Source organism: Xyrauchen texanus, chromosome 47 (assembly GCF_025860055.1).
Source record: "Xyrauchen texanus isolate HMW12.3.18 chromosome 47, RBS_HiC_50CHRs, whole genome shotgun sequence".
In the NCBI taxonomy this organism is placed as follows: domain Eukaryota; kingdom Metazoa; phylum Chordata; class Actinopteri; order Cypriniformes; family Catostomidae; genus Xyrauchen; species Xyrauchen texanus.
In genome coordinates, this window is record NC_068322.1 from 4,895,510 (window position 1) to 4,956,457 (window position 60,948).

General features: G+C 38.5%; 4 protein-coding genes across 5 annotated transcripts; 2 read left to right on the forward strand and 2 right to left on the reverse strand.

Annotated features, from left to right (window-relative positions):
- The first annotated feature begins 27,063 nt into the window (after positions 1–27,063).
- On the forward strand, positions 27,064–29,768 carry LOC127639082 (POU domain, class 3, transcription factor 2-like). Its single transcript, XM_052120926.1, has one exon. It carries the CDS (start codon positions 27,162–27,164, stop codon positions 28,260–28,262), a length of 1,101 nt encoding a protein of 366 aa, XP_051976886.1. The 5' UTR covers positions 27,064–27,161; the 3' UTR covers positions 28,263–29,768.
- Positions 29,769–31,719: 1,951 nt separating this feature from the next.
- LOC127639074 (failed axon connections homolog) lies at positions 31,720–40,643 on the reverse strand. The gene is made up of 6 exons (XM_052120919.1): positions 40,193–40,643; positions 38,070–38,205; positions 37,688–37,884; positions 36,968–37,185; positions 36,205–36,321; positions 31,720–34,872 (listed from the first exon to the last, which is right to left on the reverse strand). Exons 1-6 carry the CDS (start codon positions 40,450–40,452, stop codon positions 34,583–34,585), a joined length of 1,218 nt encoding a protein of 405 aa, XP_051976879.1. The 5' UTR covers positions 40,453–40,643; the 3' UTR covers positions 31,720–34,582.
- A 1,441-nt stretch (positions 40,644–42,084) lies between these two features.
- Positions 42,085–52,397, reverse strand: LOC127639079 (cyclin-C-like). The gene is made up of 12 exons (XM_052120923.1): positions 52,257–52,397; positions 51,538–51,644; positions 51,020–51,104; positions 49,974–50,043; positions 49,835–49,886; positions 49,451–49,506; positions 48,194–48,229; positions 48,006–48,097; positions 47,436–47,503; positions 44,953–45,032; positions 43,675–43,793; positions 42,085–43,418 (listed from the first exon to the last, which is right to left on the reverse strand). Exons 1-12 carry the CDS (start codon positions 52,286–52,288, stop codon positions 43,364–43,366), a joined length of 852 nt encoding a protein of 283 aa, XP_051976883.1. The 5' UTR covers positions 52,289–52,397; the 3' UTR covers positions 42,085–43,363.
- Positions 52,398–53,576: 1,179 nt separating this feature from the next.
- LOC127639073 (desmin-like) lies at positions 53,577–60,513 on the forward strand. Of its 2 annotated transcripts, none has more exons than XM_052120917.1 (11): positions 53,577–53,810; positions 55,448–55,616; positions 55,729–55,878; positions 56,036–56,155; positions 56,248–56,343; positions 57,797–57,931; positions 58,036–58,146; positions 58,241–58,351; positions 58,698–58,822; positions 59,759–60,073; positions 60,219–60,513. In XM_052120917.1, the coding sequence occupies exons 1-11, from the start codon at positions 53,611–53,613 to the stop codon at positions 60,304–60,306; spliced, it is 1,620 nt and encodes a 539-aa protein (XP_051976877.1). In that variant the 5' UTR covers positions 53,577–53,610; the 3' UTR covers positions 60,307–60,513. The 2 variants fall into 2 exon arrangements, with proteins under 2 accessions (XP_051976877.1, XP_051976878.1); XM_052120918.1 differs by having other exon boundaries at positions 60,224–60,513.
- The last annotated feature ends 435 nt before the right edge of the window (positions 60,514–60,948 follow it).

The window sequence follows — 60,948 nt, forward strand, 5'->3', positions numbered from 1 at the left end:
CGATCTTCCTGTTGCACAATTAACCTTCACAGCATATTTGAATCCTGTGAGAGAACTACTGGCATTAACACACCAGTGAGAGCATTAATATCATCACACCAGTGAGGTTTTGCAGGACTAGTGACACGTTAAAAGAATAAAGTCTATAAACATTCATTTTCTCCATATTAAAATTAATGGGAGAAATTGGAACTCTCAACCAAAGAGCTTTAAGTGACCAACGGTCAACAGATGTAGAAAGGAACTCCCGCCTTACAGTTAAAAGAGCCAATCACCTTTTAGATACAGACATCACCTGTCAATCAACTCAACAAGAATGCGCATTAGCTATACAAGCCGGTAAAATTTTGTTTTTCAGCATAATATGAGGTAAAGAATCCCAATTTATGATACCAGTATTGTCAGATTGTACTGCGGATTTGAAATTTGTTCTCTGATCTTAATTTTGAACAACCGTTTTGAAGATTTCGGTCTTTCTCCATTCAAGTAAACAGGCGCTGCACTGGCATGACTGGAAATAGCCTCCCGAGAGCGTTCCAAAGATGGCAGACAGTGGACTAACTTGTTAGAAAGACTATAACAACTCTCAAAAACTCTTGATGAAAAACAAAACGATAAATGTAGTACCGAGTTCTTGCCCACAAGTCACCATCCGATGCATCCTCGATTTCAAGGACACGTAATGGCAGTAAGTTTCCTGCGTTCTCGTACCTGTGTGGTCCTGAGGATTCTAATCGAACTTCGGCAGTGGATGATGACGTAGAACGAATCCACGAAGAATGGAAGAACACAAAAAAATGCACATTGCGAAACAGCCAATGAGATCGGTCTGTTCAAACTGGTTAAATTTTAAAGGGATCATTTTTAAGGATCCACCTCTGCATGTGTTGAACGATTCCAGATTTTCATCAAAAAGGAAGAAGGATGTAGCTACAGCCGGAGCTCCAAAAAAGTGAGGGAGCTCCAAACAAACAGCGAAAGTTTAGAGAGCCCCTAACCTAACCCATACCCTAACCCTAATCTCTAGTAGAGGTTTTGCAGCCTTTTTGAGGAGGCCCAACCCCCTTTATTAATAACCCCGCCCCTTTTGAGTAACCCCACCCTCCTTTTGATATCCCACCCTTATATGGAGATCTCTGGCCCTCAGGTACACCCTTAAAAAAAAACGTTCTCGATCACTTCCATCGTGAACAACTCTTTTGAAATAAGTTTGCTCAATTGCCGCCTCCACCTTCCAGTGAGTGAACGAATCTGATGCCGAGTTCAAAAACTGGAACATGTTGCCTACGGAGGCTGTGTACAGGGTAGGATTCAAATAAGGTGCTGTTCAAACTGTTCTGAGACCAGTTCAGACTAGCGTTCCATTCATTCCAAAAACGCTGTCGGTTAAGCCAATAACTGATGAGTCATCTAGTGGTGAGACTTTCTGGTGACTGGATCTTTAGCAGGCCTACTTCTTGGAATGGGTTCAAAAGATTTGAGTCACTGAGTTTGAGAATCAAAATCCCCGGAAGCTGTGTGCAGCTGAATGCGTCTTAGCACTAGAGGGCAGCGCTGCTCTTATATTTCTTTCTGCCCGCATCCAGCAGCTTGCCAGACTGACATAGTGTGAGGGGTACAATTTGTGACCATTCCAGGAAATACATTCTTTGAGGTAGGTTTTTTTTTTCCTCGTCGTGCGTTTATTTTATACGCAATGTTCGATATTTGATGCATTTATCTAATAATTATCTGTATGATAGGCTAATCTTTCTTATGTGTCTGTGATATAAACAAAAGTGTTCTGACATGCCTGATTAAAACATAAACATATGGTGTACTGCGCCTACAATTAAAACCGTTATGTTTTAAATATAACTGGATCAATGAGGTCTTTACCAAAAAACATAAAAACAAAATCTATTTATCACAATATATTATTACTTGCATTGCTTGGCTTTAAATGGTCATTTATGGAAGCCATCTCGTCTCATTATGAGTTAGCAATGGAAGTGCTATCCTGTCAATACAGTTGAAGTCAGAAGTTTACATACAAACCCTGTTTTCACAATTCCTGACATTTAATCGTAGAAATCATTCCCTGTCTTAGCTCAGTTAGGATCATTACTTTATTTTAATAATGTGAAATTTCAGTATAATAGTATAGAAAATTATTTATTTCAGCTTTTATTGCTTTCATCATATTTCCAGTTGGTCAGAAGTTTGCATACACTTTGTTAGTATTTGGAAGCTTTGCACTTGGGTCAAATCATTTTGTGTAGCCTTCCACAAGCTTCTCACAATAAGTTGCTGGAATTTTGGCCCATTCCTCCAGACAAAACTCAGTCAGGTTTGTAGGCCTCATTACTCGCACATGCTTTTTCGGTTCTGTCCACACATTTTCTATCGGACTGAGGTCATGGCTTTGTGATGGCCACTCCAATGCCTTGACTTTGTTGTCCTTACGCCATTTTGCCACAACTTTGGAGGTATGCTTGTGGTCAATGTCCATTTGGAAGACCCATTTGTGACTGAGCTTTAACTTCCTGGCTGATGTCTCGAGAGGTTGCTTCAATATATCCACATAATTTTCCTTGCTCATGAAATCATCTATTTTGTGAAGTGCACCAGTCCCTCCTGCAGAAAAGACCACCCAACTTGATGCAGCCACCCCCACGATCCATGGTTGGGATGGTGTTCTTCGGCTTGCAAGCCTCACCCTTTTTCCTCCAAACATAACGATGGTCATTATGGCCAAACAGTTCCATTTTTGTTTCATCAGACCAGAAGTCATTTCTCCAAAAATTAAGATCTTTGTCATCATGTGCACTTGCAAACTGTAGTCTGGCTTTTTTACGGTGGTTTTGGAGCTGTGGCTTTTTCCTTGCCGTGTAGCGTATCAGGTTATATCAATATAGGACTCGTTTTACTGTGGATATAGATACTTGTCTACCTGTTTCCACCATTATCTTCACAAGGTCCTTTGCTGTTGTTCTGGGATTGATTTTCACTTTTCGCACAGCGTCTCCTTCCTAAGTGGTTTGATGGCTGTATGGTCCCATGGTGTTTATACTTGCGTACTATTATTGTACCATCAGGCATTTGGAAATTGCTCCCAAGGATGAACCAGACTTGTGGAGGTCCACAGTTTTTTTTCTGTAGTCTTAGCTGTTTTCTTTAGATTTTCCCATGATGTCAAGAAAAGAGGCACTGAGTTTGAAGGTAGGCCTTAAAATACATCCACATGTACACCTCCAATTCAGTACACCTCCTATCAGAAGCTAATTAGCTAATTAGCGCATTTTCCAAGCTGCTTAAAGGCACAGTTAACTTAGTGTATGTAAATGTCTGGCGCACTGGAACTGTGATATAGCCAAAAATATAGTTTGCTAATATTAAATCTGTGGAGTGGTTAAAAAATTTGTTTTAATATATCAACCTAAGTGTATGTAAACTTCTGACTTCAACTGTATGTGCATCTTAATGTGTTTTGTTTTTGTGTTTTGTTGTGCATGTTATTTTATGTTTATAGTGTTGTGCCATTTTGACAGTTGCTCTTTCAGAGACCTCACCTCCCCTGCTGAATAACCTTGCCAGATTTCCATATAATTATCATATCATTACCATCTCATTATAACACTGGAGCCAGTGGTAGTGAAAATAGGTTCATGAGGATGTCTCTTTCTTTTCTTTCTACACCATTCCATTTTCTATATCATGTATCTTAATGTAATCAGACAATTGTGTTACTACAGTGTGGAAATTATTGTTTAGGCTATTTTGTTTATATTATGTAGAGCAAAGCTGCTTAAATTGCCATCTGCCCTGTTTAATCAGTTTGTTTTTGTCGCTGGTCACTTTGGCGCCTGAATGAAATGGTTTAATAAAATCTATGAGTCTATGAGTTCTGAATGAGTTCAATAAAACACTTGCAGGTGTTGAGATATCTCTCCTGTTGGATAATTGCTTCCCGGTGTCTGCAGAAATCACCTGAGACCTCACTGTGGCTGGCCTAATCTAAACCCCTTTCCTGAGACACCTGGACATAGTGCGTCTTCATGTCTACATTAATTGGAAAAGATTTAAGGGATAAAATTAAACCCCTAAAATTACAATTCTACCATCACTTACGCACCCGCATGTTGTTCCAAACCTACATACAGACATTCTTTCTTCAGTAAAACAAAAAAGGAAATGTTACATAGTTAGTCGCAGTCACCATTCACTTACATTGCATAGTTTTTCCATACAATGAAAGAGAAAGGTGACTGAGGCTAAAGAGGGTGGCTAAAATTCCAGAATTAAAAATGTTTTAGGTGGTGAACTGTCCCTTTAAACAGCAAACATGAACATACTGGTAAACATATCATATAGATTAGATCATACATCATGTACAAATGGTGTAAGACACTGCAATTGGGTCCTATGTTAATTTTTCTAACTGCTACCCTCTCTCTCTCTCTTTCCACTCTCCATTTCAATATTAAAGAGAATCTTACTTAAGCTTCCACTCAAGGGTGGCCATGAACTGGAATTTTCCCTAAAGTGCTCCTATCTATCACACGGACAACACTGGGCCCAGCATCCATGCATCATTTTAGAGAGGTAAGAAGGGAGGGAGGGAAGGGGAAAGTAGTGAGAGAAGGAGGGAGTACGGGTTTCTTGCCAGTAGAGGAGTACCGGAGCTGTGAGCTTTAGAATATCATAATCAAAACGCTGGTTTTCATTTTTCATAATAAATGAGAAACCCCCCTCCCCATGCAGAGATCAGGGGCAGAGATGTAATACTCCAAAGTAAATGTATTATCCACAAATACAGAAAACAAGCCATTGATATGGATTTTTATTAGTGATGATCGCCAATGTGAACAAATCCCAATTTCAGCAAATCTTTAACCTAAAGTATAACATTTGTACTAAAGACTCATGCCTCAATGATACCTTGAATTGTGTGGCTTGTTGAGGACTTTTCTTCTTCTTTCTTTATTTTATAGGACAATAGAGTATAACAGAAAATTAGGGTTGAGAGAGAGGGGGGGAGTTGGATCAGCTTATGGCCCAGGTCAGACTCGAATCTGGATCCCCGTGAGCAAACGGCACAGCCCACTATGGTTCAGACTGCTATTATTTTTCTAAAGCCATCTTTACACTGCAAAGGCATCTGAAGTGGCATATACCAAGAAAAGATGTATTTACACAGACTAATGCTGCACAGAGGTGGCATAAATCTATTTACACAGCAATTACAATTGCATGAATTATGTAATGAGACACATTTTTGAATTTTAAAATGATAAATGTAGAACTCTGAAATATAAAATTATACATTAAAATATAAATCTATAATTTATGAAATATATGCTCTATCATGGCAACAGCAAAGTTTAAAGCTGCTTAATTGTCGATTATTTCTGCTGATATTGTAAACGATATTAATTTTGGTTAAAATAATTTACGTTAAAGGAATACGTTATGTTATTTCAAGTTCAAGCCAAGTTCAATACTTAAAGAAATTATTTCGACCCGTCCATGGATTATATAAAAACAAAAATCACAGTTACAGCGAGGCACTTACAATGGAAGTGAATGGGGCCAGTCCATAAGCATTAAAGTACACTGTTTCAAAAGTATATCCACAAGACGTAAGCATTGTTAACATGAATTCAATGTTACAACTCTGTTGTCACAACGATGTTACACTTGTAAATCAGGTAACTTGGTAAACTCTGTATTCTGGTAAGCACTCTAATGAGGTTAAATCTGTTATTTTATCACACTACAATAACTAAACTGTCAACTTAATATTTGTATTATTTATGTATTTATTCTAAGTTATACATCGAAAATAAGCTACAGAAAAAAACAACACATTGTAGATACAGTAGAAATGTTGACGCAACAGGAGTTTACCTCAATGAAATACTGTAACAGACACAGTTCATGATTAATTAATTATGGCAGCTGTAATTGTAATCTTGATTATTTATTTGATTAATTGTGCAGCACTAGGTTACAATTTATAATATTCACCTGGTGGACAATAATGTATTGGAAAACAATCCCAAGACTTTTATATTGACAGGGGATACAAGTCATATCTGTGGGTCAGATGGCAATAAACACTTGGAGTGTTCTTTTAACTTGGGCCAGTAATCAAGCACCTAGCAACCACTTAGCAACACCCTAGCAACCGTATGGCGATGCCCTGGCTGCTAATCACAACACCCTAGAACAGTGGTGGCAACTTTTGCATGGAGAACACCACATTTTCTTCTTTCATTTTGGGAAAAAGAGACACCATATATCACCTTTCTGAATTATCTTGACACTAAAATGATTGACAGGTGTCAGAACAACAATCAATAGATCTTTGCCATTTCTTTCTCTCTGTTTGGAAAACATTAGCATTAACAGTAGGGAGAGAAAGACGTGCGAGATCAGGTCGCTGCGGTACAGATGTTTTAATTGCTTTTATGTCAGTGTGAAACACGATTAGCGTTTCTGCTCATTAACGAGCTGATGGGCCCCTCGTTCCGACACCTCGCTAATACGCTAACACACTAACACCTCACACATCGCATTCGGATGCAAGGACTGAAACAGAATCTAATCAACGAGGACAGCAACACATACACTTAACCGCTCCGCAGCAATTAGATGATCATTTGCTCAAGTCTTGGTGTATGTGTGTATGTGTGAGTGTAATTACATTATGGATGGCTGAATAAAGCTGGATTTGGTATGGGAAAGTTTTGTTGCCCCTGCTGTGCGAGGAAAACAAAATGGCACCTCATCATGTCTTGTTTGGGTTCCAGCTATACACTAATGTGAATTATATGAACGTGCAATTTCAATGTAACGGTTTTCCGACAAATGTGACCCCAGGAATGTTCTGCCTGACTCCTTCCAGCTGTTGTGATGTAGATGATGGCTGCTCGTATGTGGCATACAACAAGAAAAGGTGTATTTACACTAATGCTGCACAGAGGTGAATAACTAATCAGCATGAACATGAGGTCAAGGGTGTTGGCCATCAAACGCGTGTTAACTGTCATCAAATTTTGAGTATTTGAATAATGACTTGATCTTTTTCTTCCACATACTTCTTTCTGATTCCAGAGAACATAAGGTTATACAAATGAATGTACTTGTCACAAATGAGAGTCAACTTGGACAGAAACAGGTTCAGCTCAATCGACAGCATTTGTGGCATAATGTTGATTACCACAAAAACTAATTTAGAAAACAAATCAGGGATATAGTGAGGCACTTACAATAGAAGTGAATGGGGCCAATCCATAAACATTACAATACTCACTTTTTCAAAAATATAGCCACACAAGATGTAAACAATGTGTTAACATGATTTTCGTGTGATAAAAATCACTTACTGTTTCTGTATAAAGTTGTATCCAATTTTACAACTTTGTTTCCATGACGACGTAATGCCTTAAATCCATAAATGACTGTTAAAACGACGATTTAAACAACTTTACTGCTCAAATAATACACAAGTTTCAGCAGAGGAATTAATGTGGTGCTATTATATAATTATAAGCATCACATTTCTGCCTTTAAACCCTCTAAAAATTGTCCCCACTCATTTCAATTGTAATTTTTGCTTTTTCTTTTAAAGGTGCACTCTTTTTGTTTGTGACATCTTGGACTTACAGTGACACCTAGTGGTGTGGATGCAGCATCATTCAAAATCAATAGTTTTCAGTTACAGATGCCATTGTAGAAATTAACTATTCACAATCAGCCATGCATAATTTAATCCAAGAGTGAAAGTGTCCAATAACAAGACGGTTACTGAGTTTAAACTAATAGTATTCAGCTGGTCATGTGATTCAAAATGGCAGCCCCCATGAGGGCGCCCCTGCCCCATGTAAAATAGAACAGCATTAATAAGGTTACTGATATGACTAGAGTCCTCATCTCACATGCGTGGTCATCATTTTATACATATGTTTCAAAAGTACAATTAATTTCTTTAGGCGTAAAACATTTTTATGTGGAAAAAAATAACTGAGTGCAACTTTATTAAAGAAAAGGAGGGAATAATTCAATTCAACCTGGAATATTACTTTAAAGGAATAAAATTCACCCAAAAATAAAAATTCTGTCATTGTTTATTCACCCTCTTTTTGTACCAAATCCATATGACTTTCTTTCTTCAGTGGAGCACAAAAGATCATGTTAGGCAGAATGTTAGCTTCAGTCGCCATTCACTTTCATTGTATGGAAATATAAAAAAATGTGCAATGAAAAAGAATGGGGACTACAAATTTGAGAGGAAAATTGCTTAATAGTCATGAAAATAAATTCACAATGCAAAAAAAAAAAAAGAAATCGTAACGGTCATAAAAATGTTTCGTTGTCTTTATGCAAAATTTTGCATCTTGCTTTTTCCCTTATAATTTTGGGGTTAAATATGCCTAGGCTTTGTTTTTGTTATAGTCAACCATTTTTTTATACTTGAAAGAAAGTGAATGGTGACATTCTACCTAGCGTCTATTTTTGTGTGCCACAGAAGAAGAAAAAAATCATACAGGTTTGAAACAACATTAGGTCAGATAGGTAAATCTTCATTTTTGGGTGAATTAGCACATTTTTAAAGTCTAAGCTATCCAAACTAATAGATATATTGCTATGGTTTTATATGAGCTGTATATTATTAATAGCATTTTGCTGAATCTCTCTTTTGTTGCATTCACTATTGCATCATTTTGGCAGATTATTCACTTTCTGTGTGTCAAGCATGGAAATAAATAATACAAAGGAGCTAACAATAAGTAGATTTGCTTTGGTCTCTGTTTGCCGTGTGTGTGTTTGTGTGTAAGGCTGCGGCAGTGTGATACGGTTTGAGCACACACTCTGAACTGGACAGATATGAAGAATGACATTTAAAGCGCTGCACTGTTTGTCAGTGTGCTCTCTGTCTTTCTCAGATGCTCGCTCTGAGTGAATGCCGTTTCGTGTGTATGTCAATCAGCACCATGTCAAACCTGTGAGGACGATGCAGGTATGTTTTTACTGGCAGTTGAAACAAAACAAACACTAAAAGAAGCAAACAAGAAAAGGAGAAATTTATGAAGCATAAAAGAGAGGCATAAAACGGGGAGAGAGTGTATCATAGGGGCGCTGAGGAATCGAGAGAACTTAGCAGCCCTTTCCTCCTCTTTCTCTCTGTCTGTCTCTCACCTGCACATCAGCCGTCTGTGGTATGTTTGATTGACAGCTTGGCAGAGATCACTGTCTCACTGATGTGAGGGTTCCAGACCTGGAAACACAGTGAGAGGGTTTATCAGCTGCACAGAGTGAGAGAAAAAGGGGGAGAGGGGGGCAAACAGAAGGGAGTGTACAAGAGCTACAGGGAAGGAGAAAATGAAGGGAGAAGAGAGAGCGAGAGGGGAGGGGGAGAGGGCTTTTTTACTGCCGGTCTGTAATGTGACTGGATTCTTAAACAGTCTTACAGAGAGTAAGAAACAGCAAGCACCAATTCATCAAACACAGACAGTTGAAGTCAGATGTTTACATACACCTTAGCCAAATACATTTATACTTAGTTTTTCACAATTCCTTACATTTAATTGTAGAAAACATTCCCTGTCTTAGGTCAGTTAAGATCATTACTTTATTTCAAGAATGTGAAATGTCAGAATAATAGTAGAGAGAATTATTTATTTCAGCTTTTATTTCTTTCATCACATTCCCAGTGGGTCAGAAGTTTAAATACAATTTGTTAATATTTGGTAGCATTGGCTTTAAATTGTTTAACTTGGGCCAAATGTTTTGTGTAGCCTTCCACAAGCTTTGTGTAGCCTTCCAAGGCCCATTTTCTACAGACAGAACTAGTGAAACTGATTCAGGTTTGTAGGCCTCCTTGCTCACTCATGCTTTTTCAGTTCTGCCCACAAATTTTAGGTCAGGGCTTTGTGATGGCCACTCCAATGCCTTGACTTTGTTGTCCTTAAGCCATTTTGCCATAACTTTGGAGGTATGCTTGGGGTCATTGTCCATTTGGAAGACCCATTTGTGACTGAGCTTTAACTTCCTGGCTGATGTCTCGAGATGTTGCTTCAATATATCCACATAATTTTCCTTCCTCATGATGTCATCCATTTTGTGATGTGCACCAGTCCCTCCTGCAGCAACATGATGCAGCCACCCCCATGCTTCATGGTTGGGATTGTGTTCTTTGGCTTGCAAGCCTCACCCTTTTTCCTCCAAACATAACGATCGTCATTATGGCCAAAAAGATCAATATTTGTTTCATCAGACTAGAGGAAATTTCTCCAAAATGTAAGATCTTTGTCCCCATGTCCACTTGCAAACTGAAGTCTGGTTTTTTAAAAGCGGTTTTGGAGCAGTGGCTTCTTCCTTGCTGAGCAGCCTTTCAGGTTATATCGAAATAGGACTCGTTTTACTGTGGATATAGATACTTGTCTACCTGTTTCCATCAGCATCTTCACAAGGTCCTTTGCTGTTGTTCTGGGATTCATTTGCACTTTTCATACCAAACTACATTCATCTCTAGGAGACAGAATGCATCTCCTTCCTGAGTGGTATGATGGCTGCATGGTCCCATGGTGTTTATACTTGCGTACTATTCTTTGTTCAGATGAATGTGGTACCATCAGGCATTTTATGTTTTTTTATGTCAAAATTGTTCCCAAGGATGAACCAGGCTTGTGGAAGTCTACAAATCAGTCTTGGCTGATTTATTTTGATTTTCCCATGTTGTCAAGCAGAGAGGCACTGAGTTTGAAGGTAGGCCTTAAAATACACCCACAGTTATAACTCCAATTTACTACACCTCCTATCAGAAGCTAATTCCCTAAAGGCTTGACATAATTTTCTGGAATTTTCCAAGCAGCTTAAAGACACAGTTAACTTAGTGTATGTAAACTTCTGACCCACTGGAACTGTGATATAGTCAATTATAAGTGAAACAATCTGTCTGTAAACAATTGTTGGAAAAATTACTTCTGTCATGCACAAAGTAGGTGTCCTAAAAGACTTGACAAAACTATAGTATGCTAATATGAAATCTGTGGATTGGTTTAAAAAAAAAAAAAGTGATTTAAGTACTTCTGATTTCAACTGTACCTGCATACAAATATGGAGAAATAAAAGGGTGATTATCACGAAAACATGGCCAGGGTATATTTCACCCCAAAATCATATGACATAAAATAAGACACTGGATTTTGCATTAAAGAAAGTTAAGCCTTTTTTTTAGGACCATTAAGATTTTTTGAATTGTGAAATTATTTTCATGACAATTAATAATTTTTATTACTGTAATGCATCCAAATGTGTTACTGTTTCTTTTTTTTTATATACCCATTATGGTCAATGGTGATTTATATTTTAAATCTGATATCTTTTGAATGTACAATTTATGTATTACACTTGAAAAAACTGTAATTAAATGATACATTTTAATTAATCATTAATTTAATAAAAAAAAATATACATATATATATATATACAGTAAATGCAAAAAGAATATATATATATATATATATAATATATATATAATCTAAATGGTCCAAAAGAAAGATTTTATTTAGATTTTTGGTTTAAAGATTAGTGTGCTATGGTGTTTAAAATGTAACAACAGGTCTAGCATGCACACACACCTAAAGAATAAATGCACATACACCTGTTTCACACTCGTTTAAATCACACACCTGTCCTAGTGGAGAATCCTTCCCTGACAATCACTGTGAGTCTGGTTTATGGACAATAAAATCTTTAAACAGCAACACTGTGTCTTTCCTTTAAATGGCTACTTTATAGCATGAGTCGTAAAAGCTCTATAATTCAGCAGCATTTTACTGATGCTGGCACTGGCACGCTGCCTGCCAGGCAACAAATGACACTTGTACCATGGAGAGCGGAAGAGAGAGAGACTGAGGTGCCCTGCTGCATTGAATTACTGTGCGCAAACTCTATGCAGTGAAATAAATTCCATTATAGAAACACTAGAAACCTCAGGCCTGTCTTATTGCCAGAATACTTATAGGATTACATCTTAGATGAAATTAGTGAAAGATAATTTCTGTGCTATGTAAACACATGTTGGCCAACGGCACTGAAGTCATGAATAATTTAATAATTTCTTGAATAATAATACTTTTATGAATATTTAGTATTATATCAGCAGTTAGCACTATAAAAATGTGTAAAATAATTTGTACTTGTCCTTCTGTTTGTAAATGCAAACAAAAATCGCATAGGAATGGAACAATGGAAAATGGGAACAATACAAGTCTATGGAGTAAGGCACTGATTTGGGATAAATGTCAAAATACAAACTTTTTAGAAACAGTTTGTGCAGTTATATCTTTCTTTCTCCTGTCATGATTATGTAAAAACAGTAAACCTGGTAACTGCATGATATGCACTAGAATACAAGAAAGGGACTGTTTATATAGAGAAAAATACACCCACAGGAATTGGGAATTAGTTTATCCACCTAAAACTGCCGTTCCACAACTAAAAAGATGATTTTGACAGCTTTAGAGCTAAAGAAATAAATATATTATTTGGAAGGATTAATATAAGCACTTTAACCAAAATACGAGCTACACATTTCTGTTTAAATGCTCTGGAATGCCTTGCCCCATTGACTTCCATTGTAAATGCATTACTGCACAATTTTTGCTTTTTTAAGTGACAAGTCAAATGTATTTATCTGATTAAGCTTAAATTATTTTGAACCTAGAACATTACATTAATGTCTAATTGTGACTTAAAACTCATGCTTTTATTTATTTATTTGTTTTCTTTATTTTTCATGTATATTAATTATTTTACACTGCTTTGGGAATACTGTGAGCGAAGGAGGTGTATATGCCAGTGAAGCTAAAAATAACATTTTGCATTCGCATTACCATACAATTAAAGAAAGCGCCCCCTTCAAGCTTCTCTCTCTTTGTTTTCCTCCCACAGTCTCACTCTCTCCCTTTATGTCTCTGCCTTCATCTCTCCGACATTCCTTCCATCATTCGCTCGTCTGTCACGCTGCAGGAGCACCCAATCTATCACGGGTTAGAGTTCGGGGGCACTGCGACTCTGAGCATTCAAGCGTTTCCTCCATCATGCTCTCTCTTCTTCTCACTCTCTAACAGGCAGGAGGAGTGAAAGGAGCAGTATGTTGATGGAAAATGTGTGTGTGTTTAATGTCTAGCATTCATGATGAATGCCCAAGCTATTTTGCGAGCTTTTTTCAATTCAAAAAGGTGCATGATGTCTTCACAGGGGGGTGGCACACATTAGAACTTCAAATCATGGTTTATGCACCACTTTTACCCTATAAGTGTGGAGAGTATGGCATTGGGGGATTTACTATGGACAAGTGGTCTTCAATAAGTCTCAATAAAATCTGAGGGGTGATGGGGTGGGGGTGTCTATTTCTGTGTTCTTTGTGATGTGCGTGTATCTGTGGATGTGTGCGGATGCCATTGAAATGAAAGAGATATTGAGTCGCTCACCCCTTCGGTGCCCTCTGATTCCAAATTGAATTTGAGGGATCTTCTGGGTGGGTCACCATCTTAGCGCTCAAAGCCGCATCACTATTGGCCACCAAGCAATTGATTTAGAAATCACACTGGATGCAGTCGTGTGACATATTGGGGCACTTCTTATTTGGAGACACACATTCTGAAACATACCAACATGTACAACCACACAAACAAGATCAGCTACTGCAGATCAGATACTGAGTGTGTACGGATAAGCAGTATCTCATTTAGTCTCTGTGGAATTTATGAGGAATCAATCAAATTGTCCAGATCTATTAATCACACCATGTCACACAAACAGTTGAGAAGAGGCCAAAGGTCACCAGGGGGTTAGAACCCTGGACGGTGATCCCTGATAAAAATCACAACCTCTGATTTATACAGCGCCCTAGTCATGCGTGTCGGCGACCTTAACCATGACCATAACCATGACAATCAAGCCACTGTTGCCGTGGGTGGATAATGAGGGTGGACTGTGCATCAATGCAAGATGTACTCATACACATATCCACACACACACCTGATGGGCTCCAGTGGATTTTTGGTTACGGGTAAATAGTTTCGCCCAGATCGACCGTCTCTGTCACAGCCTTCACTAGATCAACTGCTTCTTTCTGGAGCTGTTTAAACTAAATTCAGTTGAGGGTTGTAGTTCAAGTTTTACAGTTTGAAAAGAGATAACAACCCTGAAACAAACAGGTTAATTATCTAGACTTTCTAAAACCAAATCTGATCACAACAAAAATCTTAAGAATATAAAATGAGAATCAGTATTAGAATTAGGATCAGAATGAGGATCAGAATTGTGAATAGGTATCAGGATTAGAATTAGGATTAGGATTATATTATAATTGAGGATCAGAATTTGGATTAGAATCAGGATTAGAATTAGATTGGAGGATCAGAATTATGATTAGAATCAGAAATACAACAGAAATCTGAATCAGAACTAGAATCAGGATTAGAATAAAAATTGAGGATCATAATTATGATTAGATTCAGAATTACAATCACGATCAGTAACAAAATTTAACCAGAACCATGATTTGGATTAGAATCAGAATAGGAATCAGGATTTAAATTAGGATGAGATGTAGAATTAAGGATCAGAATTATGAATACAAATCTGAATTATAACCAAGATAAGAACCAAAACTAAAACCAGAATCATGGTCTTGATCAGAATAGGAATCAGAATCTGGATTAGAATTAGGATGAGAAGTAGAATTAAGGGTCAGAATTATTAAAGAAAAATCAGAATTATAACAAGATAAGAATCAAATCTAAAACCAGAATCAGGAGCTGGGTCTGGATCAGAATCAGAATAGGAATCAGGATTAGATTTAGGATCAGAATTAGAATTTAGAATCAGAATTTTGAATTAGAATCAGAATTACAAATAAGATCAGAACCAGAATTAAAACCAGAATCATGTTTTGGATCAGAATAGGAATCAGGATTAGAATTATGATCAGAATTATGAATAGGTATCATGATTAGAATTAGGATTATGTTACATTTACATTTATGCATTTGGCAGACGCTTTTATCCAAAGCGACTTACAGTGCACTTATTACAGGGACAATCCCCCCGGAGCAACCTGGAGTTAAGTGCCTTGCTCAAGGGCCCAACAGTGGCATCTTGGTGGTGCTGGGGCTTGAACCCCCGACCTTCTGGTCAGTAACCCTGAGCCTCTACCACTGAGTCACCACTGCCCCCTAGAATGTTATAATTGAGGATCAGAATTACAATGAAGATCAAAACCAGTACTAGAATCAGAAACGTTATCTGGGTCAGGATCAGAATAGGTATCAGAATCAGGATTAGAATTGGATACAGAATTACAATCAAGATCAGAAACAGAATTTAACCAGAACCATAATTTGGATCAGAATCAGAATAGGAATCAGAATCAGAATAGGAATCAGGATCAGAATTAGAATTTAGAATCAGACTTATGAATTGGAATCAGAATCATGTTTTGGATCAGAATAGGAATCAGAATCAGGATTAGAATTAGGACTGAGGATCAAAATTATGAATAGGCATCATGATTAGAATTAGGATTATGTTATAATTGAGGATCAGAATTAGGATTAGAATCAGAATTACAATGAAGATCAGAACCAGTACTAGAATCAGAAATGTTGTCTGGGTCAGGATCAGAATAGGAATCAGGATTAAAATTAGGATCAGAATTAGAATTGAGTACAGAATTTGATTAGAATCAAAATTGCAATCAAGATCAGAATAGGAATCAGAATTAGAATGGAGGATCAGAATTATGATTAGAATCAGAATTACAACAGAAATCTGGATCAGAATCGAAATGTACAAAATGAGAATAAAAGTGAGATGAGAGCATAATGAGAAAAAATAATGAAATAACCTGCGGATAGAGAACATCAAAGGGAAAGATGGAAGGGTGGCGGACAACATCCCCTCCTCCATGCCACAATTCATTTAGAGACCTCTTTTGTCCTGTACCAAAAATAAAATAAAACAAGAGCTAATCTGGGGCAAATTCAGCAGGTTTCAACAATACATTTCATTCAGCATGGATCAAAGTGATATTGTTTGTTTGATAATGAATCACAGCACAGAATGTTCTTTTTCTAAGTAAATGGAAATTCATAGACTCGGCAAAAGAGAAATTAAAACGCTACACTTTTTTATTCTTGTGCTTGTTTTCAAGATCCAGCCTTTAACTTAAGTGTCTTACCTTCTATCCTCTCTCTCTCCTCTCACTCTCTTTCTCCAGGGTAATAAGTCGACTCTCTCATTCCGTCACACTCTGTGCTACATTGATCAGGCCTTCAGGTCAAGTTCAATAGGAGCAGTGAGTGCCTCATTTTTTTCCTTTCCTGAGATCAACACACACACTCAAACATACCAATACACATGCAAATCATTACACACCACACACGTTCCTTATTCACACATACAGTATATAGTGTATGTGTCCCTCTAAGGAGGCCAGACTCCTGGAACGACTGTTCGAGCCTGTAAACAGGCTCCCACTTCATTAACATTCAAGCACACAAACACACAGTCAAAAACAAGAGCAGAACATTCCAGAATAACACTGTGTGATGTTTTTTTTTGCGGGGGGTGACAGGAGATAACATGGCTAACACACAAATGCAACTGCAATGACAGAATCCCTAATGAACAGACAGAAGCCTCAAGCATCAAATTTCTGTTTGCACTTGCTTGGATTTTCGAAGGACACCAACCTCCACAGCTTCTAATTTATCCCAAAGAGAGGGTTAGTTCATTTAATCATGTTTCCTTTAAGTAGCGATTGGTGCTGTACTGTTGCCATGAGTTTTCATCACATTCATATTAGCAATAAAAGGAGTTAGCATTTATTGTTAACACTGAGGGTCGTTATGAGACACTCTGACCTCCACAAACACAAACAAATTCATTTATGAAGTATTCTCACAGCCATCATCAACACACGCACAATCTCACGAAACAGCCCCTCAGTTCTTTTGCACTGGACCATGGCAAACAGAGCACATCTGTTAATACACAAAGTAATTACACTTTCATTAAACACGCACACACACCACTTTTCATTAAACACACTCTGACTGTTTTGAGTAGGAGAACCATCTCATTAGCCACTGCTGGGAGGTGCTAGTATATGTGTATGAGTATTTAAGGGTGAAGTGTGTAATTTCTATGCCACTGACATCACCAAACTGAGCTGCTAAAATAATGTCTGCATCTGAAATCGTGTACCGTCAGAGTATGTATGGTTTTTAATGAAGGACGCACTTCTCAGCCTGTAAAACAGCAAGGTCTTTTAGGTACGCATGAGTAGTATGAATGGATTTCGGATATACTTCATCTGGGAATGCTGACATTGTCTGTTGACGTGAATATGTGCTGTAGTAACAACAACTGCAAAAATAGTCTGAGCGTGACGTTTCATCTCCCAAGGGATTATGGGATAGTGAAGTGTCCAGTCGATTTGCACTTTAGAATCTCACTGGAAATAGTATGTCATCCTGGTATTTCTCGCTTACTCTTTTGAAAACTGTGGATTCGGACATGCTACTCCATTGGCATACCATTTTTACCATACTACTGTATATAGTAGGGAAGTATGGGTATTTGGACGCTGCTCTTGTTTTCAAGCAGGATTTCTGAACATTCTTGTTCTCCATTGGTCAAACAAACATGTAGTCCCTCCCCAAACTTACGCAGTTGGTTTGAGCCAATGTTACAGTGTTGGGCGGGTCAGGATGCCCAAACAAACATACTGTTTACAAAGTCAGACAAGCCAAGTAATACATTTGCGTACAAATTCATTGTCATGAGACATCAGCATGTAGTGGAGTCATATTCAAATGAAAAGACTGAAATGATGTTATTATCCTTCATTCCGGTCCCTCATTTGTTTGTGCATATAATGTGAGCTGGAATAAAGCAGGAAGGTGTCTTCAAACATTGCTCTGCACACAGCAGCATAGCTTACACTGACTTTTAACATTTACTCTTTAAGACAGCCCACCACAAAAGGAGATATTAGGCAGAATGTTATTTACCCTTCACTTGCATCTTTTTTCATACAATGAAAGTGAATGGTGACTGAGGAGTCATTCTGCCTAATATCTCATTTTGTGTTCTACAGAAGAAAGAAAATCCAGCCTGATCTCATGAAAATCATGTGAAAAGTTTAGCAAAATGATATTGCATGGTTACTGACATGTACTGCGGCAGTTTTGAGGTGAAATATCCACCGAGTGGTACTTAAAGCAAGTTTTTTAAGGTTAATGCTCTATTGAGTTTTAAATCAACAAAACCGCCCAACCCTAAGCCTGAACCTAACCGATGGTGTCATAAAAGCAAATATGAGATGAAAAATGTCATTGCTGAAGCAACCACATCATTTTGTAGTGCTTCTATGACACTTTCAGATCATGTGTCGACTCTCTGTCTCTTCAGTACTCCGGTCCTTTGCATTGCAAGTGCAACAATCAATCAGTTAAGCTTCCTCACAATTTTAATGCAATTGAACAAGCTTGTAAATGTAGTTTGTTATGACGTTCAAATGTTACATTTTATTAGACATCATGTGCCATAGGGGCGGCTGTGGCTCAGGTGGTAGAGCGGGTCGGCCACTAATCGCAGGGTTGGCGATTTGATTCCCAGCCCAAATGCCGAAGTGTCCTTGGGCAAGACACTGAACCCCAAGTTGCTCCCAATGGCAGGCTAGCGCCTTGCATGGCATCTCTGCTATCATTGGTTTATGAGTTATGGACACAGTGTGAAGTGCTTTGGTAACCGCTAAGGTTAAAACAGGCACTATATAAGTGCAGACCATTTACCATTATAGTTAAAGTGTTTTGATGTCATTGTGTGAGAGAGTGAAAAGTGTTTATGAACTGATAATATGCCATTTTACTCATGATTTGTGTAAAAGGGAATTAAAGTCATTGTTCCAGCACCTCATTGTTATTTCACCAAGAAAGGATATGTTCAATGAGCCACATAAAAACAATTTTGCAAAAATGTAGGTATAGTTATGTGATTCTAAGAGACCAGTGGCTCTATTTTTGTAAGCATGCAAAGCGCAGCGCTATGCGGAAAAACTGTATGCTAATTCTTATCCAATTTCTAAGTGCAATTTTGTACCAGCGCAACTGGCGTATGGGTGAATGCATGCAAAATGTGGGTGTATTGTATGGTAATGAAGTGACGTGCAGTGCAATTTGCTATTTTCCTGAGAAAAGACTTTTCAGAAGCAGGTCTGTTTTTGGCTCAAAGTCCAAACTCAGTTCCTGCATTTGCAGTCCGGAGATTTCATCAGCAGGTGGAAATAAAGTTCATGTCCAAACTCAAAACTATCATGGAACATCAAATTATGTCTCTGAACATCACTGTTTTATGAAACAAAAAATTTACAAGATTTGTGTTAACCTATATAAATGTCATGGTTTATTTTGTAATTATTGTTATTATGTTTATATTTATTGAGTTTATGATCTAAGTTGTATTGTTTTTTCAGATTTCCTCCCCTTTTCTCCCCAATTTGATATACCAAATTACCAATGCGCGCCAAGTCCTCGTGGTGGTGTAGTGCCTCAATCCATGTGGCGGAGGATGAATCTCAGCTGTCTCTGCATCTGAGACAGTCAATACGTGCATTTTATCACGTGGCTTGTTGAGCGCGTTACCACGGAGACCTACTATGTCTGGAGGCTCATGCTATTCTCCATGGCATCCACACACAACGCAACACGTGCCCCACCAAGAGCGAGAACCACATTATAGTGACCACAAGGAGGTTACCCCAACGTAACTCTACTCATCGTAGCAACCGGTCCAATTGGTTTCTTAGAAAGCCTGACTGGAGTCACTCAGCACGCCCTGGATTCAAACTTGCGACTCCAGGTGTAGTAGTCAGCATCAATACTTGCTGAGCTAACCAGGCCCCCCGATCTAAGTCGTATTGTTATTTTTTCACCTGTTGTCATTGAGTGATTTTTCTACACTACAAATGTCACCATAAAAGGTGCCGGTGGAAGAAGTCGGAGAGGGTGAAATGTTTACATTGCACTTGACCAAGCCATAACGCTTTTTTCACAAGATTTCGGCAAACCTATTTGTGCCTAAACTTAGTGCATGCTTGCATGACAATACCAAAACTTCAAGGCCATGCCCAATGACTTTGTGCTTATGATGAATGGCATAGCACTGCGCTTAGTTGGAAAATCACATGATTTCATATGATAGAGTTTTAATTTTTGGTTGAACCATCCCAATATATAATTACTTTACTTTCATTTCTAAAAAAAAAAATAACAAAATTAAAGTAACTATACAACTATACAACACAACAATCTTCTTTGCTTACTTTCTCTTATTTTAAATTTTTTACTTTTAGAAAGACTCTGGCTACTAAAGAGAGATTTGGGAGAAGATAGAGGCCTACATGGTTGCCATGGTGCAAAAGGGTCGTTGGGGTCACAGCTGCAAGAGGCAGCTTTAGGAGTTTGCTAACAATTGGGGGTCCACTAATCACACACACACTCAGAAAGGCAGGTTTAAATGGAACACCAGCTCCAGTGCCGACTGCTTCACTCTTAGCAGGAATTCTGTGAGCGGCCACTCAGCCTTTCTCTATTTCACCCCTTCATTCTCCACATCTCTCACCTCTAGCCTCTCTGTTGGGCCAGCAAACCACTTCACAATCTCACCCTCCCATTCGCTTTCTCACACACACACACACACATACACAAACACTGCAAGATGTCCTTGGTTCTTTATGGTAGAGGACAGATGGTGTCCTGCCTTAAACCACTCAATTCTTTTTTTTCTTTCTTTCCCTATTTTTTATCTGTTCAGGAAGGGGGAGACATTCTCTTGGGAAAGTGACCTAAACGTAGTGAAAGCTTTAGTGAGGCTTGAGTGGATTTGAGAGAAAGAAGCATTTTGTGCATTACAAAAACTAAGTATTAGATGCTTGGTTCACACATTTAAACAGGTAAATCAGGGTTTCAGGCTTTACAATTATGCATATAATATACAAACTGTATGTATAATCATACACACAAACATACCCCCCACCCACACATGCACACACAAAGCCTTGAGCCTCTGCACCCAAACAAAGGGGCATTATTCCTTTTGTGATGAGCAGTTGTGCTCACTAACAGATAAACACACTCACATGTCGCTATTTAGCTTCAAGTCCATCAGAACTGACCTGAGTTTTACTGTTAACCTGTTCTGGTGCTATATGCACCGATTTGGCCGTAGTGTGGCCATCAGTGTTGCACAGAATAGATTAACAGCCATTTTAACCCCTGGTTCAGACAGCTGTATTGATCTGGACTGATATACTTCTGTATAAATCCCCTGTCTAACTAACTTATTCGATTAGTTTAGATTTACTCCGGATTTAATCTGAGGTTAGCCCATCTCTATCGATCTATTTCGGCTTTCAAGAGTCTATAGTGGTCTAGAACCCTTGAAGTGTTCTAATGGTGAGCTTTATCAAAAGTCTTTCTAGCAAATCAGTGCACTGTCGGCCATCTTTGGAATGCTCTCAGAAGGCTATTTCCAGTCATGCCAGTGCAGCTCCTGTCTACTTGAATGGGGAAAGACCACATTTTCCAAAACTGTTGGTTAAGATTACGATCAAAGAACATATTTCAAATCAGCAGTAAAATCTGACAATGTCGGTATCCTATATTGTGCTGTTTTACTTCAGATTATGCTAAAAACACAATTTTCCCAGCTTGTAGCTAATGTGCCTACGCATTCTTGAGTTGATTGACAGGCGATGACTGTATCTAAAAGGTGATTGGCTCTTTTACCTGTAAGGTGGGACTTCCTTTCTACATCCATTGACAGTTGGTCGCTAGAGCTCCTTGGTTGAGCATTCCAATTTTTCCCATTCATTGAAATAGAAGTGGCCCATTTTGCTAAATAGTCTCTGACTTCACGTCTACAGAGTTCTAATATTCTAGAACCATTAGAGTGTTCTAATGCTGAGGCTTTGCCTATTGGCAGATGCTTTTATCCAAACTTTTTTCTTTGACACTATGGGTTAGGTTTAAAATTTAGGGTAGGGAGGTCAGTTTTGTTGATTAAAAACTCGAAAGAGTATTAACCTTAGCCTAATTTCTTGGGAGAATGTTTAACTCCCTATTAGCACCACACAGTTGGCATTTCACCTCTGAACTTCTATGATATGTGTAAGGAACCACGTAATGTAATTTAGCAAGAATGTCGCCACAGATGAGCTAGAGCCATTTGAGGGTTCTGATGCTGAGGTTCATGGTTCTACATGTAAAGAGGTGATGCGGCTTTGTTTGGGAGAAAATTTGAAAGCCACACTCACCCTGAAAATACATGTTTTTTTAACAAGTAATAAAATGTACAATGTTCAAGGAACAGGGAAATCAATCAACGGTATCAGGTTGTGAGTTTTAGCTACCTCCCAAAGATCTTGGTTAAGCAGAAAAATATCTTAATGACTTTGGATTTGCACATTACAGTTTTATCATAACTGCCTAAGCTTCTGAGATAAAGATTTACACCCATTATCTAAATAATACCCCTAATTAGTGTGTTCATTATATCCTCCCACACAAAGCGAGAGACACAGACACCTCTGGATTAACTACTTAATCTGATGATGTTGCAATACAATTTTCCCACTCACTCGAACCATTGCCAAATGTTTGTCGCAGTCAGATGGAAAAATACATAATCTGCAGAAGTGCTCTAAATTGGGGGAACACTGAACCAGACATGGAGCTAAAATCTCAGTGTTTTGCTAGCTGTATGAATATTCAGACCACATAAGAGGTACAAAGTAACACAGGAGCTCAGATCACAACCCTATTAAAATCCCACACCCATGTGAAATATTTATGCGATTTATGCATTTTTTGGTAATAATGGATATACCTGCTGGGCTTTAAAAACATGTATATTTAAACACCTGCCCAGTTAGAATGAGGGTCTTATCAGATCTGCATGGGAGAGAAATAGACAGAAGCTTTTGAATATATTGTTTAAAGGGACAGTTCATCGAAAAATAAAAATGATGTCATTATTTAATTAACATTATGTTAAAAACCCAAATTACATTCTTTCTTCCATGAAACACAAATTGAGATATCCAGTCACCATTCACTTTAATGTATGCAAAAAGGATGCAATGAAAAAGAATGGGACTTAGACTAATTTAATGCCAAACATCTCCTTTTGGAAGAAAAAACAATTCTTATTAGTGTGGAACAAAATGAGAGTGAGTCATTTATGACAGAATTTTCAATTTTGGGTGAACTATCCCTATAAATTTGCAGTTTGATGTATAAACTGTTTAGTTGTTTAACATATGTATTGTACTTTGCATTTTGGTGGTTAGCCTAAAAAAATTTGCTTTATGTGGGAACCTAATGAGATTTAAAAAGCTGATAGACTGAATCAACCGGATGACATTAGGTTACACCAAAAAAAGTCATTTTTAAGTGTCAGATGAGGTAGAAATAACTCCTTGTGGTTTAACTGCACATTTATACTGTGCATACAGAGAGAATTTTGGATATTTTCTGAGGAATAACTATGATATACAGTACACTGATTAGACTTTTAATTGGGTTTTCTAAAGAACGTATTGTATAAAAAAGAGCTTGAAATTAATAACGTATTTAATTTTGGGCATTGTGCTTATTAAGAGTCTGTCTGTAAAGATAAACACATGAGATAATCAGCCAATAGAAAATACATGAATATTTTATTTTGCCATTGGCGTCAGCTATGTTGTTTTTAAATAGTTTTTTATCAAATCAGTATTTGAACCATAAGATTCCCTGCTGTACTGAGAAGTTTGATCTAATGAGAAATGTGATGTATAGTATGTGATTCAGCAGTCTGTGCACCAGTCATAGTGCTAATGAGAGAAAGGGAGAATGAGAGGCAGCAAAATAGTGTGTTTGGGGTGGTGTTGACCCCAGTTTTGCTGCACGCAGTGGGAGTCATGATACAGGGAGCTGAACTGCCCCTTTTTTTAAGGAGCATAATAGCCATTCGCTCACAGCTGACCAAGACTATCAAAGCGAGAGGCAAGCGGGATTACAGATTTAACGAGCCCTTTGTGTAGACTAATTACATGTGAATGAGGGTCTGTAGGAGCTCATCCACCCCTTATATCTGCCACAGGTGAACCCCAAACAAACCCCCATACAACACAGTCGGTCACTGTTTCAGTGTCTGTGACACACAGAAAATACAATACAAACACAAATAAAAAGATGCACACACAATAATATGATTCATTATTATTTTGCATTTTATTGCAAGTAAAATCGTTAACTTTTAAAAAATGGGCTAAAATGTTCTCCATATTAAAAACCAGCATAAACAAATCAAATGTATTGCATAATGCTCACAGATCATTAGTATATTGAATATATCATGAAAAATCATAAATGTTTAATGTATATATTAATATTTAAATGTAGTTAAGTAATCAATTGATTTGATCTTTATAGATAAAAATATCATTTAATATGATGGAATCATCCTGACCATTACATCAACCAATGCACTTTTAAGTTAGATCAGGTAGAAATAACTCTATATTTTAACATAATCTTAAAATGTACACAATTTAATTTCATAATAAAATTCCATTCCATTATTTGCATAATCTTTATGAAAATAAATCAATATTAAATTAAAGTATTTTTTTATTTTATTAAAGTATACACCATTTAATTTGATAGGATTTTGTCATGAAATTGTAATTGGTAAATCTTACATTTACATTAATGTATCTGCACATTTTCTCATTTTAGTTGCACTCTGTTCCTCCTTTCATGAGAGCTATTATGTGTTATCAGAATTATTTTGAATGCACAGAAAAACTAAATCAAATCTCATATTCCAGTCTTCTGCATGAGAAATGTTAACCTAAAAAATGTGTTCCATCTGAATTAACTGGTTTCATTCTACAGAAAACTATTATTTACAACATTGAATTCACCTGAATGCATTAGGCAACACAAAGAAAACTAATAGTATGTGTTAGGTCAGGCAGAAATTGCTCATTATTGTAACATATTAAGTTTACTACTTTTTACAGTGTACTCAACCTACTAAACCTGTCTGTACTATTAAAGAAACCCTGATGACCATGTTTTGAATTGCACATTCAGTTGCTCAGAAAGTCCTGTCCAATTAAGCCATGAGAAATGAAAGAACTCCAGCGATGTAATTACTTCTAATTTATTGCACATATTGTTCACCATCAATTACTATTCTCGCAAATTGGAGGAACTACAACAGATAAAAGTTGAATAATATTGCTGAAGAAATAAACGCTAGCCTTTTCGTCCTTAAAACAGGTCTAGCATAGTGTATGCGTTATTAAGACGCGTAATTGAACAAGCCATAGTTTGCATATTAGCCTACTTTATTAAGCTAATGTGTTTTCTGCTTGGCCGTGCACGACTATGTTAAAGCATCTGAATCTTAAAATTACAACTCAATTAACACGAGCGGTCCTTCCATTTAACCGAAAACTCGTGAGCATTTGACAATCTATCCGTGCAATTCCCCTTATTGAAACTCATTGTGATCCTGGTAATACAACGTATGTAAATAATCTATTCTGGAGTTAAATGTTTATTTATTTATTTATTTATTTTTTGAGTGGTTGCAGTGTCCATGTTGCACATATCATATATATATATATATATATATATATATATATATATATATATATATATATATATATAAATTACAAAAGCAATAAAGTGGAATTGCAAATAGCTTCACAAACGACTTTTATTATTCATCAATTTTGACTTTGGGTTAAATCTTTTTTTTACTTTATCTTTTATGACCCAATCACTGCAAATCATTGCAAGTCAGAGATGATGCATTCCAAGTGAGTGCAAAAATGAGTGCAAGGGTGGAAGAAAGAAAAAGTGCATGTGGGTGCTTGTTTACAAAAGGCTGTCCCTGCGGTGGAGGTACAGACTGCATCGCGGACGTCGCAACTATTCACCTCTCACTGGCCCCGCGGCCCTGTGATGCCCTGCATGCGCTTTTCAGGCTTTGAAATGGGCTTTATGCGCGCGGAGAGAGAGACAGAAGAGGCTCGAGCAGCTGTGACGTGGGCGGCGTTGTTTCATTCACCTCTCGCCATGGCAACGGACAGGGGCGCGAGAAAAATGCCCCCTCCTTGAGCCATGAGAGAGACAGCGAGAGAAATAGAGAGACCCTACAATCCCATTTTAATTCCCATCAGAAGATAGCGTGCAGTTTGTGTTTCTGAAGCAAAAATGAACAAAAAGTAAATGCGTATAATGGTAAAATGTTTGCTTTTAACGCAATAACCAATGACTATTCCAACTGTAAACACAAATTTATTTAAACTTAAATTAACCAGGCTTTATTGCTGTTAACTAATTATTTTGTGATGATGAACTCCTAGTCATAATTGATTGATTTAGTATTCTTTCAATAGAATAATAAAAAATATATGTAATTATAGATATTAAAATAATATATATTTTAATGAAATTTATGGATGGTGAAAATTATTTTCTGTAGGCTAATAATTTATAATTTATCTGTTCTGATTTAGATATAAGACACAGTTTGGCTTTTGTAGGCTGCGTTATTCTCCCCTGTTAATATTGAAATAAATTCTAGACCATTTTAGACAAAATAGGCTATCTATAAAACAATCTAAGCCAGAACGAATCCAACTTTATTGACATAAGTAAATATCAACTGCCTTTAAAACAGTATAATAACCATTAACATCTAAATTAAACCATAGTTTAAATTAAATCTTAAATTAAAGGCAGTCTGTGATACCTCTGGAGCAAAGTGGCCCACTGTGCCCTGTCACTTCTGATCCCTCTGTGCTTGTTTTCAGAGGAGCGCAATGGGACGGGGGTTCTGTGTTGAATCCACTGTGACCAATGAACGCGCCGCTGTTCGTGGCAAGCACATCTGTCAAGCGTTTCTGACCAATAGACAGCAGCGCGAGGCGGATCTCAGGTGCGCGCCTCTACATCCTCGCGGGCTCTGGCGCGCTGGGGAGCCGCCTGTGGCACAGAGTAGCTGTCAAACGCGCGCTCGCGAACACCGTGGAAACTATGGCGACCGCGGCGTCCAACCACTACAGCATCCTCACGTCCAACGCGTCCGTCGTCGCGCACTCGGAGCCCGGCAACATGCAGCAGACGCCGCCGACCTACAGGGACGCGCAGAGTCTTCTGCAGAGCGAGTACACCACCCTGCAGAGCAGCGGGAGCACGCTCAGCCACGCGCACCAGTGGTTAACGGCGGCGCTGTCTCACGGGGGAGAGGGAACGCCGTGGCCAGCCAGCCCGCTGGGCGAGCAGGACATTAAGCCCACGCTGCAGGGCGACGTGGAGGAGCTGCAGCACTCGCCGAGTTTGAGGCCCAGACAGGCGCATCTGGTGCAGCAGAGCCAGCATCACGACGCGGGCGCCTGGCGCGCGACGACCACGGCTCACATGACGAGCATGACCACCTCGAACGGACAGAGCATGATCTACTCCCAGCCCGGGTACGGCGAGCAGGGAATGCACCATCACGCCCTCAGGGACGCGCACGAGGACCACCACAGCCCGCACCTCAGCGAGCACGGCCACCCGCAGAGTCTTCATCAGGGACACCACGAGCACTCGGACGAGGACACGCCGACCTCGGACGACCTGGAGCAGTTCGCCAAGCAATTCAAGCAGCGTCGGATCAAGCTGGGTTTCACGCAAGCGGACGTGGGGCTCGCGCTGGGCACACTTTACGGCAACGTTTTCTCCCAGACCACCATCTGCAGGTTCGAGGCGCTTCAGCTGAGCTTTAAGAACATGTGCAAACTCAAACCCCTGCTCAATAAATGGCTGGAGGAGGCGGACTCCACCTCGGGAAGTCCGACCAGCCTGGATAAGATAGCTGCGCAGGGAAGAAAGAGGAAAAAGCGGACCTCCATCGAGGTGAGTGTCAAAGGGGCCTTGGAGAGCCATTTCCTCAAGTGTCCCAAACCCGGTTCGCCCGAGATCAACTCTCTGGCGGACAGCCTACAGCTGGAGAAAGAGGTGGTGCGGGTCTGGTTTTGTAACCGACGGCAGAAGGAGAAGAGAATGACGCCTCAGAACGGACCCATACCCGGTAACGAGGATATGTACGGGGACACATCGCCTCACCACGGGGCTCAGACACCTGTTCCGTAAAAAAGGGGCGGCCACACACACACACACACTCAGAAAGCGACTTTGTATTTGTCCCGCGGTCACAAGCCCGTTCACTGCGGGCCGACGGTGATGATGATGATGATGATGATGTGCTTCTACAGCACTTCAGAGGGAGTGGAGCGCGCATTTTTGCCCGAACAATATAAGGGTACGGGCGCGGAAAAACAAACGCGCTCTAGTAAACAAAGGCGTTACACGCTGCGGGTGAACCTAAAGAGGAAATGTTTTACGCGTAAATATTATGATTATTATTATTATTATTTTCCTTTGAAGTCCGAGAATCTGTGAAAGCATCATATCACTTCCAACCGAAAGCTGTGAAAAAGGCGTGAGGGGCGCGTATTCTCTTATGACATCTTCCCGTCATGACCACAAAAAGATGATTGAAATTAATCAAATGCAATCTCTACAATTCATTCTCTTCAAAATATGAATGGCAACGGCGGTGCTATTATTATTATTATTATTATTATTCATTGTAATCCATGTATATTTATCACAGTTAAATTTGAGAAATTCTCTGAGAGTTAATGCATCTGATTTTCATTGCAACAAAGGCGGCCTATAGTGCTGCTGTTTATTGTGCGCAGGCAAAGCAACCCAATTTCATGCAGATCACGGATTCACTGCTGGTGCAAAACAGAGCGCCCGTCCAATTCGAGGCCTGAGGAAAGATTAAATCCTTCTGCAGAATTGTACAGCGCTGTGCATCACATCGAGTATTCTTAAATTAAACCAAATTATACCATGTCTCATAATTAATTGGGGTTTTTCTCACCATTTTAAAAATCACATTTGGTGCTGATAGATATCCAAGCAGCCAAATGCGACCACAGATACTTTTGAGACAGATACTTTTGTTTTAAATCATATTGTGCTGTTTAATGTCTACTGGTTTAAATACAGGGGGGAATCTAAAATGTTTGATATTACACTATACAGCCAAAAACAAACCTCGGAAACCCTTAATATGGTCTATAAGAAGCAAGATAGTAAAACGGCCTATAAATAGCATTTTAACTACAACAAAAAATATTATTATTATTATTAATAATAATAATAATAATAAGAGTAATAATAATAATAGCCAGTGTGGGCAGTTTACCTTGTTCATTACATTGGGTCTCTATTATATAACATTGTGTTGTATTATTTTGTGCGTCACCTATAAATGTTTAAGCCTCAACATGATTGTTACTGTTTGGTCATTTTGTGTTTTTTGTTTTCCAAAACTTTTATTTCTTCGTGTCAACCGTCGTGCACATTTTCTTTAACGAGAAATACTATTACACCAGCTGTATTACAATTATTTGATGGCCTGCATTGAAAAATAAGGACATTTTACGTGGATTTTTATTTTACATTTTTTATGGCATTGTGAATACTTGTATATTTGTGCACTTACCCTGGCACTGCCAAAGCACAACCTGTCAGTGTGCCCTATTGAGACCATTAATGTCTTTGGTTTTGACAGAAAAAAAAATTGCACAGTTTTTAAAAGCCTTTTTGTCATTAAAGGAATACATTTTTATATAAAATAGTGCATGTCTTGAATCAATGCCCATGGTTAATTTCACCGAGGAGGAAGATCTCCAAGATAAGTGGCGTTCACAATTTTACACAACATTAAGGCAAGTTGAGTGTTATATTGCCTCCGGATAAGATGAAGTTGTGGATCAATTTCAACAATTCATTTGCTTGGATTTCTGCGTGACCGTTGAGATCAGTTTTGGCCATTTCACTCGCTAATGAGGACAGATTGGTTGAGAAGTGAGTCTTGTTTTAATATTTTGTAAAGCGTGAATTCTGGATCAACTCATAGAATCAATTTACAATAATTACAAATATTTTTTAAATATTAAAGAAAACAAATAAATATTTTTAAATATTATAAAATATGTAAACATGTCTTCAGTCTCACGTTTTTTTTCATAAAATAAAAAAACATATTTATGACTATTCTGATAATAGAACATTAGGCTAATAATGGTTTTGAGTGATTTTTTAACTGTGGAATTTAATTGTGCAAATGTTATTTAAAATGCATGATCTATTTTTATAGATTCATCAGATCATCAGCCACGACAATCAATTTACTTCACATGTTGAACAATTTTAGTAATGGACGAAAACACGTTCAATTTAATTTTGTGTGTGTGTGTGTGTGTGTGTGTGTGTGTGTGTGTGTGTGTGTGTGTGTGTGTGTGTGAGCGTGTATTTATCACTTTGTGGGTACCAAATGTCTCCATAAGGATAGTAAAACCAGAAATTTTTGACCTTGTGGGGACATTTTGTTGGTCCCCATGAGGAAAACAGCTTATAAATCATACTAAATTATGTTTTTTGAAAATGTAAAAATGCAGAAAGTTTTCTGTGAGGTTTAGGTTTAGGGGTAGGGTTAGGTTTAGGGGATAGAATATAAAGTTTGTACAGTATAAAAACCATTATGTCTATGGAAAGTCCCCATAAAACATGGAAACACAACATATGTGTGTGTGTGTGTGTGTGTGTGTGTGTGTGTGTGTGTGTGTGTGTGTGTGTGTGTGTGCTTAATGAATAGTGAATCTCAAGAAGAGTGCCTTAGAAAAATAGCGATTCTCATTCGTAGAATAAAGCTGTACTGTGTGTTTTTGGGCCCTTTCTAGTGCGATTATGTGCTATGAGCGCCATCTGTTGGTCATAAATCCACTCTGTGTATGAGGGGAGCAGAGAGCACTTGTTCACTTTTACAATTGTTTATCCGTTTGGCCTGTTTAATCACCTGCACAAGCATAAAATGATGGAATATGTACTTTCACGGCTCACTTTTGATGTATTTCATAAATAGGCCTAAACAGTTTCTATAGCCACAGAGTGTCTGTCACCGAGTACTTATTGAGTCTTGGTAATGTATATTGGTTGGACTTGGACTTGTTTGAATTGTCCCTTTGACAGAAGCAGCATTATATTTGAGATAAGTTCTTGGATTGGATTAATCAAAAGTGTTAAAGATAAAAACTTAGTTTTAAACTTTTTGGTGTTCCCTTAGTCTTGATCTTATGCTGGAATTTATTTTAGACTCTTAATCAATGTCTCATAAACCAACTTTTCAAAATTTTCACAGCGTTACGGCGTCATGGCTACGAAGTTGTACAATTGGATATAACCTTAAACGGAAAAGGTTACCAAGTGATGTTTTTAAAATATAATGATTGGCTTCCCATTCACTTCCATTGTAAGTGCTTTACTGTCACCTTGATTTTTGCTTTTTATTAAGAGAAGGAGAAAAGAAGGGACAGGACTGAATTTATTTTTGTGGAAATCAACGTTATGCTTCAAATGCTGTCGATTGAGCTCAGCTTGTATTGAACCCCTGAATATTCCTTTAAGAAAGCCTTTTTGAACAAGTTAACATTTCTGACTGTTATCAGAAATCACACGCACAACCAAATGCAGTTAAATTATTACAGCTATATTTCATGAAATATTTCAAGTACTTTTACATTTGCCAGACGATTTTAGTTCATTATGTTACAGTGATCATGTACGCAACCCCTCCCTCCTCAATATTTTGTACAGTTCATAATAAATCCTTAAATCCACCAGGGTCTGATACACACAACATTGATTCTGCAGTATGGCTCTACAATCAGCACACACATGACATCTGTGAGAAAACACATACGAGTTTAATTTGAACTTGATCTTTTGTCTCTCCATCATTTTCATTTTGACTTTAACATAACTCCCTCTTTTGGTTGCCATAGATCCATTTCATTGGGCATATGAGTGGGTTCTTTTGTCTTAAGAGGCCAATCTTCATGAAATCATGTTGGCTTGTCATTGTATTCATGTTAAAGCGGACACACTTGTTTGGCTAGAGTGGGAAATTTAACAAGGAACCATTAGAAATTCATTAGCAGCTTTCTATTTGCGTATAAGGTTTGTGTTTTTGAAGACTGTTAATGTTCTTCTAATGTTTCAGGTATGTCTTTCACAGATATCAGCAAAAATTCACTTTAGCACAACTGAGCAAACAACATATCGTGATTCTGCATTCAAACATACAGTTCTCTGAGCAAATCCTCTTTGTAACTAAAACCCTGATTTAAAACACAAGTATAAATATTAAGGAAAAAATATAAAACTCATAAAAAGTCAAGAAGAAATCCTTTGTGATACTTTCAAAAGATATATAGGCTAAACAAATACACAAATTATAAGTAATAATAATTAGTAATAATAATAACAAAAATAAAACCATAGTTCAATATAAAAGGCACAGTCCTAAACCATAAAAAAACACAAATAACTGACAATGTATACAGTTTGAAAAGTGTGTATTGACTGAAGATAAGGTTTCGCTCAGAACTGCTACCAACTTGTATGCCTTTTTAAAGACTGTCTCTATGGTGACACTTATTTGGCACTGTGTATCAATTAATGGCATGCAGAAATTTAAACCAGAGCATTTTGTTAAGAAAGCACCTCAGGTAGAAATGACGTCCATAATGCAGAATGTGTATACAAATGTTTCCTCCAATGCATTTCTTAATAATCTTGGCAAATTTTGTTGTTATAGAACCAACACCAGCACAAATTGAAGGATGTGAAAATAGCGAGACACTTTTTTCTAATAAGAGATTTGTGTATACACCATCTTGAATCCATTCAACATTTAAAAAAAAAAATGCAAGGGCATTTCTTGTTCAAGATAGGATGCGTGTTTGCTTTGCACAGCAAGATACTGATTATATCTCACTACAGAAGAGAAAAAACAGAAGACTTGCATGTGTCATTTGTTGTGTATGAACCCCTGGGAGATCAGATCACTCCCTGCAAGAGCATTTCTGCAGTGTATTCATGTGTGACGATGACTCGGTGACTCACTCATGCAGCAGATGGACACACACACACACAGACACACACACACATATCTCTCTCCCTCTGTATTGTGTTATGTCCTTCCTCTCTGTGATAGCTGCAATTTTGTAAGCAGGTTTGATTTCAAGGCGTGCTGGTCTATTCTAGTGTAGTGTTCTTTGTCATAATGCATGTTGTTGAAGGTACTGTAGCTATGCAGAGGGGGGCGCTCTTGCATCTCAAGTGTTTGCTGTTTGACAAACACAAGTGATATCTTTTTACATATACATTCAGCTGCACACACACACATACAAATGTCTATAATTAGGGGGGCTGTGGCTCATGTGGTAGAGCAGGTTGTCCACTAATCGCAGGGTTGGTGGTTCGATTAACGGCTCACACGACTCCACATGCCGGTGTGCAAAACACTGAACCCCAAGTTGCTCCCAATGGCAGCTCTGCCGTCATTGGTGTGTGAATGGGTTAAAAAGGCGCTATATACGTGCAGACCATTTAATGGGGCTGTGTGACTGCAATAAAAACAGATTGAAAATCTGAACTGCACAATTGCGTTTTCTTTAAAGTTTTGTTTGTTTGATTAGGACCTCAGAACAATGAGAATTTAATGTGTTTACTTGAGATTTGAAATCATAGGGTAAATCTCTGCTATTGATGCTAGAAAAAGGTGTTTACATGCAATGCCAAATCCAAGTAGGTATAGCTGTGACCTGGAGATCTACAAATGAGGAAGGAATCTTCAAAAGAGGGTGGGGTAACCCCAGAAAGGGGCGGGGTTACTCCAGAAGGGCATCGGGACAGGTTGGGTTAAGGTTAGGAAAAGGGTTAGGTTAGTGGCTCTCTAAAATCTTTGCTGGCGGTTTGGAGCTTGCGCCCCTTTTTAGAGCACGGCCTGCAGCTCCTTCCTTCTTGCGAAATTGGGGTAAATGGCAAAAATATACAGACGCCGATTGCTTCTCGATTAAACTGTTTATGACCTTACACCAATACAGGAAACCTGTTTACACATCATTGGCTTATTTAAGCATAATCTATGTAGGATTGTGCATGTAAACACACTCATTGTTTAGCAACAAACACGCATGGAGAATGTAAAGAGGACACACATGGTGATGTAATTCAGCTGATTTTGAGTCACACTGTGGGAGGAGTGAGTCAGCCAAGGCATCATTTACTCCTTTTCATTCTCTCTTTTATTAGTTTTCTGTTTGATTTAATTGAGATTCTCTCCGGCCTAGTTACCACTTTTGTTTTCTTGTGATAGTTTAAGAAAATCCTCTCTTTCAATAACTTCACTCTCTGCTTTATTGCCATCTCTCGCTTAGAGTCTGGGGAAACCATGGCAACATCTTCATTTGACCACCCCTTCCACTTCTAAGGGGCTTGAGGGAGAACAAAGGGGCGGGGCCCGTGCAGATGCATCATAAAGGGGGGTGTGGTTAACACTTCAGCTGCTCCATTTCCGAGCATTCGGTGTCCATATCAGAATCAAACAGGGATCGTCCGGTGATGTCGCTGTCTGGAGTCTGTCTGCCGTTGTGTGACAGAGAGCTTTCTTGTTCCTGAAAGCTGTCACTGTTAGAGTACAGACCCAAATCTGGAAGTTGGGAAGGAGAATCCGGCTCCTCGCTCAGTCCATCGTAGTAAAGATCATCGGCATCCACAAACCACTCTGGCCAGAATCTCCGGCGGATTCTCTCGCAGTACATGGCAAGATTTATAAACTCTCCTACAGAGTGGGAAAAGGTTGAGGTAATTTAAAAGGGCCAAAACAGAATTTTGGACTGTCAGTGCATTATTTAACCTGTATGTTCATGCTGTTTCATTAAATATCTGAGTAGTTGACATCAAATAATTTTGTTATGTTGCTATAGTCCATCTAAAACTATTTTTATAAGAACTTTTTTAATCATGCATGTACTGTGTATTTATTAGGGCTGTCAATCGATTAAAATCAATCTAATTAATTACATGGTGTCCCGATAAATTAATCGTGATTAATCGCATTTAATCGCATATACAAATATTTGCTGAGAAAGCCCCTCATATAACAATAATTCAATATATAATGATGAAATAATTATACATAGTTATCTTTATATATTTAAAATTATATATATATATATAATTATTGTGTCATAAACATTAATTTTTAGGTGACTGTGTCAAGTTAAATATAGTTTAATACTTAGAACACATCTTGAGATCTCTTAGTTTGAATCTGCGCTCCATCAAGTGTTTTGAACGCAAGAACGTAACACATGTTTGTGTTCTTCTGCCTGCTGAAGTGTTGTTTTGTTCATCGTATAAACCGCGCGTTGCTCATACAGCTGAAGTTTCACTTACTGCCCTCTGGAGTAAACAGGTGGTACTACAAGCTTGCATTTCTCAGGAATCTTCCTTAATACGGTCCAGGTGCATTGCGATTAATTGCGTACATTTTTTTAACACGTTATTTTTTATCAAATTAATCGCACGGAATTAACACATTAAATTGATAGCCCTAGTATTTATACAGTGTATATATATATATATATACATACACCGATCAGCCACAACATTAAAACCACCGGCCTAATATTGTATAGGTCCCCCTCGTGCCGCCAAAACAACGCCAACCCGCATCTCAGAATAGTATTCAGAGATGATATTCTTCTCACCACAATTGTACAGAACGGTTATCTGAGTTAGTGTAGACTCTGTCATTTCGAACCAGTCTGGCCATTCTCTATTGATCTCTCTCCTCAACAAGGCATTTCCATCCACAGAACTGCCGCTCACTGGATGTTTTTTGTTTTTGGCACCATTCTGAGTAATTTCTAGAGAAAAATGTGATTAGTGATTTGGAGCATGTCATGATTGTTTGTGCCAGATGGCTGTTTTGGCGGCATGAGGGGGACCTACACAATAGTAGGCAGGTGGTTTTAATGTTGTGGCTGATCGGTGTAGAAAGAGATAGTGGCCAGTTACAGGACATAAAAAATATTCACATTCCCTTATGCATTCGTATACTTTTTAACCTAAGTAACCATTTACAGATGAAAGTTCAATAAGATCTTACCTTTGATCAGCTGTTCTGGACGTGTTCCAGGGAGAGTCCACATGGCCTGAGCGAGATGACCAAAAACAGCAGCATCTACTGTAGAAAACTTGGGGCCCATTAGGTACTTTTTACTGCCTGTAGGGGAAATAATGGAAAACAATGGAACAAAATTAAATCAATATTTTGAATCTTGCCCATCATGTGAAAGGCAGTATCTTATGTCAGTTTGTGTCTATGTTCTTGTCTCATCAAGGTTATAGAAGTGCAACTCAGGCTGCAATATGGCTCATTGTACACTAGAGGGAAGCACCGATCCACTGCAGTATTATTTTGTAACCTTTTGAAAGCTCTGAATACCATCTATAAGAATCAACCACTGGTTCTGCACCAGGACCAAGCCGTTACACTGAAATCAAGTAGTCTTTAAAATATATGTATTTTCTTTTAGTTTTGTTTTCAAGGGTGAGGGCATGTTGGCATTTTCTAATTTGGCTTGCTTCTACTAAATGACAAACTCATGTAGTGTTTGATTGGACGCACAGACTTTGACATCAACATCACAACAAATTGTTATAAGCACAACTTTGCTCCTCCCTTTTAACAGTTAATAATACAATATATGTTATCATTGTTTTTCCCCTGTGACCCTATAAATACAGTCTGTGTCCCATTTTAAGTTGTGAGTGACCAATCAGTTGACATCCATGATTTGATTAGAAATGACTTCGACTTATTGGTTCACAGCTGCAAAATGCCTCACGTACTGTGAATCCAAACATACCGAGGAGTGTGGCGAGAGTGCGCATGTCTTTCTCCATCAGGCTATAAACCTCCTCTTTCGAGAAGCGTCCGATCCCGTGCCCGTACATTTCTCTTTTTACGATGCCGCTGTTCACCTGACTCAGAATCCACCTCAGCACGTCACTCAGCGGCCCGTTTGTGGCTAACATCTTCTGCGTCTCCTCCACGTTGTCAACCCACTGACAGTAAGCTATCGTCCTAAAGCACACATGCATGCTTAAAACACATTCTAACACAAAGTATTCTTCTATTGACATGAAACCAATTGCTGACTTAAAGGAACAGTTCACCCAAAAATGAAATTCTGTCATTATTTACTCACCCTCACATCGTTCCTTTCCATGCAATCAATCAGAGAGGACTGGAGCTTTAAAGCTGCACAAAGTATGAACTCTGAATAAACTAGGAATGCTCCATGCATCACAGTTTTAATTAAATAACAACTTAAATTGAGTCCGTTTCACACCCACAAAAACTTGTATGAAGATGAAAATGACTTGCAAAAAGTCGTTTAGCCGCTTTTGAAGCTTGAAAGCTCCAGTCCCGATCCAATGCATGTAAAGCAGTGACAGGTACATTCTTGAAAATTTCTCCTTTTGTGTTCCTTGGAAAACAGCAAGTCGTTCAGGTTTGTAGCAACATGAGTGTGAGTAAATGATGACATCATTCTCACTCTGGGGGGAAACTAGCTTTGTCTCACCAGTATAAATGTTCCTCCACCATTTTGGTGATGGCACGTGAGATGGCTTTCTCCTGAGGACTCAGGCTGGAGTTGAGGTTCACACCGAGCTTCTCCTCCAGGAAGTCGATAATGAACTCTGTCCCAAACACCTGCTTCTGATTATAAGCAATCCAAGGCATCTTCCCTTGAGGGGACAACTTCCCATCAAAATAGTTCTGAGAAGAAAAGGGAGAGATGACTGAATATCATATTCTGCATACGTATGGAAAGTTTGTAAGTTTGAAATCAAGAAACTTCTAATAGTGAAAAACACAAAGTCTGTTTCCACATTTCTCTCTTTAAACGTGCACTTTCAAGATCTGTTTACCACTCCCAGATTGTTTAGAATTAGCTACTGTACCTGGTAGGGCAGGTCTGCCATCCGCAGGTATGTTTCTATCTTCAGGCAGAAGGGGGACAGGCTAGGGACTCCAGTTTTGGGCCTGGCAAACTGATGCAGAATGATGGCATCTTTAGAGTCCAACTCCTGTTCCTTTCTAATGGGCAGAAAATATAGAATTGTACAGTAAGTTAATAACTAAAGGAAACTGATGAATAGGTTAGCAAATCCGAAAATGCTAAAAGCATTTAAGATCAACTTTCTAGTTTAACTTTCTAGTTAAAAGTAAAGTGGGGTTCTCAATCAAACAGAGTAATGTTCAGAAAGGTCAAGATGTCACAGTGTTTATCCTTTTTCTGGGGAAGTGATTTTAACATAGAAAAATTACTCCTTTGCCTTTAAACTTATGGGGTTTAGTCCTGAAAATTCTCTCATCATTTACTCATGCTCATGCCATCACAGATGTGTTTCTTTCTACTGGTGAAGATTTTTAGAAGAATATCTGAGCTCTGTAGGTCCATACAATGCAAGTGAATGGTGACCAAAACTTTGAAGCTCCAAAAAGCACATAAATGCAACATAAAAGTAATATATTCAATTTAATTGGTTTAATCCATGTCTTCTTCAAAATGTAAATCCTTTTCACTATAAATCTAGCCATTGCTGTCTCTACGCACGATCATGCTTTCATGCTTAATTACACTTCCTAGTGCTTGACGCATGTGCTGAGTGCTAGATGGCACTAGGAAGTGTAATCAAGCTTGAAATTATGATCGCCAAGGAGACTGTTGATGTCAAGATTAATAGTGTAAAAGGAGTTCAATTTTGGTCTGTTCTCACCCAAAACCGATTAGATCGCTTCAGAAGACATGGATTAAACCACCAGAGATGTATAGATTACTTTTATGCTGCATTTATGTGCTTTTTGGAGCTTCAAAGTTTTAGGCCTCATTCACTTGCATTGTACTGACCAACAGAGTGGAGATATTCTTCTACAATTCTTCATTTGTGTTATTCTGAAGAAAGAAAGTCGTACACATCTGAGATGAAATTAGGGTGAGTAAATGATTAGAGGATTTTCATATTTGGTTGAACTGTTCCTTCAATGTCAAGGACTTGGCGCTGTCCAGTTTGCTGGTGCTGGAATTCAATGAAGTATCATAGTGTTTTACCTGCTATCTTTTTTCTTTTCAGTTTTGCAACAATAATAAATGTATCAGATTATGTTTAACCTTGACAATAATAAAGCGTTTTTTATATATTTTATAATTGTGTAAGTCATGCCTGAAACTATTTTGATAGGCTTTTTAATGAGCTATGAACTCCAGAATGTGAAAGCCAGAGCCCATTAGGCTTTCCCAGGGTATTGTGTAACCGGAGATGCCTTGCTGTGGACTAACAGTGTTGCCATTTCTCCAAAGGTCAGAGACAAAACAAAAGCTCTGATTAAACCCAGTCCTTTCGCCTGAATTCAGTCTGATCGCTATATCGACAGCTCTGTATTTACACACTCTGTCGCGAGGGGTCGATAAAGGTCATTCTGCCACATCACAATAACACAAGGAGGCATTTCCTCTAGGCCAAAACAAACAGCTCTTACAACTGTGTCCTTGAAATAGCACACATCATCATCATGTCAGCGTTCATGCTTTGCACAAGGATAACTAGTCTCTTGCAATCCTATCCTAGTATCATGTGCAGAAATCATTCAGTTTGAAGGTATTCAGTTATCCCTCCATCCACATTAGTGGACAACAAATGGACTGCATCGCATGTGTTTGCACTCTTCCCAGACATTTATGTTGCTAAGGATGGATGGAGACCTCCACCATGACATTTTGTTCACTCACAGACCCTTTTCATGCTCCCTCACACATCCCACGGGTCTGATTGTATAATATGTCCCTATCACAAAAAAAAAGGTTTGAATATGAGCTGATCTTCTCTTTACAGTTTCTCTTTAATGCTTCTAAATACACACAGATATCTTGCATACACTCAATATAGCTAATAAATTATAATCTATCCTATATATGTACTTTAGTATTGCTCAGATAGATAGATAGATAGATAGATAGATAGATAGATAGATAGATAGATAGATAGATAGATAGATAGATAGATAGTAAATTATCCATAGGTACCTGATGATGAGCAGCTCGTGTAGTAGATAGGCAGCGGCGGCGAGCAGCGCGCCCCCGGTTATGTAGAGTGTTTTCCTCCACCAGGCGTCGGATGCTAACGCTGACATGATCCCTCCGTACTCTTGCAGCGGGTATGCGATGATGTACCCATACAACGACAGATGCTCCTCGGAGCCGCACGAGCCGAGGGAGAAGCTCTTGTTCCAACCCAGATTAAGCACGCAGGAGCGGCTCCAGGCGAACCCGACGCGCCAGTACATTCTCGCTCTCCTCTATCCGCCCATCGGTCCGGTGTGGGTCGAACAGGGGAGGCTTCATCGGTGCCGTTTATTAAAGAGCGGGAGATGAGCAGGAGCTGGCATGTCGCCTCCTGATGCTGTCCGTCCGTACCCGCGATGGGTTCGGCATCAGTCCGCAGCCGCTCGCCGCCGCTGTTTACCGCACAGCTGAGCGCAGGACGTCACCAGGGGCTGGGCTGCTGATGCTGCGAGGGGGCGGAGCGAGCACTCAGATTCTCCACTCTCATTGGTCAGATTCACTGCTGCGACTCAGGGCTGTCATGTCATCAGTGTTTCATAACAGTTCGTAATCATAATTATTTATTAATATTTAATGACTTTCCTTTTGGCAACAGTTGATATAGTAGCTTTGCAACTAACACTTTTCACATATTTGAATTTGGAGCGCAGGAGTAAACAATAGCCTAAATGGGAGAACACGGCAATTTGTATTTTTTTTTTGCGTTCCCATCAGTGTTAGGTAAATTACTCTGAAAGATATAAACCACTACAAATGACTAATTGCTTCTGAACTACTTATAAATAGGCCCTATATGAATATATTTTTTAGGTCCTGAATTACTTCTGAAATTGTAATCAAATTACTTTCCTTTTTAAGCTTTCTAAAACACCTCTCCCAAAAAAGTTTTGTTTGTCCATGCAATTATTTATTTATGTCCTCCAGTTACAGAAATTCCTCCGCCACCCGGATTGTGTCACTACACCACCACGAGGACCTTAGTGCGCATTGGGAATTGGGCATTCCAAGTTGGGGAGAAAAGGGGTGAAAAATATTATATCCCCCCCTACATAAATATTATTATTTAAGAAACATGTGTAACCCATGTAATTAAAAGAAACTAACTAAATTGAAGCACAGCAACTGTATTCTGATAACAAGAATTTAAACTGTAATGTGTTACATTAATATTTGGACAAAACGTAATTAGAATTGAGTATAATTTTTAATAAATTTCACCCAAAAGAGGTTTCCCATTGTCTTCAATGGTAAAAAAAAAATAAAATAAATATAAAAAAAAATCCACTAATGCCTTTACAGAAGAGGAAATTCAATCCCTCGGCAGCTGCACACGCAAAAATATACATATATTTTTGCCTATATTTTTAAAATGTACGCATTTCATTGCGTAACCTTTAACTAAATTAAATTAATAAAACTTGAATTAAGATTGTTTAAGATTATGCAATTCAATTTGAAGGAATTGTGTTGTGTAATTGAAATCTTAAAAACAGGCACAAAAAAAAGTGTGAGTGTGTATTGGAAACCCCTTTGCAGTTGTGGTAACTAATTTTTTTACTGATGCCAGCATAAAATAAAGCAAAGTATAATTGTATAAATTTACACAAACACACAAATTTTTTTAAATATTAAAAACGTTTGCTGGATTACGCTGCTAAATAAGACAAAACCACATCCTCAATCTGTGAAAAGCATCCATAGGAAAAGAATAGTGGAGGAAAGGGCATCATTACAAAAGAGAGCATATTCTAGAAACATCCATAAACAGACACTGATGTAAACTGAAGTAAATTCTCTTTCTCTGCTCAGTAAAAAACCTCTACATCAAGCCATTTTTTTTTTCAACAGCAGCTTTATTCAATAAGGCTTTCAAGCTCTGTAACATACCAATAAACCCAAGACATCTTGTTAGGACCTTCCACTCCCAGACATTTTTCACATCATCAAATATATTTACAGGTAAATAATACATACATGGAAAACAAACATGACATCAACATATGCCATTCAGGGCACAGATAAACACATACTAGATTTGTTAACATTGACCCACTGTAGGTCTTTCTGTAAGTAGTTATGTGTCCCTCATGATCTCATCGCAGATAATGAGAACTGATGATGGAAATCATCATAAAATTAATCAATGCATTTCTGCCCAAAACCCTCAAAACATTGGCTTGTCCTCCAAAATAAATTCCAAGCAACAATTGAAGCAAAAAGCAAGATGAAATGCATTTGGAGAATGGCAAGTACATATCAACATACAGTAAATGAATAATAAAAACCAAGGGGTATATGAAGAAATCATATATACAAATGCAGATTTGGGAGAATATTGTGATCACCTGTGCATTCTAACTCACATCATTCCTTCCATCCACATACATGTAAAAGAAAAGTTTAAGTGTCCAATCAGGATTTCATTACACAGTACAAGGGTTCAACAAGATCGCTGTCACATAGCCCTGTGGCCAATCAGTTTACAGACAGCCACTTTGTATAAAGGACCCATCTGTTTCCCTGAGGAATACAAACTGTGATATGGTCAATGAGAGGCACACATGCATACACAATCACACACACACGCGCGTTGTCGCTCTCAGACACAGAAAACAATCAAGTTTTTCTTTGTTCCCAAAAGAGTGTCCACTGAAAGAAAGCTTCATGGGACTTTTCAAGGAAGTCAGGACCATCAACTTTTAAAAGATCTGGAAAAAAGCACCCTTCTTAAATCAAACGGGTAGCCACGCCTCACAACGAGGCAGGCTTGTGTGTGTGTGTCCATCAACAGTTGCATTGAGAGTACAAAACTACAGCCTTAATCTTGCCAACAAATTCAAACCCAAAGCAGATTTCCCATAGTTGATTGCCCAATGCCAACTGACTGCTTCCCTCCCATGCCAGAATGACATGGGCTGCTCTGATTGGTGGAGGGAACATGGTGGCATCATTCTATCTGCTCTAATTGTTGGAAGAACCCAGAGGAGAGGAAAGAGAGGATGTGTGTGTGCCAAGAATCAGTTACTTTAAATTATGTGCTGTAAATAAGCTGTGCTCATATGTACCAGGATGTGCAGTTTTGATCAGGCCTCTCTGAATCACTCTGCCTCAGGTCCTTCACCAGGGGGCGCTCTACGACTGACTGTACGAGCTGTTTTGACTCCCATTTGAGCTCTGGTCGGTCTCACTGCAGTAAGAAAAGAATAAAAAAAAATATGATCAAAACATTAAAGAAGAGCAGTAATTATATCTTAACAAGATAAGAGAGGCTTTAAGAAAAGGGTATTTACACTTTAAATTGTTAACCCCAGTCAAGAGTTACTAAGATCTTATGGAAATGTAATGCAATAAAAATGTAAGCACCCCATGCTGTTTCCATTCAAATAAAAACATTTTTTGATTACTGCAGAGTAAAGTGATTAATTCACTGCAGTCTGTCGTACCTGTTAGGAGGAGGTTTGGGTTTGGGCACCTTGTTGAGCATGACAGCCATTTCCTTTCTGTCATCAAAGTTCTTCCACTGGTCATAAAGTTTCAGTATGACCCTGATGATCTCAAGGATCTGTTTCAAATAAGCTCCATTGTTAATTTGCACTTACAGAGAGCTGAAGTCTACAGCAAGAGAGAGTAACAGTGACCACCCACTTTTTCAGGAGTCTTGGTTAAGAAGTTCTCATACATTTTTGCATAGGGATTTCATAAAATCCTTCATAAAAGTTTTAAAACAGTTTTGAGGTGAATTAAAACATTACAGACTTTTATTTGAAGCAAAAAAGTAAATTGAAACAAAGGGTTTTTGAAGGAATAGTTCACCCAAAAATTAAAAGTTTTTCATTTTCTCACCCTCAAGCCATCTCAGATGTGTTACTTTCTTTCTTCTTCAGAACACAAAGGAAGATTTTTAGAAGCATATCTCAGCTCTGTAGGTTCATACAATAAAAGTGAATGGATAACAAAACTTTGAAACTCCAAAAAGCACATAAAGACAGCATAAAAGTTATTCATATGACTCAAGTGGTTGATCTGTAAGAAACAGATCAATATTTCAGTCCTTTTTTAGTCCTGGCCATTGATGTTTCTCACCCACATCTATTATATCACTTCAGAGGACATGTATTTAACCACTGGAGTCATAAGGATTACTTTTTGTTTTTATGTTGTCTTTATGTGCTTTTTGAGCTTAAACATTTTGGACTCTGTTGACGTGCATTATATAGACCTACAGAGATATTCTTCTAGAATTCTTTGTTTGTGTTCTCCAGAAGAAAGAAAGTCATACGCATCTGGGATGGCATGAGGGTGAGAAAATGATGAAAAGTTTCATTTTTGGGTGAAATATCCTTTTAATGAGGGAATTTTATTGCAAAATACTCTGATATATGCAAATGTATAAGTAGTTTGAGAGTGAAGGATGATTGGAAATTTCCCTTTTTAAAACACAATTTAAAAAAAAGATGAAAGAACGAGAACTGATGGCTTAAAAGGAAACTCATACGATATAGACCATTAACAAACCTCAGAGCTCACAGTGTGTCTGTCTTGGAAGGTTTATAGTTAGAGTTAAAAAAACAAAATTCCCTATGGAGAAAATAAATGGGATTTTACTTCCTAAACATGACTGTCACACTCTATATAATGTCAACATATACCATCTCTTGATCAGTTAACAAAAAAACGTTTGTAATGCTAGTGACATTAGTTTTACAGTTAAGTGCTCTTACCTTCTCCATGTCTACAGACAGCTCAGCAAACCACTGCCTGGCATCTTTCTGCTGCACCACACATGCCACATGCAGACAAGCTGAGGGGGGAGGAGACACTGTAACTCCACCCACCAGGATGAAAGTATGCATCATGTGACAAAATTGTCACGCAATTATTCAATTAGTCTAGCAATATGTTCGGACTAGAATGCTACTCTTGCGATTTATGCAGTCTATAGTATGTACTGTATACAGTATGCACAATATGATGTAAACAACAGGTCACACAAATGCAATGCACTCAACCTGACCTTTTTCCAGTGTTGCAAATAAACCGGAAGTAATATCAAACCACAATATTTAACATTTCTTACTTGACATAACTACCCAAAGTTAAGACTGTTAAGCCAATTAATTAAAGGGATAGCTCACCCAAAAATGAAAATTATTTCACCATTTACACATCCCAAACACAAACAAAGATAATATACAAATATCTCATCTCTGTAGGTTCATTCAATGCAAGTGAATGGTGGCCAGAACTTTGAAGCTTCAAAAAGGACATAAAGGCAGCATAAAAGCAATCCATACAACTCCAGTGGTTAAATCCATGTCTTCAAAAGCGATATGATAGGTTTGGGTGAGAAACAGGTCAATATTTAAGTCCTATTTTTACTCTAAATATCCACATCCTCCTTCTGTTTTTTGCCGATTCACATTCTTCATAATGCCATCTACTGGGCAGGGAGGAGAATTTATAGTAAAAAAAAATAACTTAAATGTTGATCTGTTTCACACCCACACCTATCATATTAACCACTGGAGGCGGTTTTTATGCTGCTTTTCCATCCTTTTTGAAGCATTAAAGTTCTGGCCATCATTCACTAGCATGGAATGGACCTAGAGAGCTGAGATGTACACATTTTATCTTTGTTTGTGTTCAGCAGAAGAAAGAAAGTCATCCACATCTAGGAGTAAATAATGAGAGAATTTTCATTTTTGGGTGAACTATCCCTTTAAAAATGCGAAATAAACGTATTTATTGCAGAGAAGATAAACTGGACTCGTTGAATTAAAAAGGTATCAAGGGCATGTGACTACAAGGTACATACTACTATTTGAATGTTTTCATTTCATATTGCATTCTTTTTCACTTTTTTATGTAGGAATACACAATATACACTCACCTAAAGGATTATTACGAACACCATACTAATACTGTGTTTGACCCTCTTTCGCCTTCAGAACTGCCTTAATTCTACGTGGCATTGATTCAACAAGGTGCTGAAAGCATTCTTTAGAAATGTTGGCCCATATTGATAGGATAGCATCTTGCAGTTGATGGAGATTTGTGGGATGCACATCCAGGGCACGAAGCTCCCGTTCCACCACATCCCAAAGATGCTCTATTGGGTTGAGATCTGGTGACTGTGGGGGCCATTTTAGTACAGTGAACTCATTGTCATGTTCAAGAAACCAATTTGAAATGATTCGAGCTTTGTGACATGGTGCATTATCCTGCTGGAAGTAGCCATCAGAGGATGGGTACATGGTGGCCATAAAGGGATGGATATGGTCAGAAACAATGCTCAGGTAGGCCGTGGCATTTAAACGATGCCCAATTGGCACTAAGGGGCCTAAAGTGTGCCAAGAAAACATCCCCCACACCATTACACCACCACCACCACCAGCCTGCACAGTGGTAACAAGGCATGATGGATCCATGTTCTCATTCTGTTTATGCCAAATTCTGACTCTACCATCTGAATGTCTCAACAGAAATCGAGACTCATCAGACCAGGCAACATTTTTCCAGTCTTCAACTGTCCAATTTTGGTGAGCTCTTGCAAATTGTAGCCTCTTTTTCCTATTTGTAGTGGAGATGAGTGGTACCGGTGGGGTCTTCTGCTGTTGTAGCCCATCCGCCTCAAGGTTGTGCGTGTTGTGGCTTCACAAATGCTTTGCTACATACCTCGGTTGTAACAAGTGGTTATTTCAGGTAAAGTTGCTCTTCTATCAGCTTGAATCAGTCGGCCCATTCTCCTCTGACCTCTAGCATCAACAAGGCATTTTCAGCCCACAGGACTGCCGCATACTGGATGTTTTTCCCTTTTCACACCATTCTTTGTAAACCCTAGAAATGGTTGTGCGTGAAAATCCCAGTAACTGAGCAGATTGTGAAATACTCAGACCGGCCCGTCTGGCACCAACAACCATGCCACGCTCAAAATTGCTTAAATCACCTTTCTTTCCCATTCTGACATTCAGTTTGGAGTTCAGGAGATTGTCTTGACCAGGTCCACACCCCTAAATGCATGTGATTGGTTGATTAGATAATTGCATTAATGAGAAATTGAACAGGTGTTCCTAATAATCCTTTAGGTGAGTGTATACTGTGCAGTATGCAGTAAACAGCACGCTTGCATTCCCACTGAACATAGTCCAGGTCTACAAAGGTCCAGAAGTCACATGTGATTGTAGAAGAAGGTGTGACATCTTACCAAGTGCAATCATAAATGGAGGATAAAGCAGACACAAATCAGTCCTATAGGTGTCATTGACTATCCTCCTACACAAACACACACATACAGAACAATTATCTAATGACAGTCTTTAAACTCAATATACTTAGTTATGGAAATAGGACATTTCCATAGGAGATCTCTGGTTCATAAACTGCAGTCCTGGAGAGAATTAATTTAAATGGATTTGGTGTGTGTCCATGATGGAGGGCCTCGAACACCGGACTGGGCTTAAACTCTGAGAACCCCCCCCCACACTATTTGGCGAAAGCAATAAATAGAAAGACAATTTGAAAAACAATTGGTAAAGGCGTTATAAAATATAAAGGTGGAGATGGTGAGGTGGAGAAATGCCGGATATCACCGGGATATCAACGTGATAAATATCTCCGGTGCGAGTGAAGCAGCCGATTTTATATCCTTGTGATATGATTGTCATATGCGCAAGCTCCTTCCGAACTTATGTTTAGAATTAACTTATGCAGTGCAGGTAGATTTAATCAATGCTGAAGAGCTCTTGAAACAACAACATACACACGCACTCCTCACCATGCCAATGGAAGGAGCATGTCCTCCTGACCCATGTCCTGCACATACTGCAGTAAAGGTCTGTACGGGTGATACACAATCAGACAGCAGTCCTAAAAAAACACACACAAACAAAACATCTATTTATCCATACCACAAACACACACATACATAGATAATGATCTGATCTGATCTGAATCAATACCAACCATGAGTTCCAGCAAGTAGAATTCACACTCCAAGATCTAGAGAGAAAGAGAGAGGTATGAGTGAGGACATGACCACATGAGATCACTGTGAAATCGCTGTATGTGTCACACTAATGTGCTAAACAATGTGACATGTGTGTTAATTATCATCTTTCCCCTTATGATGATCCATAAATGTTCGTCCAACGCTCTGGACAGCTGAGATGTTTCCCTTACAACACCTGACTGCCCGTGCAGCCAGCTGGTAATCATACCGCACTTATCACCAGAACGCCATGTGAGCTGCAGGGCAGGGCTGCCAAGACCAAAGTCATTTACCATAGTGACGAGACCTTCCAACAAGGACGTCAGGAGTGTGAGGAATGTCACTCCTGATAGAGTGTCAGAAACTGGGTGACACATAAGACGTGACTGAGGACTACGGCATCACCACACACACACACACACACACACACACACACACACACACACACACACACACACACACACACACACTCTTGTGTTTTAGCCAGTGTTTCCATCACACAATCAGACAGTTACAGGAAACTTTTATGTAGATATCTAATGGATATGTCAAATTTCCAAAATCTAAGCTGTCATTCTTAAAGGGATAGTTCACCCAAAAAAAAAAATTCACTCATTATTTCCTCACCCTCAAGCCATTCCAGATGTGCATTTCTTCAGCAGAGCACCAGTGAATGTTTTTTTTAATAATATTTCAGCTCTGTAGGTCCACACAATGCAAGTGAATGGTGATCCGACCTTTATAGCTCCAAAAATCACATAAAGGAATCACAGAAGTAATCCACAAAACTCCAGTGGTTTAATCCATGTCTTCAGAAGAAAGAAAAAAAAAAGTCTGAAAAGTCTGAAAGTCACATGTTGCCTGTTTAGTTTCACTTTCACATCTAGAGTGGAAATTTAGAGAAAGAAAAGGACTGAAATATTGAACTGTTTCTCACCCACACTTTCATATCATATCTACTTGCATTGTGAGGATCATCAGAGCGGAGTTATTCTAAAAATCTTAGTTTAATTTCTGCAGAAAAAAAGAAAGCCATACACATATGGGATGACATGAGGGTGAGTAAATGATGAGAGAATTTGTATTTTTGGCTGAACTATCCCTTTAATAAGGGACAAACACCTTTGACTGCAATTTTAAGGCTGTCTGGTACTGGTAACTCACACTCTTTTACATGCCAAATCTGTGTCTCATTGCTCATCTGGTGTGGTAAGTGCAAGGGTATGACTCACATGGTTCATTCTGAAGGGAAACTCCTTGGGAAAGGCATAAGAGAACCTTGTTTTCACTGTTCCAAAAAGGAAAAATTACAGGAAAAAAAATAGTCCCATATTTGTATGGACAACTCAAATAAGTTAGACAAGTGAACATGCTTTTCTTTGTCTGGGATACCCAAACATTTCTTATAATGAAAGAATAAGTTCAATTGAATGCTCATTTACTGCATATTAAACTCTGATTATCATGAGCAAAGATCATTGGCAAGATTTTTTTTTTTAAATCAATCCAGTTAAAGGGAACTACAATGTGTTGAACTTAATCTTTAGGCACTTTAGTAATTTGCTTCTGTAGTAATTGGATGCTGTTTGATGAGTTTGCTAAATATGATAACTTACATACAGACGTCGCCGCTGAAATAAGACGTGTGTTTGAAACAACACCAAATTCCTGTAAAGGACAGATTTGTATTTTTTTATCAAATTTTATCCATCTCTTAACAGATTAAATAAATATCTATGGTTAGAGTCAGTTTACCTCTACTTTAGAGGCCAGAAACACACACGTGGGGGCCATCAGCACAGGGTCTATGCTCTTCAGAGAGTACCTGAAAACAAGTAACAGTTTTCTTGAGTGAACATGTATTATAATAAATCCCATGAAAATAAATATTTAAATAAGTGCCTTTAATCTAGAAAAAAATATAACAGGACTATCAATCTATAAGTGGTGTAGAGGTCGACCAATGGTGGATTTTGCCGATACCAATATCCAACATGGTGGAAAAGGCAGATCATGATTAATTCATTAAAAATCGATTTAAAGAATGTATAAAAAAAAAAAAAAGTGTCTTAGTCTTTCCTTACCTACTATGATGGGCACAGATATAGAGGCTAAAAGAGTGCAAAATGAATAAAATCCCAGATGCAGTTTATCATTCAACCAAAAATCCCAATAATAACATTTAACTGTAAACAAGCCCAAAAAACACAAGGGACTTTTATTTTGAAATGACAGAGACTTGGCCTTATTACAATGCTCTTTTTAACAGTGCTCTTTGTATTTACCAAATTTTATTCTTAAAATGAAATAAAATTGTATCGCTAATAAATTCACAAAATGAAGGGTTTTGTATATACACGTGTAGATTTCACAAGACAAGGTTTAACGAGGATTCATGTTTATTACTATACACAAGATATGAAACACGATGCATGTGCTGATGGGGGACGTTTCAAAAATAGATGCGTTTTTATTTGCATGCCTTCCAATCAATTTACACCAACTGATTATCTAATCAAAATAACAAAATATGCATTGACGTGAGGATAAATATATGGATGAATAGTGTCAATGATGAAGGACAAATCCCCACATGATTATTAATCATGAAAAAAAACAAATATATATATATCAGCATCTGTCGGTATCAATTTTTTGTCGATAACTAATACAATTATGGCACCGATTAAACTGATATATCGCTCTACCTCTAAAGTGGAGTATCAAACTTTACTGAGGAAATGAAGTTAAATTCATCAGCCATTAAATCAGAGAGGCGGTAACCATAGTATCCTGCTCACCTGGCATAGAAGCGTTTGAAGTAGACCGTTGCCGTGGCAATGACCTGCTGCCTGAGTTTCAAGTGTTCCCCCAAGGCTTGAATCACTGTCACAAGATGACAAATTAAACTGAAGACCACATGCAATTAAACAGTTAATTGCTTTACACTCTGAATTATCATTGCCTTTTCAAAATATTTCTATAATAACAGAGTTTGGTTTTATTTTTGTTGGACTGTCCCATAGGCACCCACATTGTAAAAATGACAGTTGTAATCATCAATGCACCAATTCTAATTTTAGCACCCTTACAGTCTGTTAGGAGTACAATCTCAACAGGTGAATAGTCATTATCATATTCAAAGTGCATGGAATTTTCTTATATATCAATAATGCATGTACTAGCCTTGTTATGCGTGATTGATCCTGCTCTGAAACTCTCAGATGGATAACTGAGGCTGAGGACTGTTCAGAACTAACTCCACATTTACTTTGCATATGAGTTTAAGAAGAAGATTATAAACAATTTCTCTACAAACCATTGGCAAAAAATATCTGTAGCTTCCAGTACTCCTCCTCAGTGAGGAACTTGAGATCTTTCTGTCTCTCCTTCATCAGATCCTGTTTGTCCAGAACCCACTGCAGACTGACAGAGAACAAACACATTTAAGACATTTAAAATCCCAAAAACATAAATATCCAGATAGCACAGAAGAATAGCGCGCACACACAGGCAACACAGCAGAATTATAACACACTTTATGTAATTACTTGAAGTGTCAAAAAAAAAAAAATATATATATATATATATATATATATATATATATATATATATATATATATATATATCAATACCTTTAGATCCAAATATAATTTAACACTCATGATAACATAATTAACCAACAAGGTAGTCTTATAAAACACTTAACATCATTTAAAGAGGTAAAATGACCTCCTGCTGTTAATAACAGACACATTTATGCAGTTTATTCCAAAATTCATCAATTTCTTCAGTTTAGAGCCACTTGCAACCCAGCTAAAGCTAATAATCCATAACTTTTTATGCAATATAAAAGGCAATGAAAAGCTGTCTATTCTTTATCACAGCATTATCTGATATTCCGGTGAATATTTCACTTTAATCTGCCAAATCCAAGAATGTTTCTTTTACAGCTTCGCCACAATATAATACGAATAAAATATTTTAGAAGTAGATTTAATACCTCCAATTTATATCGTAAAACAGGACTTTACTTACTAGTGTGAGCTCTGCCAGAAGTTCCCTGCCATCTTGAGGTGTTTGAGGTAGCAAATAACCTTTAATTTGATGTTAAATTGTGTTTTGAAAGAAGAGATGCGCCGGACAGATTAGAGAGAAGCGCGACACCAAAAACACTCCGTGGAACGTCAATGTGAAGCTGAAAACGCTCCGGGAGGAAACAAAAGCACTTCTGCATCAGTTCCGGATTTTATGATAGAGGAAACAGGTCTTGTGCCACTCTTGTTTTACTTGTAAATGTTTGCAGCCGCATGTATCATCACCTATATATATATATCTGTCTATCCATCTGTCTGTATGTTTATCATCTGTCTATCTATCCATCCATCCAACTATCTAGATATCTATCTGTCCATCCATCCATCCAACTAGCTAGATATCCATCCATCCATCTATCTGTCTGTCTATCCATTTGTCTGTCTGTCTGTCTATCATCTGTCTATCCATCCATCCATCAAACTATCTAGATACCTGTCCATCCACCCACCCACCCACCTATCTATCTATATCTCTATCTATCCATCCAACTATCTAGATATCCATCCATTCATCCATCTATCTATCTGTCTGTCTGTCTATCCATCAGTCTGTCTGTCTGTCTATCCATCTGTCTATCTATCCATCCATCCATCCATCCATCCATCCATCCATCCATCTATCTATCTATCTATCTATCTATCTATCTATCTATCTATCTATCTATCGATCTATCTATCCATCCATCCATCCATCCATCCAACTATCTAGATATCCATCCATCCATCCATCCATCCATTTGTCTGTCTGTCTATCATCTGTCTATCCATCCATCCATCCATCCAACTATCTAGATACCTGTCCATCCACCCACCCACCCACCCATCCATCTATCTATATATCTATCTATAATACAGTTTTACAATTTAGCATTCTAATATCTATAAAAGTAGGCAAATGCCAGACTGAAATTAATACCAGAAATTGTATTCTGTTGGCTAATAATTATTATTTTGATAATGTCATCATAGGCATATTTCTGTAACACCTCTATGATGAAATCATCAGTGCTTTCAATCTTCAACATTTTAGACAGTTTTATTGAAGAGAATTTCATTAAAAAGGAACCTAGTCTTGCCATCTCTATAATTGCGCTCTTCGCGGACGCCCGTCAGATAGTTCAGAGGGTTCGACTCTGTGTCAGATTGAGGTTCGACATTCCTCGTCCGGTGGGCCGGGTCACTACAGCAGGTATAAAAGCTTCATCATCACTGAGAGTGGACAGAAAGTGATCACCCTTGGCTCTGTAGCATCCACATAATTTCCGGAGACGCTTAAGATCCCAACTTCTTCAACCATGAGTCGCAGCCCCGAAAGGATGTCCTCATACCGCCGTCACTTTGAGGGTGGAATCAGCTCTTCTTCCACGCTTCAGGTGCGGGTGTCCAGTCCTTCACCCACGCGTGGACCCGCGCGCCACCGCTCCGCAAGTTACTCCCGCAGCGGGACACTGGGGCGCAAGACGCAATCTGGCACCAGCAGATCACGCATGACCAGGTGAGTCAGTTTAAAGATGCACTCGGTGTTTTTTCCTCATTAAAACAGTTTAACTCATTAAGAAATGAAAAGCATTTTAGAAACACATGTTTAAAATAAGCATTCACGTAAGACGAAGACTAAAAGCTGTTTTAGTGTACATGGAGATAGTAGTCCCCATGGACCCCTCATAGGGGCTAACATGTTAGAATCACATGGCCAGTCGAAAACTACTCGCTTAATCTCAATAACCGCACACCAGGTGATAAGTAGACTATTGCCTGGTCATAATATGATATGATATGACCATAATATAATAAAAATTTTAAAGGGGTAGTTCACCCAAGTAAGGAAAATTCTCTCATAATTTACTGACTGCCATGCCATCCTATATGTGTGACTTTCTTTCTTCTGAAGAACAAAAATTATGACTATACAATGCAACTGAATTGGTGCCAAAATGTTGACACTACAAAAACCACAAAAATTCATCATGAATCCATATCTTCAGAAGTGATATGATAGCTGTGGGTAAGAAACAGATCAATATTTAAGTACATTTTTGCTAGAAATTCTTCTCCCTGCCCAGTAGGGGTGATATGCATGAAGAATGTGAATCACCAAAAACACAAGAAGAAGAAAGTGAATGTGGAAATTGACTGAGCAGGGAGGAGAATTTATAATAAAAAAGGGCTTAAATATTGATCTGTTTGAACTATCATATCACTTCCGAAGACATTGATTTAACCACTGGAGTCATATGGATTACTTTTATTCCCATTCACTTGTACTGTATTGGCCAAAAGAGCTGAGAAATTCTTAATTTGAGTTCAGCAGATGAAAGAAAGTCATATACATCTGGGATGGCATGAGTAAAGGATGAGATAATTTTCCTTTTTAAGTGAACTATTTAACCCTAAAAAGGTGCTTCATGTTGTAATATCTAAGTTAACTGGTTTGATTATATGAACATGTCTAAATCAACCTGAATAAAATGAAGTTACACCAACAAAACCATTTTAGGGGTTATAGCAATAAACATAAGTAGCTCCTTCAGAAAACAATTGCAGGTCACCTCTTTTTACAGTGTAGGCCTAATAAAGTGCACTTTTAAAGTACTAAATTGCTTTGGTTAACAGCATCAGCTAAATGACAAATATTCTTTCAAACACCTCCTAGTTTTATTTTGTATCTTTAAATCAGTTATGTTTCTGATCTTTGGCATGATAAAATGCAATTCCTATATAGCCTAAATGTGGTGGTGTGGCTTAGTGGTTAAAGATCTTGGCTGATGACCAAAAGATTTGAATGCCTGAACGGGCAATTTATGTGTTACCACAATTTAGGACCATGATGAAGGCACGTAACCACAATTTCATCAAGAAGAGACCATCTTTGAGAAATTCATTAAGTTGCTTTGGCTGCGAGTGTAACTGGTCCTGCTCGACCCGCTCCGAGCGTGATTCAAACCGGACGGCTATCATGTGCCAGCTGGCTCCCATTACACAAGCATCAGCTAAATGACAAATTAGATGGCTTTCAGAAAACCCTAGTTTGTGTTTTGCAAAGTAAATCACTATATGTTTAGGGCGTTTTGCATAATAAAATGCAATTTCTTTGTAAAGATGTGTATTATTCCACTCTTTTCCTCTCTACAGTAGTGTGAGTATGGGTACTCTGTGTCTGGGCATGGGTTGGGGGGCTGCTGGAGGTGCACTGGATCTTGATGCTGCAGCTGCTGATAATCAGGCTTTCCTCAGCACTCGCACTAGTGAGAGAAAGGAAATGGTTGCCCTCAATGACCGTCTGGCTGTTTATATCGAAAAGGTAAGATGCTTTTCACTTGTTCCCTATATCTGTCTAAACCTCTCCTCATTTTCATCTGAATTTGCTCTTGGTTTTTCTATGGTGGTCATTGTGAGTTTTGTGGTCATTACAGGTACGGTCTCTAGAGCAGAGCAACAAGCTTCTTGAAGCAGAGATTGATGCCATTAAGGGTCAATATGTGAAGCCATCCGGCCTGCGTAAGCTCTATGAGGACCAGCTGAGGGAGCTGATGAGGATCGCTGACCAAATGAAAGTCCAGCGGGTGAGAGATGGATCTACAGAACTTTCACCCACATATACACACTAACTCGCCCACCACTGTGTCAACAGTCTGAAAAGAGACTTTCAATCAGTTCTAGATTATGCATCACACTAACAAGGGTCATCATGGTAACTGCTTCTTATCTGTGCTATCATAGGATCTGGCGGTAGCAGCACGGGTCGCCATGGCAGGTCAGCTGGAAATTCTGAAGGTGAAATACGAGGAGGCTGTGGAGGCCAGGAAGAAGGCGGAGTTGGAGATTGAAGCCTTTAGACCTGTAAGCAAAGATGTGACCACATGTGTAACGTTTGTCAGTTTAATACGAGATTGATCATAAATGATTGAATCCACACTTTCTGTGTCTGCCAGGATGTAGACGCAGCAACATCCGCCCGCATCGCCCTGGAAAAGCGACTGGAAAACCTGGAAGTGGAGCTTGAATTCCTGCAAAGGATTCACAAAAAGGTGCAGTCCATTTACACGCCATAGTGTAACTTGTACAGTGTACAATATTTGTTTCAATTTATAATAATGGAAGAAACAATATTGCCCATCTGTCATGTGTTTTTATAGTCAGTAATTGGGTATTTCATTCCATTACTAGAGTTAAGAATTAGTTAAAGGGATAGTTCACCTAAAAGTACAAATTCTCATCATTTACTCACCCTCATGCCAGCCCAGATGTGTGTGACTTTCTTCTACAGAACACAAACGAAGACTTTTAAAAGAATATTTCAGCTCTGTTGGTCCATAAAATGGAAGTTAAATATGTGACAAAAACTTTGAAGTTCCAAAAAGGACATAAAGGCAGCATAAAAGTAATCCAGGCTCCAGTGTATGATAGGCGTGGGAGAGAAACAGATCGACATTTGATCAACCTATTTTTATTTTTTATTTTCTGGCTAAAAATCTCCACTTTCACTTTCACTTTCACATTCTTCTTCTTTTCTTTTTGGCTATTCACATCTTGACACAAATCGCCACCTAATGGGCTGAAAGGAGAATCTCACATAAAATTCCTTTATCCGAAATTGGTATATGTTGATCGAAATTTAAAACACTGCCCCCAGAGGCTAAAGTGGTAAGTGTTTTAGAACATAAAAACAAGTGTGACATCCGTTTATATCCTGGAGAGGTCACCAGAAGCCAGTTGTAAAGAGCATTGTTGTCAGCTGTACAGGGTGCAAACAATGAAGAGAAATGCTTATTTTATTTAACCTACCCCCCAACCAAAACACAAATCTAACCATTAGTGGAGACTAAATGAAATGTCAGGGATAAAAATGCAAACTTCTTATCATGCTCATTGTTTATACAAACGCAAATACTTGTTTGAATGGGGAATGATCTGCGGTCTCCCGTGCAACTGACACAAGATGCTACCAGTCAAGCCACAAGGTATACTAACTGTTGTGGAGCCGTTGAAAATATGTCTGATGGGAGACAGGGCATGTCAGTGAGTCGGCATACTGTTGCGGATCTTATGATACTGGAATTTTCGGAAACAGCATGCTGACTTACCGTGAGATTATGTTGGAGAATTTATAGTAAAAAGGACTTCAATATTGATCTTCTTCTCACACACACCTATCATATTGCTTCAGAATACATGGATTAAACAACTGAAGTCGTATGGATTACTTTTATGATGCCTTTATGTCCTTTTTGGAGATTCAAAGATCTGGCCACCATTCACTTGTATTGTATGGACCTACAGAGCTGAGATATTCTTCTAAAAATATTTGTTTGTGTTCTGTTGAAGAAAGAAAGTCATACACATCTGGGATGGCATGAGGGTGTGATGAGATCATTTACATTTTTGTTTGAACTATCCTTTTAATTTTCCAGTTAGGAAAATTGACAGCATTCTAACAACAAGTAATTTTGCTCAATTCTGTGTAATCTTTCTTGTTATTAGGAAATTGAAGAGTTGATGGCACAGATTTATGGATCTGTGGCTAAGGTAGATGTGGCCTTCTCTTTGCCTGACCTGGCCAGCGCCCTCAAACAGATCCAGGTTCAATATGACAACATCGCTGCCCAAAACCTGCAGGTACCTACACAAGCCACAAATACGCCTGACTATCCCTTGTATTTACCTTCAATGCTTACCTGCGCTAATGTGTGCTTATGTTTTTTCCACCTGGTGTTCACTAGGAGATGGATGCCTGGTACAAAACAAAGTTCCAAGATCTAAACCAAGTAACATCACGGCATGTGGAAACAAAAAGGAGCGTCAGACAAGAAATCACCGGTTTCAAGAAAGATGTGTGGGAAATATTTGACCTTTCCTATACTTCATATAACAGTTACTCCTTCGACCAGTATGGCCTTATATTTGTGTGTTTGAATGTGTTGGCAGATTCAGAATAAGCAGAGAGAGCTGGATGCTCTTAACACCAGGAATGAGGCACTGATGCTACAGATCCAGGAAGCCCAGGAGAAATACAAGAAAGAGGAGGAGGAGCTAAAGGTGAGGACACACCCTTAAATATGGAATGTCAGAAGCAAACCTATAAACTAAGCATTACTATTGCTCAAACTTAGGGATTTGAACAACCACTAACCCTAAGTATTTAACTTTGAGCCTGTAAACAACCATCACAAAAATACCCTCGCAACCACCTTCCAATGCCATATCAACCATCCAGAACACAAGCAACCTTATAGCAATGGGCTAAAATTATTTAGGACACCTTAGCAACTGCAAAACAACACCCTGGGAACTGTGACAAAAGCATTGTGGTGGTAAGTTTAAAAGGGCAAGATCCATTAGAAATAAAGTTATTTTTCAGCTCTTATTAAATCATGTGTTATAGGCTCGTATAGAAGCACTGAAGGAGGATCTGAAGTCTATTAAGGGCAAGATTGCACTGTTGCTGAGAGAATATCAGGATCTGCTCAATGTGAAGATGGCACTGGAGATTGAAATCACCACATACAGGTACTGTAATACCGCCATTAGACCAGAACACATGTACACACACAGAACAAATGGACTGGAAACATTTATAAACCTCCATTTATTTGGGCTTTAGCATTGCGAACAAGATGCATTATTAAGTGTTAGATATTGAAAAATAAATATGATACACATCCTGGTTTGGTGAATTATGCCAGAGCCATGGAGAAATATATAGAAAGGAACATTTAATATACACCGATCAGCCACAACATTAAAACCACCTGCCTAATATTGTGTAGGTCCCCCTCGTGCCGCCATAACAGCACCAACCCGCTATTCTGCGACGATATTCTTCTCACCACAATTGTACAGCGTGGTTATCTGAGTTATCGTAGACTTTGTCAGTTCAAACCAATCTGGCCATTCTCTGTTGACCTCTCTCATCAACAAGGTGTTTCTATCCACAGAACTGCCACTCGCTGGATGTTTTTTGTTTTTGGCACCATTCTGAGTAAATTCTAGAGACTGTTGTGCATTAAAATCCCAGGAGATCAGCAGTTACAGAAATATTCAAACCAGCCTGTCTAGCACCAACAATCATGCCACAGTCCAAATAACTGAGATCAAATTTTTCCCCAATCTGATGGTTGATGTGAACATTAACTGAAGCTCCTGACCCGTATTTGCATGATTTTATGCACTTCACTGCTGCCACACAATTGGCTGATTAGATAATCGCATGGATGATTGTTGGTGCCAGACTGATCGGTGTATGTCTACAAGCTAATTTCGAACATTTAGCTCAAGCTCAATAGGTATTTAGCATCATGAGGAAAATAAATTCTGTGAGGTGTATCCAAACTTGTGTTCACTTCTATGTTATTTGTCAACTACTCCGTATGTACATGCATTCTTCCATAGGAACTGTAGTCTTTTAGCTGTTTTAAATGACTGCCTTCTTTGTGGTGTCAACAGGAAGTTGATTGAAGGAGAAGATAGCCGCTTGTCCACCATGGTCGGTGGTCTGTCTCTCATGAGCGGTACCATGATGAGGATGAGCACAGGTATGGTCAGCAGCACTTCTGGGTCTGTGTTCAGCTCAGCAGGTGCTGCAGCCACCCACAGTCAGGAGGTCAGTGGATCTGTGAGTGCTACTGCCTCAGAGAAGTTGGTCTCCTCCTCCAGCAGCTCAGAGAGCAAGATAGTCGACCACAACCATCATGAGTCTATGGAGGAGTTCACCCAAGAACAGGCCGTGGAGACAACGGAGAGAAAGACAGTCCTCATCAGGTACAAATAAAAAGTTTTTACCCCAATAATACACAAAAACTTCTCACAGTTTTACTGCAGTTGTGAAGACGGCCAACATGTGATCACCTGGGAAAGGTGTGTAGGTTAATTCTAGAGCTTAATTCCCATCTTTCGTTGGTTTTAGAACAGTTAAGACAGAAGAGGACATGATTCAGAGGGACACACAGGAACGGACCATCACCATCTCTGGCGCTGCGGACGAGAATGATTGAATGAAACCCTTTGAGCAATGAGGCCTTGACCCACATCTCCAAATCAAGCTCATTTCAGCCACTTAGCTAAATGTCTCTAGATTTCATCTTGCTGAAGTTCTCAGTCTCTGTATTTCCTATCAATGATTTGATGGAATACAGATGGTAGTATTTTAGATAACTTATTAGTTAAGGGTGCCATCAGTATTATTTCCCTTATTAACAAGTTGTACTCCTTAAGGAATTGTTCATACAAAAATAAAAATGCTCTCATCATTTACTCACCCTCATGCCATCCCAGATGTGTATGACTTCCTTGCTTCTGCTGAACACAAACAAAGATATTTAGAAGAACATTGCAGCTCTGTTGGTCCATTCAATGCAAGACAGTGAATGGTGGACAGAACTTTGAAGCTCAGAAAAGCATATAAAGGCAGCATAAAAGTAATCCGACTCCAATAGTTAAATCCGTATCTTCAGAAGCGATATGAAACAGATACATATACAAGTCCTCTTTTTTACTATAAATTCTCGTCCCTGCCCTGTAGATGGCGATATGCACAAAAAATGCAAATTGACAAAAACAATAGAAGAATGTGGAAATGAAAATAAAAGTGGACATTTATAGAAAACAAAAAGGATTTAAATATTGATCTGTTTCTC

What these genes read in the sequence shown, in the direction of transcription:
- LOC127639082 (XM_052120926.1), top strand. Translation starts at nt 27,162, where the DNA reads ATGGCGACCGCGGCGTCCAACCACTACAGCATCCTCACGTCCAACGCG.
- LOC127639074 (XM_052120919.1), bottom strand. Translation starts at nt 40,452, where the DNA reads ATGTACTGGCGCGTCGGGTTCGCCTGGAGCCGCTCCTGCGTGCTTAAT. An exon ending in CACGAGCTGCTCATCATCAG is followed by an intron (nt 38,206 to 40,192) that starts GTACCTATGGAT and finishes TCTGCCCATTAG; the next exon opens with AAAGGAACAGGAGTTGGACT. An exon ending in TCCAGAACAGCTGATCAAAG is followed by an intron (nt 34,873 to 36,204) that starts GTAAGATCTTAT and finishes CCCACTCTGTAG; the next exon opens with GAGAGTTTATAAATCTTGCC.
- LOC127639079 (XM_052120923.1), bottom strand. Translation starts at nt 52,288, where the DNA reads ATGGCAGGGAACTTCTGGCAGAGCTCACACTA. An exon ending in ACAGATATTTTTTGCCAATG is followed by an intron (nt 51,105 to 51,537) that starts GTTTGTAGAGAA and finishes ATCTTGTGACAG; the next exon opens with TGATTCAAGCCTTGGGGGAA. An exon ending in TGTCTGTAGACATGGAGAAG is followed by an intron (nt 43,794 to 44,952) that starts GTAAGAGCACTT and finishes TATTTGAAACAG; the next exon opens with ATCCTTGAGATCATCAGGGT.
- LOC127639073 (XM_052120917.1), top strand. Translation starts at nt 53,611, where the DNA reads ATGAGTCGCAGCCCCGAAAGGATGTCCTCATACCGCCGTCACTTTGAG. An exon ending in AAGAGGAGGAGGAGCTAAAG is followed by an intron (nt 58,352 to 58,697) that starts GTGAGGACACAC and finishes CATGTGTTATAG; the next exon opens with GCTCGTATAGAAGCACTGAA. An exon ending in ATTGAAATCACCACATACAG is followed by an intron (nt 58,823 to 59,758) that starts GTACTGTAATAC and finishes TGGTGTCAACAG; the next exon opens with GAAGTTGATTGAAGGAGAAG.